The sequence below is a fragment of the Eubalaena glacialis genome, chromosome 16, assembly GCF_028564815.1.
Source record: "Eubalaena glacialis isolate mEubGla1 chromosome 16, mEubGla1.1.hap2.+ XY, whole genome shotgun sequence".
Taxonomy (NCBI): Eukaryota; Metazoa; Chordata; class Mammalia; order Artiodactyla; family Balaenidae; genus Eubalaena; species Eubalaena glacialis.
The window spans coordinates 63132536-63204624 of record NC_083731.1 but is presented as its reverse complement, the minus strand read 5'-3'; the positions used below and the strand labels follow the sequence as shown (position 1 = coordinate 63204624).

The 72089-nt window shown below is 36.8% G+C and overlaps 1 protein-coding gene across 1 annotated transcript; it reads left to right on the top strand.

The window, feature by feature from the left end:
* Positions 1–36280: 36280 nt before the first annotated feature.
* Positions 36281–39283, top strand: LOC133076422 (transmembrane and coiled-coil domain-containing protein 3-like). Its single transcript, XM_061170951.1, is given in 5 exon segments — positions 36281–37138; positions 37140–37485; positions 38087–38166; positions 38837–38986; positions 39170–39283. Coding segments are annotated over 5 exon segments (1548 nt in total).
* Positions 39284–72089: the final 32806 nt, after the last annotated feature.

Sequence of the window (72089 nt, the reverse complement as noted above, 5' to 3'; positions counted from 1 at the left end):
CAGACTAAACAAACACAAGGTTAAACAAAAAACCACACGAACAAATTACCAACAATGAATAAATCCAGAAACAAACACTCCATATAATTCCAAGTGTGAGGAACATGACTATACATGCAATAGACCAAATGGGATACTTTTGAGTGACAGAGGACTGGTAATTAGAGTGAAGGGGGCAGAGAGACAGAGGCAGACACTGGGAATCTTTCAGGTAAGCTGGAACATACAGTTAGCTCAATAGTGAACTACTCTGTAAGCAAGTGTCAGTTTCTTACTCAGAAACTAAGAAGTATTCTTGTGAATTTACTTATCCAGAGCCAATTGTTTCACCTTTTTGTTCCTCATTTGAATCTAAGTGTTAATCTGATGGTTTTCTGTGTATGGTCTGACATCTTTTCTTTCTTTTACACTCCAAAAGTCATACCGCCCACTCCCCAACCCATCCTACCTTATCGTGTCCAATATTTAAGACGACTGAAAGAAAATTCTCTTTTCTGAAACACAGTGGAAGAACTGCTTTTTCGGGTAATCTTAAAGAGTTTAGATGAAAGACGCTCAGGAGAAGAGACGGGAAAATGGTGGAGTGACAACTCAAAAAATAAAGGACAAAGTAGAAGTTAGAAAGAGGGCTTAGGAAGAGAGCAAAAGTAACAGTAAAGAATAATGCCCTTTACACTGCCTTTGCTGATTTGATGTCTGTGGACAAACTACTGCACTCTGGACAGGGAAGCCCTGCTGAAGAACGTTTAGGGACTTCAGACACCCTGTCTCAAGAAGCAAGAACCTGCAGGAACTGAATAGAACGCTTGAGCAAAGTTCTCCTTTGCTGGGGCACAAAAACTGTGAGGATGGTGATGGTCATTGGTGAGGGTCTGGACAGAGATGTAGGACCTGGGTCTTTTTTAATGAAATGGGCTCGGGCACATAGTAAAGCAGAGGGTTGCAATCTGTTGAAATACTGGCCAACCATAAGGGATGCTACTAGGTCTCCAGACCTGATTTGGCTCTTCCTTGGCCTTGAAGTTTCAGAGAGGTGAACTCTTTAGTTTTGCAGAGTAGATTGGACGTAAGATGCTGACTAATGCTTAGAAAGCAGAATGATTATTTATTGCAAAACAATCAGGAACAACATAACATATTGGATCTTAGCAAACTAAGAACTACAAAGTGAATTAGCTATGAGATTTGAATGTACAATTCTTGCAGTTCTAAAAGCTGAGTTATTCTTCTCCATAATGATGCACCTGTAAAGAGATCTGTACAAAGAATTTGTAGCAACCTTAGAAGATGCTCTCTGTCTAGAATAATGCTTGAGGAAAATATGTGATTCTTGCTTTGCTTTTAAGGTGGACAATACTCCTTATGTGCCCCTTCTGATTGATATAGTTTTTCTTTAAATTGTTAATATGTTCAATCAGAAAACAAGTTTGCTAGCCTCAGGCCCAGTCTTTCTATGACTTTGAGTATTTGTCCACTCCATACACTATATGTTGATTGCATGGTTTGATCTTCAGAACGTAATCTTACTTTCCTGTTGTCTAACTTCTTGGGGTGGGGTAGTGGGAACACTTCACTGTCAATCTCATACTTAGCCTATACCCACAAGCAATTGTGAGCTATATTCTCACAAAAGTAGCTTAAGTGGAAATAAGAGCTAGTTAATATACTCTCTACCATCATCTTTCCTTGTCCATTCTCTATTCCTACATGAGGGAAAAACTGGAGAATGGGGCAAAAATACATTAAAAGGAGACCAAGTAAACCTACCTACGTCTAAGGAACTACTTTGAGAAATGATGAGAAAAGGAGCTGAAGATGGTGAAGTCCTTTTATGAATTAAAATTTAAAAATACCCTGTGATATGTAAGCTGATGTGGCAGGGGTTTTCCCTCTACTTTGTTTACTATCCCCAGTGCCTGAATATTTGTTAGAAAGTGCTCAATAAATGTTTATGGAAATGATTATTAATTAATTAATAGAATACTGTCTTAGATTCAAGCATCACATTTCAGTTGGAATAAAAGTAACTTGGAACATATCAGATGATTAATGCTCAAGAGATGTAGAAGACTGGAAGATCTGTTTAAAGAAGGCATGGGTGTTTAGCTGAGAGAAATAGAATACTAGGCACAGGGCAAAATAAACACTGTCTTAAAATATTCAAAAAGCCAATCAATAAGTGAGATATAGGCAGACTCATTCTGTTACTCTCGGGATGATGAGTAGCAGTTATAGGAGATTTCAGATTTTCATAAGCAAGAACTAATTTGTACCCATGTATCAGTTTCTATTGATGGGTAATATTTTACCACAATCACATGAATTTGTGGCTTTCTTTTAGGCCTGTCTTCAAAATTCTACATGTAAGGTTTGATTTATTTAGCCATTAAATTCTTTGTCATTATTAAGGGTTGAGCATATTTCCCTGTTGTAGTTCATGATTACATGCCTGTTTCTAGGGTGAGAAATTGGTTCCTTTTGTTTCAATATTAAAAACCATTAAGAAAATGTGTGTAGGAAGATTAAGTATAAGGATATTAGTAATAGTTAATACCTTTACACTACCTTCATCAGAGAAGTTCAATTATATCTCTATAGTTTTCCAAGAGATCCAAGTATTCTTTTTCTTAGCTTAAAAATATTATTTGATTAGCCGTTATCTGGGATGTGAAAACATTACACTAATCAATAATAGAATTGGGTTCAAAGTTAATAGCAAATAAATTCAGATAACAGTGGAATTTGGGAAATAGCAGTAAAAGTTATGAGCATCTAGCGAGGCTACATGTCCTGTGTACATGAACTTGGAAGGGTGTGGTTGATTTAAAGAAGCTGAACAGGCAAAAACACAGAGTTCTCCAACAGTCATAGATGTAAGTGGTACATTGCTCAAAAGTAATCAGTGATTCATTAAAAGATTATTCCTGATTTTCCTGTTGTATCTAAAACATTTTAACAAAATTTATATTCACATTCACTTTTGAAGAATATACCTATTACGTAAGATGAGATGCAATTAATTTAGAAATAGACAATTTTTATTTTAGAAAACACACACACACACAGCTGTCCCAGAACCTATATTTAAAGGTTAGATACTCAAATTCTGGTCCTTTAGATATTATATTTTCCATTAAATTTCAATAAAGAATTGCTTATACTTGCCTTTCACTTCTTCACTTCCTGTCACCACTTCGCCAACCTCAATCTGCCTTCCATTCCCATCATTTAAATAAAACTGTTTCTCTTAGAGCACTGATAGATATATCTTTCCCCGTAAGTCCAAATGGTTACTTTTCAGCGCTCATCTTACCTGACTTCTGTTGACCATTACTTTCTTGATGAAACTCTCTTTCACTTCAATAGCTTTATTTACTGATTTTTGCAGTTTCACACCCTCTCCCTGGACATTAAATATTGTTTTTTCACATCTTAGACTTTGGACCACTGGAATCCTCCTGGAAAATCTCATACCAGGCAATCTTGTCCAAATCCATGCTTTTAGCTATCATGACAAATATATCCCTAACACCACAATGTATGTCCACTTGCCTACGTAATGTTTTTCTTTGGCTGTCTTAAAGGCATATCAAACTCGACGTGCCTAAAATTTAATCTGTGATCTTTCCTTTCATTCTCTTCTGTTCTAGCTTTCTCTAAGTTGGCAAGTGTACCATTAGCCATTCAGTCACACACAAACACACATGCAAACCAGAAATCTATGTATCATCTTTCACATCTTCTTTCTCCCCATCACAAAGTTCTGTCATTTTTCCTATTAAACCTATTTTGAATGTTCTATTCTCTCCATCTCCTTCACCACCACCTTAGTCCAGGATACCATCATCTCTTTCCTGGACTATGGCTGTAGCCTCTGTATTTGCATTCATATTAGTCCCCATATACTCTGTTATATCCTCAGTTAAAACAAAACAAAACAAAACCCAACAACAACAGCAATCCAGTTGTGCTGATTTTTTCTGTCTTATTTAAAGTGATTCCAATCACTTCCCAATGCTCTTGGGATAAATGCAAGACCCTGCAATGTTGCCTGTAGAAAGAACCCTGCCTGTTTCTTCAGTCTCACTGCACACTCCTCTTTCCCTTGTCATCTCCACTTGAGTCACACTGGTCTCCATTCATTTCTGCATTCAAATGCTTCTTCCCACCACAGGGCTTTGGATAGCATTATCTTCTCCTCTTGTAACCCTCTACCTTTGTCCATCCACCTTTCTAGCAGCTCATGCTCACTCCTCCCTAGGTTACTTGCTCAGAAAAACTCTCCCTGAATTGACTGCGCTGACAATGAGTTTCCTCCAGATGTAAGCTCTTTTAGCCCCATACACCTCTCCTTAGAAATATTCCTTAGTATCATTTATCACAGTTATAATTTCACATTTGTATGAGAGTCTCTGATTTACCTGTCTCTGCCAATCCATAATAAGCTTCACAAGGACAGGGACATTCTCTCCTTTGGTTTAACATTTTATTTCTAGCACCTATGTGGTGTTGAATGAATGGCTTATGTTACCTAGAGAAGTCATTCACTGGCTGTCACATGAGTATGGATTTTATCATTTTTCTTTTGTCTTGGTACCAAAAATGAGGCTTTGAGGAAATGGACTAGAGAAAAAGCTGGGGGGTCCTGAACCTGGGCAAGTGTCCTTAGAGCACTTTGGCAGCTGCTGTGTTATAGGGAAAATGGTAGTGGTTGTAGCATGTGTTTGTAGGGAAGTAAGTAATAATTCAATTGAATGTAATATACATTTTTAAAAAGATAACAGAGCTTTATCTATATCAGCTCTGTACTGAACAGTATAAATATAATAAAAATGTGAAAAACCTCTGTCTTATAAATCTGAGAAACTTATTAAAACATATTGGAAATAAGACAGAAGTAAGCTAATAAACATTATTTTTATTTGATTTTCATAGAGTATTTACTATGCATATGCATTGTAATAAATCTTCAAAATATCTCAATGCTCATAAATCTGATAGAAGAAAGATATTCATATATTGATCTTAGAGAAAAGAAAATTGAGGCTTCAAAATGTTATGAATTATATCCTATCCACACAGCTAGTAAGTGACACTGTTTAGAATATACTTCAAGTCTTTTAAATCAATGAATTCATGCTTAAAACCAGTGTTTGTCAAATTTCAGTAATATGTGGACTCTCATTAAAAAATCAAAATATTTCTGAAATTTTGTGTAGAATTAAATTAGCATCATGACAACATTCCTTAAACATATAAATAACTATGAAATTCTTTTACTTGTAGATTTCTAGAACTGCAAAAATAAAACAATATTTGGTTTTACAAATTTTATAAATCAAATAAAACAAAAATTCAAATTAACATCACTATTATTGTGACACATTTTTGTTTATAAAATAAAATTAATAAAATGTGAATTCTGTATCAATGGTTATTTCCAGGCTCTGTATTAATCTTCATAGGTTAAATTTTGCTTCAATGACAACAAACCCCGAATCTCAGTGGCTTAACAAATAAAGTTCTATTATATGCTATATATCAGGTGACTCACTAGGGTAGGTTTCACCATTTAAATTTAGGATTTCCATGCTTGGTACCAAGGCAGAGAAATAATTGGAGTGATATACAGAATAATTTTTACTGCCTCAGCTTGAATATTGATTACAACTAGTCATGTGGCTCCCTGTAACTGTAAGAGGTCTGGGAATTGTGTGTTATTATGTATCCAAGAACAACATTACGATATTGCTGAACACAAATAATGACTATCACAATTCCAAAACTGAACTCTTATGCTCCAAAAATGATTTCAAATTATGAGTTATGTTGACCTAAAACATATAGACTGCCAAATCTTTCACCAGCAAGATGGGTTTATTTGGGATCAGCAGAGAATTACAATTTGGAGTCTGTAACCATGATGAGTCACGTGCAAATTTCCATGTATCAAGGGAAAGAAATAGCTTTTATAGAGGGAAAACGGAAGTTGGAAGAGCTCATGGTTTTCATTGGTTGAGTCCTTGCCATGAATAAGAGGAGTCTTCTTCCTGTTGGGCTCTTCTATCCTCAAAGGGCAAGAGAGGTCCCCCTTGCAGTCTCCCAAGTCTATTTAATTGAGGTTTCTGTTTATTACATTTTTACAGTTACCATGCACAAAAAAACAAGTTTAGTAACATTACTGGTAAATTATTAAACATAAATGCAAGAGTAGACATAGATGATTGTTATCATTTTTACATTAGAACTATAAACAGTAAGATGTGCTTCTCAATATATTGAAAGTTAAATAATAAATGCCATTTGTATAGGTGCTCTCTTGGCCCCAACAGAATTGTAAATAGAAACATAAGTGTAAGCCATGAACCCTTAGATAATAATTGGTTAGAAGGTGGTCAATGAGATGATTCAGAATGAGAATTTTTTAATTGTCATCAAAATAATAATTCAAAATAAAATTGTATCAACAAGTCATGGCCACTTGTGAGAATATATTGCCAACCCCACAGTTTGAAAAACAACGTATACAGCTATTGTGTCTGTAGAGCTATGTGGCAATATGAGTGAAAAAATCAATAAAGTGTTCAAGAACAAGATCATTGTGGACTGGAGTGGACTGAAAGTATTCATAGGCGAGGAGGATTTGAGCTCAGCCTTGAAAAAATGATAGAACTTAAGCATAAAAGAGAAGAGAATTGGATTCTCAGCAGGTTGAACATCATAAATAGGAGAAGGGGGAGAGCAAGGTTTGTTCATGGGTCGAGAAGGTGAACTTATTTGGGATAAAATGTTTGTTTTGAAGAGTATTTTGAATTTTCTTTTATGCATAATGAGAAGCTAAAGCAAAATTCTGAGTGAAAAGCTATGCCTCATTGAAAATGGCGTTTTTGAACAAATAATGTAATTTTTCAGTGACTGGTACTTAAGACACTGTGAATCATGATTACCATGTATTATGTACACATGATGTGCAGGGTAATATATCAGACACTTTAGACAAAATATCTAATTTCATGATAACCTGAACACTAAAAGTTGGACAATCCTATCCTTGCTTTAGAGATACCAGAAGAGAATTCCGGAAGTGTTGGGTTACTTTATTTACAATAATAGTATGCACACTGAAACAGGGATTTTAATCCACTTTGACACCAAAATTCAAGTTCTTTCTACTACATCATGCTAAGTAAAGAGGGCTACATATTTCTGGCCCTCTGTTGAGCAAATTGTATTTATTAATAAATTAGTAGTCATCCTTACTGAGGTAGATAATTTTTTGTTTCTTTCAAAGGACTAGATATATAACGTTTGCAAGTGATCAACATTGCTACCGATAAAGTATGCCTTTTGTGACTATCAACAGGAAAGTAACCTAGATATGTTGGAAATATTTCTATTATCATGAGACATGAACATCTATTAAATATGTGCTGTAAGTTTGAGATTTTATGGGGTCATATGCCATTTTTATCAGATTTGGGAAATTTATGATAGGAATAAAAAGAAAATATGTTGATTTCATAATGCATTTGTTATCATACTTTTTGCATTTTCCTAGAAATAAATCAATAAAAGGTTGTAGTCTCAATGAGATAAAGGGCAGTGTATAAACGCTTGTGTAACTGGGTTCCCAAGCCAAAGATTTAGGGCAATTAAAATACTCAGTTTTCCCCTGTCCTTTTTTTATTAGCTTCTCTGAGATACTGTAGCAGCTATGGAAAACTTCCAAAGGCATGAAAAAGACCTCAGACTTTGGTGGTAGATAACAGGGACAATGAACAAGGAAATACCAGTTATCATCAAAGAGACTTCAGCAAGAGACTGGGAAAAAATGGAAATCATCCTTAGGGAAGTGGAATCAACATCCAAGTTCAATAGACTAAGTCATCAGAGAACCTTGATTGAAATGTGGGACACACAGAAAGTATTGACAACTAAAGGGAAAAAGAAAAAAACAAAAAAATAAGAACTTCAGAGTGGGACACTAGAGGTAGAACCAGAGAAGGGAACATTGCTGGGGTTGTTTCTCCTTGTCATTGGCAGGGAATGTATTGGTATGTTATGGGAGGTTACGGATGGAATGTGTAGTTTGGTCATTTCCTCCCTTTAAATTAGATGTCGGAATATCAGGATGTTCTCCTATACGAATCTAGGTGAATCTCATGTTACTGGTTCTTATTAGGTACTTAGTAATTACACATTCAACAGATAAAGAATAAAAAAGAAAGAATGAATAAACGAATAGCTAGTGAATTCCATTGTTCAAAAAGGGCTGCAGCATCATAGTTTCCTGTCCTTCCTTGAATTTACTGAAAGCTTACTTAGTGGAGGAAACATACCTCCAGAGAGATACCATTGTATGTTCATACAGTGCCTGGCCCTCTGTATAGAATGGCATCAAAATGTGGATCATTCAAATATTTTGTTGATTATTCACTAAATGCAGACCATTAGGCCTTGAAGCCTGCTCATGCTTCTCACTGTTTTAAAAATAAATCTTTGAATAGCCAATGTAACCCACAAAGGTCTTGTAATAGAGACCAAATCTGACTCCATATTGGATCTGTTTCTTTCACTTTAACCTTTGTATTCTATTACTTTTGCTACAAATTATTTACTAAAGGGATGTTGCCTGTAGCTTAGAGTATATATAATGGCCCATTTCCCAGGACCCTGTCTTCCATGCCTGAATGTTAAGCTAAAATACCTTTGTTTAAGCTCAAAGGAAACATCCTGACCAGGCTCACTGATGAATGGCTGGAGGAAAGAAGAAATTAACAAATCTGGCCTGAACGAGGAAATATTGGCAACAACTTATCACCTTTTTTACTTTACCTCCTCACCGCCCCCTCTTTATTCCATAAAAGAAATGAGCATCTAAACCTGGGCAAGATGGTTCTTTGGGACACTAGTCCACCACCTTCTTGGTCTGCTGGCCTTCTGAATAAAGTCACTATTCCTTGCCCCAACAACTCATCTCTCCATATATTGGCCTGTCGTGCAGCCAGCTCTATGAGCTTGGACTCAGTAACTGTCTGGGCCTTGTCTAATTCTCTAGCATCAACTGATGGAGCTCTTAACCAGTGCTTCTGCATTCCTGCCACCCTGGCTCTTTCTAAGGCACCTGATAGAGAATTCTCTGAGAGGCAGCATGGCATAGCAGTTAAAAGCAGGAAACCTGAAGTCGGAGTGCTGCAGTTAGAACTCTCTTTCTACATATACTGACTAGGTAAGTTTCTTATCCTCATTGTGCCTCATTTTCCTCATCTTTAAAATGGAGCTAATAATAGTACCTTCCTCAATGTGTCATTATGAAAATTAAATAAATTAACTGTAAAGTGGTCAGAACAGTATCTGGTCTTTATCACAAGCTTACTAATATGAAACTTATTGAAACTACATACATTTCCATTAAATATAGTAAAATAAAACACAAAGAAATAGGGCACTTAGTCCAGCCTGAAAGTTTTGGACAGACTACCAATAAGTAGTGACAACAGAAAGTCATGGAGTTAGAGAGGTAGTGACAGAAAACTGGAATTCAGGGTAAAAAAAGATTATCCTGTTTTATTGGGTTGACATATGGGATAGACTTGAGAATGTTTATAGAAGAATGGAAAGACACAGGAGCAAGAGCAAACAGGAAGAAAAGGAAAGTAAACTCCAGAGAAGGTAGCAGAAGATGAGATCAATGCCACAGGTGGAATAATTGGCTTTAGACAGAAGTAGGGACAGATAATAGCTATGAGTTGTTTTGCACCCCATTATCTTTAACTCACATTTCTGTTTGGAAACCATGAGCTGGGTGTCACAAAAGCCTTTCTTATTGAAAGACACCCTGTATCACTGATTTTCACAAATTTTCTGTACATTGTATGCTGTTAACTTGATGTTTAATCCATACACCTGCTGCTTTGTGTGCTTAGAATGCCTCTTCCCTTAAATTTCATTTCTCCCATACAGATTTCTCAATCAAGTGACTGTTTAGCCACTGAAACAATTTCTAACTCCAAGAAACTTCTTTGGCATTTCCAGAAACATAGAAAACAAAATTAAGTGGGCATTTGCTTGCATTCTTGTTTTCCCCTCAGTGAAAAGTCATTGCTTGGTCTCCATTGCTTGCCAATAATTGCTTCATGGAGTGAAAATACAAACAGGGCAGTGACTACGTCCATATAATCTACTTCTCAGAACATAGAACGTTTTCATGAAACATTTTACGAGAACTTATGTTCCATTTGATAATGATGATGACCCATGATTTTTATATAGGAAAGCTCCTAAAATTGCCTTAATGAAAGCAGGGCACAGAAAAATGGACTATTTTGTCAGACCATCTAGAAACTTCAATCTAAGAGATGTTATTTTGTGAAGAATCTTCTAGGATATTTGAATCTTAAATTTAAATGCCCAGCCTTCTATTTGAAATCACTCTGGATTTTTCTGTAATCTGGCTCTAGAACCAGCAACTAAACCTCTAGCAAACATAGTTTAATCTCTTCATATATTTAAAATAACCAAAGTATATGGCCACCCTCTGGGCATGCTCATGTTTTTATGATAACTCAAGCTTCACCTGAGTAAAAGAAAACTTCCAACGCATGTTTGGGGTGTTTCCCCCCCCACCAATGTTGGTATCTCTCAAAAATGAGTTTGAAAAAAATAACTTCGGGTATATTATCAAAGAGAAACTTAGGAATTTAGCTATGACATTCCCATTAAGCCTACAAAAGAGAATAAGTAAAGTCATGTTCTGACTTTGTGATTTTCACTGTTAGTAATCATCAAAACACTGTGAAAAAAGATTTCAAGATCAAAGCAAAACATAGCAACTTCAAAGACAGAGAGAGAGCTCAGGGCTGAAAAAACATGGTCCTCATAATATCACCCCCATTAGAAGGTTGTAAGAACTCAGGTAAACAAGACCTGGATCTGAAATGGACCTAAGAACATCTACAGCAATCTACCAAGTTTCTATCCCTCATAATTTTTCACAGTTACTTTCAAGATCACTTTCTGTTCCATTCCACAGATGAAATCTAAGTGTGCTTTGTGAGATCGATAAGCTATCTTTAATCTCCTGAACAGAATAAGTTGACCACATAATTTAACATTTACATTTGTACATTTTGATAAGAATAATGACTCTATTAATAATTACATCTCAAAAATAGTGTTAATTTGGTATGTCTTAGGCAATACCTAAGGAATACCTTACTATGGCATTCTTCCAAAAAATTAGCTTTGTTTAAGATGAAATGTTGTTCCCTTGGCCCTAGATTAACAGTTATTTCTTTTGAAATCTTAGCCAGTTCACTTTGTGTGTCCCCCATTAACCAATCCTAATAATCACAAATATAAGTGGTTTGTTGCCTTTAAGTTATGAAGACACTTCATACCAACCTCAACACACACGACACTCAACAACAACAAAAATGATATCCAAATGTTAACACTACTACCATATCAAAAATTATTGAAAAAAATCAGTGTCATATTTTGTAAATTATTCTATTTTTTTTTTGGCAACTTCCCTATGTAAATCATCTTATTTACCAAACCCTTAAGACTAATATCATCAACTACAAAAAGTGCCCAATGAAGAACAATAAATAACTAAAACAATGGCTATAATTTTAGCTACTTTAACATAAAGTTATTTCAACAATGTCATAGAAATTTTGAAAAATAGAATTGCCTTCCCTCTTACCATTTTACACACAGATGTTGTATATCTTTGCTTTCTTTTTCTGTCTTTATATTTCTTTACGATTGTGTATGAATATCCATTTTTCAAACTATCATTCTAACCATTTTTCTACAGCAAAATATATATATAATTGCATTCAGAATCTATATCAAAATTTTACGCAGTTTGGATTTATTTCTGTATTGTCATCCAACCTATGTAATTGTAGTTTGAGAGTGTAAATTAAATTGGGACTGTTCCTTACTTTAATTCATCTTTGAATTAAAGATGGATATTTGGAGTGACTCTCATTCTTCACTATGTTAACACTGAAATAAATATTTAAATACATATAGCTTTTTTCAACTCTTGAAATTTTAAAATATACATCCAAATGCATGATTACTGGGCCAAATGGTAAAAATGAAAAAGAAGAAGAAAAAAGAGTATATGGGTTCAGAGTGTTCAAGAAAATTTAATTGTATCCTAAGTGACTTATTACAAATGCACCATATATATATTATATATATATATATATATATTTAACACAATTCATGTGATTCAAAAATATGCAGTTTATTTGTGATGTTTGAGTAATGAAAGATCATCTAACCTAGTTCCTGTGTATTTGAGTTCAGCTCTCTTATACTATGAACACGATAAGTACCTGACTTAAGGATCCTAGAGCTTTAAGATCTGGTTTGGTTCACTACAAATGAATGGATACACAGAAACGTTATAGGTAAAATGGATAAGTCAGTAAATGAAAAGTGACAGTATTAGTTAAACATAAAATATGTAGTACCAAGTTCAGAATTAAGAAAGACAAACTATTCATTCCAAATAAAATATATAATTTTAAAGTCAGTGAGACAGTGAACTAGCTCCCTCTCTGTATGCAAAGATTTTTCTGTTTTAATATTTGCATGTAAAAATGTTGCCAGTATTGTATTGCAAATGGTGGTTTAATATTTTGTCTCTGATCCAGATCCCGATCTGGGCTGATCCAGAAGTAACTGTATTTAAACCTATTCTTAAACCCCAGTGTTTGTCATCTTATTACCTATATAGAGGTGCACAGAGGACTATAAAAAAGTAGCAGGGACTTTCATTCTTTGACAGTTGATAACAGGAGGATTTTGCCTATAAATCTTCCCACAAAATCTTGAAATAATACTTTTGAACAAAAAACAAAGAGAATGTAAACCAGGCTTAAGTTTGTTTCTAACTAAAATGTTTTGTGGCTACCTTGTGTTATGTGTGTACCTCATGTGTTTTTTACAAAACCAGAAACATTTTGTTACTATTATTTCTATTCACACCAAAAGGTGGAAATATATCAAGGAATTTATACACCAAAAGGAATCAGAGATGTGGAAAAAAGAAGACATATATTTGAGTTTAACTAAGAGAAAACTTGAACAGCAACGTTCAGGCTATCTTCATCAGAAAATATTGAAAGTGTTTAGAAGTAAATAATAGTTCCTAGATAAGAAGGTTGAAAGAAATCAGTTGATTGCATTTATGTAGGAATGTTAGCAAAAAAACCAAACATGTGCTCAAGGTATATGGTCATCAAAATCTGATCTCACTGAACATTTCCTGTCTCATCTTCGATTCAAATCCTGTAACCTCTGCTGCAGTGAACTGGCCATTTTCCCCAGGAAAATCATCTTATTTCTACATCTTACCTTTGAATGTCTCCCTCTTCCAATTTTTCTCTGTTTATGGAAATTCTCATAATTCAAGAAAGAAGCTCCCTCCAACATAATTAGGTAGTCTGTATATACTTAATCCCCACAAAACTTTCTAGCATCCTCGTCTCTCCCACAAACTAGTGTTCTGCAATTCAAGTCTTCCTGCAGTAGCACAGAGCAACACTCTTCCTGTGGAGGAGGGGGAAGGCTTTTTGAAGAAATCATATTAGCTAATGTTTCTAATAAGGTTAAATTACATTAAATAACTAACATTTTAAGAAAAATGTGATAAGCTAGATAAGATAAATGTATTTAACTATAAGTTGAAGTCCTAAAATTTTTAAGTGAAGAGAATGAATTCAATTTAATTCACCAAATATATTTTAAGTAACTATTAAATTCACAGTTTTATGCTAGACTTACTATTATAAAGATTAATACATGTATTCTAAAATATCCCACTTTAATGCAAGACATTTTATGTTAAATGCAATAATATTTCCTGTATTTAAACTATGTGTTTTAAATATGGTAACTCCAGATGACAGAGTAATTCTTTGACTGAAGGGATTAAGCAATTTTTATAGAGGAGATACTACTGCTTTGAACCTGACACTAATAAGTAAATAAGTTTGTGATGTGTGAAGTAAGGGAGAAAAAAGAGTTCGAATAACTGGATGGACCAATAGTATCTAGGATGGAGATCCTTCTGCTGCAAGATTGCCCATAAGGCAACCACATTTTAGACACAATATTGTATATTTATTTACAGTATTTGTGCTTTTATCATACTAAAATATAAAAATCATAAAAAAATGTTCTATTTAACTATCTCATTTTAAAATATTGTGTTCTCAATTATATATTTTTTTGCATGTTTGGACCATCAGTTTCCCATATGAACAGAATTCCAATTTTAGAACAGTAGTCAAAGAAGTGATTGAAGTTTTATAATGTATCTCCCAGGAAAACATTTAATACGTAAAAAATGTGTGAATTTAATATTTACACTATATTTAGTCCAGTCTAACAAACAATTAATAACAAAACCTGTAATTTTCAGTCATAATTTTTCTACCATATCACCTTTTTCTTCCATGTAGCTTTCAATGCAAATATGATGTTATTGCATTTAGCTGGATTTCATCCATTTTGATGAATTGTGTTTTCATGTTCGTTTATTTAAAATATTTTAAAATTTCTCTTGAGATTTCTTCTTTGACCCATATATTATTTAGAAGTATGTTGTTTAATTTTCACATATTTGGAGACTTTTCACTTATCTTTCTGTTATTGATTTCTAGTATAATTCTAGTATAGTCTGAGGGCAGATATTGTATGGTTTCCATTCTTTTAAATTTAAGGTGTGTTTTATGGCTCAGAATATGGTCTGTCTTGGTGAATGTTCCATGCAGGGTTGAGAAAAATGTGTATTCTTCTGCTGCTGTTGGATGAAGCAGCCTCTAGATGCCAATTGTATCCAGTTGACTAATGGTTTTGTTGAATTCAGTTATTTCCTTACGGATTTTCTGTCCTACTGAATCTGTTCATTTCTAAGAGAGGGGCCTTGAAGTCTCCAGCCATGATAATGAATTTATCTATTTCTCTTTGCAATTCTATCAGCTTTTACCTCACATAGTTTGACATTCTGTTGTAAGACGCATATACATTAAGGATTATTTCTTCTTGGAAAATTGACGTCTTTATTTTTAGGCAATGCCCTTCTTTATGCTAATAACTTTCCTTGCTTTGGCATTGGCTCTGTCTGTTATTACTGTAGCTAATCCTGCTTTCTTTAGATTAAGGTTAGCATGGTACATTTTCCTCTATCCATTTACTTTTAATCTATATGTGATTTTATATTTTAAGTGTGTTTCTTTTTTTTTTAAATTATTTTATTTTATTTTATTTTTTACACAGCAGGTTCTTATTAGTCATCAATTTTATACACATCAGTGTATACATGTCAATCCCAATCGTCCAATTCATCACACCCTTACCCCCATCTTCCTGCCACTTTCCCCCGTTGGTGTCCATACGTTTGTTCTCTACATCTGTATCTCAATTTCTGCCCTGCAAACCGGTTCATCTGTACCATTTTTCTAGGTTCCACATATATGCGTTAATATACGATATTTGTTTTTCTTTTTCTGACTTACTTCACTCTGTATGACAGTCTCTAGATCCATCCACGTCTCAACAAATGACCCAATTTCGTTCCTTTTTATGGCTGAGTAATATTCCATTGTATATATGTACCACAACTTCTTTATCCATTCGTCTGTCGATGGGCATTTAGGTTGCTTCCATGAACTGGCTATTGTAAATAGTGCTGCCATGAACATTGGGGTGCATGTGTCTTTTTGAATTATGGTTTTCTCTGGGTATATGCCCAGTAGTGGGATTGCTGGATCATATGGTAATTTTATTTTTAGTTTTTTAAGGAACCTCCATACTGTTCTCCATAGTGACTGTATCAATTTACATTCCCACCAACAGTGCAAGAGGGTTCCCTTTTCTCCACACCCTCTCCAGCATTTGTTGTTTGTAGATTTTCTGATGACGCCCATTCTAACTGGTGTGAGGTGGTACCTCATTGTAGTTTTGATTTGCATTTCTCTAATAATTAGTGATGTTGAGCAGCTTTTCATGTGCCTCTTGGCCATCTGTATGTCTTCTTTGGAGAAATGTCTTTTTAGGTCTTCTGCCCATTTTTGGATTAGGTTGCTTGTTTTTTTAATATTGAGCTGCATGAGCTGTTTACATATTTTGGAGATTAATCCTTTGTCCGTGGATTCATTGGCAAATATTTTCTCCCATTCTGAGGGTTGTCTTTTCATCTTGTTTATGGTTTCCTTTGTTGTGCAAAAGCTTTGAAGTTTCATTAGGTCCCATTTGTTTATTTTTGTTTTTATTTCCATTACTCTAGGAGGTGGATCAAAAAAGATCTTGCTGTGATTTATGTCAAAGAGTGTTCTTCCTATTTTTTTTTTTTTAATAAATTTATTTATTTATTTATTTTTGGCTGTGTTGGGTCTTCGTTTCTGTGCGAGGGCTTTCTCTAGTTGCGGCGAGTAGGGGCCACTCTTCATCGCGGTGCACGGGCCTCTCACTATCGTGGCCTCTCTTGTTGCGGAGCACAGGCTCCAGACGTGCAGGCTCAGTAGTTGTGGCTCACGGGCCTAGCTGCTCTGCGGCATGTGGGATCTTCCCAGACCAGGGCTCGAACCCGTGTCCCCTGCATTGGCAGGCAGACTCTCAACAACTGCGCCACCAGGGAAGCCCTTCCTATGTTTTCCTCTAAGTGTTTTATAGTGTCCAGTCTTACATTTAGGTCTCTAATCCATTTTGAGTTTATTTTTGTGTATGGTGTTAGGGAATGTTCTAATTTCATCCTTTTACATGTAGCTGTCCAGTTTTCCCAGCACCACTTATTGAAGAGACTGTTTTTTCTCCATTGTATATCCTTGCCTCCATTGTCATAGATTAGTTGATCATAGGTGCGTGGGTTTATCTCTGGGCTTTCTATCTTGTTGCATTGATCTATGTTTCCATTTTTGTGCCAGTACAGTATTGTCTTGATTACTGTAGCTTTGTAGTATAGTCTGAAATCAGGACGTCTGATTCCTCCAGCTTGGTTTTTTTCCCTCAAGACTGCTTTGGCTATTTGGGGTCTTTTGTGTCTCCATGCAAAATTTAAGATTTTTTGTTCTAGTTCTGTAAAAAATGCCATTGGTAATTTGATAGGGATTGCATTGAATTTGTAGATTGCTTTGGGTAGTGTAGTCATTTTCACAATATTGATTCTTCCAATCCAAGAACATGGTATATCTCTCCATCTGTTGGTATCATCTTTAATTTCTTTCATCAGTGTCTTATAGTTTTCTGCATGCAGGTCTTTTGTCTCCTTAGGTAGGTTTATTCCTAGGAATTTTATTCTTTTTGTTGCAATGGTAAATGGGAGTGTTTCCTTAATTTCTCTTTCAGATTTTTGTAGACATCATATAGCCGGGTCTTGTTTTTTATCCACTATAACAATCTCTGTCTTTCAAGTGGTGTATTTAGACCATTGATGTTCAATGTGACTATTGATATAGTTTGATTAATATTTACCATGTTTCTTACTGTTTTCTATTTGTTGCTTTTGTTCCCTGTTCTTATTTTTGTTTTCCACTTTTTTTCTGCCTTTTGTGTTTTTTTCCTACGTCTTGTGGTTTTATATGATTCCATTTTCTCTCCTTTCTTAACAACCATTTTTTAAAATTCTTTTAGTAGTGGCCCTAAGGTTTGCAGTAAACATTTACAGCTAATTCAAGTCCACTTTCAAATAACACTATACCACTTCACAGATAATGTGAGTACTTTATAATAAATATTCCTAATTCCTCTTTCCCATCCCTATATCATTGTTTTCATTCATTCCTCTTACATACAAACATGCATAAGCATATATATACTAAATATATAAATGTATGGTTTATACATAAGCATACATATTTTGCATTGTTGGTATTATTTTGAATATGAACAAACTATCATCTGTTAGATTAATTATGAATAAGAAAAATAAAAGTTTTTATTTTACCTTTACTTATTCCTTCAATGCTCTCCCTTAATTTATATAGATCAGTGTTTCTGACCAATATTATTTTCCTTCTCTCTAAAGAATTTTTTCTTAACATTTCTTGCAAGGTAACTCTACTGGCAACAAATTCCCTAAATTTTTGTTTGTCAGAGAAAGTCTTTATTTCTCCTTCACTTTTGAAGGATAATTTTTCAGGGTACAGATTTCCAGGTTAGTGGCTTTTTTCTCTGAACCCTTTAAATATTTCACTTCACTCTTTTCTTTCTTGCATGATTTCTGAGAAGAAGTTGGATGAAATTCTTATCTTTGTTCCAACATAGGTAAGGTGTTTCCACACCCACCTCACTTCTTTCAGGTTTTTTTCCAGAATTTTTTCTCTGTCTTTCATTTTCTGTAGCTTGAAAATAATATGCCTAGGTTTGTATTGACATTTATTCTGTTTGTTGTTCTTTAAGCTTCCTGGATCTGTGGTTTGGAGTCTGACATTAATTCGGGGAAATTCTTAGTCTTTATTGATTCAAATATTTCTTCTGCTCCTTTCTCTACCCTCTGGTACTCCTATTATATGTTATGTTACACTTTTGTAGTTGCCCCACGGTCCTTGAATATTCTGTTCTGTTTTTTCAGTCTTTGTTCTCTTTGCTTTTCAGTTTTCAAGAATTCTATTGATATATCCTCTAAGTCAGAGACTCTTTCCTCACCTATGTCCAGTCTACTAATAAGCCCATAAAAGGCATTCTTTTTTTCTGTTACAGTGTTTTTTGTTTGTTTAGTGTGTTTTGGTATGTCTTTAAATTTTTCTTGATAGCTGGGCATGATGTACAAAGAAAACAAGGAAGTGTTGTAAATAGGCCTTAGTAATGTGGTGGTGAGGTGTGGGACAGAGGAAGTGTGCTATAGTCTTATGATTAGGTCTCAATTTTCACTGAGCCTATGCCTCTGAACTGTGAACTTCACAAGAGTTTCTCCATTATCCTCCCTTAGGCGGAAGAGGTTGGGTAGACTGGCCAGGAGTTGGGTATTTCCCTTCTCCCACATGGTAGGCTGGAGATGGCTGGAGTTGGGTGCTAAAGTTGAGTGTTGCCCTTCTCTGGGTCAGGTAGGCTCTGTTAACACCCCAGCTGGTTATATCTGCTTAATTTGTTTCCCTTGAGGCCAGACCTTGTTAAGAAGAAATGTGTACTTTGGTGTACTTCAAAATGTTTCCAGTTTCCCACCCTCTGCCTGAAGCCCTGGGATTCCAACGGCATTTTAAATGTTAAACTCTGAGTTGTCCATACTAAGTCTCCAGCAGGTCCTTAGTTATAGTCAGGTTTTCCTACTCTGACACTGGTTCTCAGGGTGGCTTCTGTTTGTGAGTATCTGGTCTGGTAAGCCATGACTCCCTGAATTCCCCTGTCTGTCTCTGCAATACTGGGGGCAGTGGTTTGTCCTGTGTCCACTCTTCTCTTAGGGACCTAAGAGGACTTGATTTTTCAAGTCTGTTCAGCTTTTTACTTGTTAGGACAGTGTGACAGCTTCCAAGCTTTTTACATAAGGAGGCAGAAACCAGAAGTCCCCCTACCTTAGTTTTTAAGACATTTTTAGTTGTGTTTTCTATTCCCTGTGACTGAAAATATCTCAAATGATATATATGGCCAAATAAATTATAAAAAATAATGCAAAGTATGTATCGCTGTCACTAATATGTTAACGAGCATATTAAGAGACACCTAGAAGCTCTGATATAAAATTACATGACTTTGTTTATGCCAATAGTCTATATATTTCTATACATATGTAATCCATTTCTTCAATAATATATATTAATGTTCAGAGGAGCATATTTTTGAAACACTATAATACCTCTCTCTATTAGCTAAAATCATAGATTCCATGCAATGAAAACTATACTGTTTAAGACAAAATTACCATATTTGCTTATTTTTACTTTCGATAAACTTCATTAGAATTGGTCAAAGTTACAATTTAAGGAAGAAATGATTTTGTTTTCCTCACTTATTCTGTTTTTTTATTAGTTTAATGTAATGAATGTAGTCTTTTGTATTAGTGGGCTTATTAGCAGCATTTTTACTGATGAAATCATTGAGAAATGCAGGTACTAAACTTTAAATCAATGGTAAAAACCTTTAAAAGAGCAGTTTCACTTTTAAGGGAAGTCATATCATCCATTCGAATTAAATGTGTTAAAGATTTTACTTCTATTTCTAAGACCTAGAAAGAATAGAACTTGTACTAATGATGTGAAATTATGCATAAATGGTTTTAGCACCAGAGATAGAAAGAGGTTCAGAGTAATTATGCTTTAACATTTGATCACTAAATAAGAAGTCAATAAAGTCAATTTATAATTTACATAGATTAGAGAATTTCAAATATCTAAATGTAGTGTAATTGAAAATAAATCAAGAGATAAAGAAGAGATGCAAAAAAATGGTTAGACTGAATTTAAAGTTTGGCAAGGAATTAGATTTATATCCTCAAAGAAATACCCTTCCTTAAATGTAAAACATAGTCTAGAAAAGGCCCATTTCCCAATGGCATCATCTTAATTCAAGAGATAGCATTCATGCCCTCAAAGCTATAGCTTTCAGAGCTCTGCAACAGCAAGAATGACCTTAAAATCCTATTCAGATTTTTTTTCCAGTTACTGCAGCTGAATGCATCTGAAATAGGGAATTCATGCATTTCACTTCACTATGGAAATCATCATATAAATGGGATAGTCAGTGGAAATTTCAGCTTATATATAGCAAGAAATTATGTCATTTACAATGATGGTACAATTTGCATCATGTATACTTTTTTTCTATCTATCTTGATTTAAATTTACAAAAAAAACGGTTTTAGTGGTTATAATATTTTAACTCTCTTTTAAAATAAAAGTCCGTTGGAACACCATTTAAAATATGCAGTTAAAGGAGTTTGAAGTGGTTTAATGTAGCAGTAAGCCAACATATCAAAATACAGTATGTTGAAGAGGTAGCCCAGCATTTATGTGCTAAAGTCAGGGCATGTGAGTCCCGAGCAAAAGTCATTCTATGCCAAATCCCACACCATAAAAATGATAATAATAATAGCAAAAAGTATTGTTCATATCATTTTTAAGTGCCACTGCTTGGAAGATAATCACCAGACATTGCATAAAAGATAAAAAAAAGAAAATCCTTTCTAATGCACTTAGAGGTTAAAGGAAATACACCATTTTCAAGGAATTTTAACTTACTACCAGTTTAATCTTAACCTCAGTTTCATTACAACTAATATCACTTCTCTTTCTTGAAGTCTCTAAAGCAGTCTCTTTTTATCATTTGTGTGACTGTCTTTTTTGTCAACTGAATTGTAAGCTCCTGAGAAAGAATGTCCCCGGCTCACATTTCCTTTGCTCCATCCTCAGAGTCCAGCCCACACGTAGTGGGCCCTGCTTGCTCAAAGCACCTTGCAGGAAACTCATTTGGTGTCTTTATTGGCCTCAGAACCTGTGTCCTAACTGGGAGGTGCATTAGGGAAGACACTGGTGCAGGTCGTTGTATAATACCCACACCTAATCCAGGCTCTGGTACCCAAAAGTCTTTTCACATATAAATATAAATGAATTAATCTTGTTCCTGCATTCTCTCACTGCTCATCAGAGTTAAAAGTATCTAAAAAAGGAAAATTTTATTCCATAGGACAGCTTACTTATTGTTTAGCTGTCAAAATATTATTTACACTTAGCCCAAATCTTTTGTCTTGTGCCTTGTACATACAGGCATACCCCTATTTATTGTGCTTGGCATTATTGCACTTCACAGATAAAATTGTGTTTTTTACAGATTGAAGGTTTGTGGCAATCTTGCTTCGAGCAAGTCTATTGGCACCATTTTTTCCAACAGCATTTGCTCACTTTGTGTCTCTGTGTCATGTTTTGGTAATGTTTACAATATTTCAAACTTTTTCATAATTATGGTGATCTGTGATCAGTGACCTTTGATGTTACTATTGCAAAAAGATTATGACTTGCTGAAGGCTCAGATGAAGGTTCGCGTTTTTTAGCAATGGTCTTTTTAATTAATGTATGTACATTGTTTTTATAGACATAATGCTATTGCATACTTCATAGACTATAGTATATGTAAACATAACTTTTATGTGCACGGAGAAACCAAAAAATTCATGTGACTTGCTTTATTGCGATATTCCCTTTATTGCAGTGGTCTAGAACCAAACCCACACTATCTCCAAGGTATGCCTGTACTTGTTCTTGTTTTGTACACTGAGCTTATAAGAATAATTCTTATTTCTCCTATTATTTTGGTTGTATTTTACCTCCCAAAGAACTCCTAGCTATTACCCAGGAATTGGGGCTTACCCCAAAATATTTTTCATGTTTTAGAAAATGTATTTATCACAGTTGTCATTTTTGCTATAATTATAACGCTTCAAAAATGCACACAGTATGTTGTTAACTTTGTTTAACTATATACATAATTTAATATTTCCTCATGATAAACAAATCTACATTCACATTTTCCAACAAAATATTTGAATTAACTTTCAAAATTAATATATGAGAAACTGGAGGACATACAGTTCAGATTCTCCAATAAATTAGTAGAAGTTGAGGAAATGATACAGCTCGAATTAGAAAAATTTATTATGTAATTTCTTCTCTTGTTATTAATATGGATCAAAGAGTAAAAAAGAACTATTTTTTTTCAAATACCTACACAAATAGATTTTTTATATAAAGCATGAATAATATGCTTAATGTGGTCTAGTTCATATGTATAGAATTCTTCAATTTCAAAATATTTTAGAGAATAGTGAACCTCATTTTGTTTTACAATGTATATACTAGATGAGTTGCGATTCCAGATGGCTGGAGGGAAATAGAGCCAAAACCCCAACACACAGTACTGCAGGTTTTTATGCTGTCCTCAGCCATTGCATGATCACTTGAGAGTTCTCAGCTCCCCTGAGAATCCTGGAGATTCAGAAGATGGAAAAAGATCTAGTCCAGAAGTCACTTCAAGTCATGAACTTCCTTTTTGTGGTTTCCTTCCAGCTTAACTTCCCTTTACATGCAAAGAATTATATAGCAATTTGCCACAGAACTCTGCAAGCATTTACCCAAGAGAAAGGATTTGTCTAAGAAGTGGCATCAGTTTTGGCCACAGGAGAGCCAGGCATACATACAATCAAGTGAAGTACTTATGACTTATGACTTCCACGTGGTCAATTCTCTATGGTCCTTCACTGAGGTGAATTGCCTGTTTGACTTAAGATTATGTTTTTGGCAAAACTAACATTTTAAAGCTTAACCTCAAAGAAAGCTACTGCTTATAATATACTGTTAGCTACATCATAATTCTCCTAAGAAAATCTACTTGTGAGAATTAAATATTATAAAATAAAAAGACACATTTACTGTGCCTTAATGCTGGGAGACTTTTCTTCTAACTCGAGTTTCATAATACTGAGAAACATATAATAATAGTATTTATGTAGCATGTTCTATTACAAAAGCTTTTGAATTTTTATTTAATACTGAAATGGTCCCCACTGAGATGTTAGCATTCCCCTTTGCAGTTGCACTGATATCACAGACTTACTCACACACTCATTGAATCTCAACTCATCTGGACTTCTAGATTTGGTTTAGTGAATAAAAATGAGTATATAAAAATGTGTTTGTAATTAATAAAATTTGACTTTATTTTCTGGCAATAAATGCATGTCATGAGATAAATTTTGATTTAGCTATCAGCATTTGTTATTGCATGTTTCTGTACAATTCAATGAACCCACCACTTCACTGGGAATCCTACTGAGAAGAAAGTAGAAAATCCACTCCATTGCCCCTAGATTTCTCTAAATCTATGAGACTCATTAGTACTTGTGCATAATGCCCTGACATATCTAGTGATGACCTTCTAATGGATGGAGGTCATGTCCAAGGTAGTTTCACTGTAGCATTGGGCACCATCTAATATTGCCATGCATGAATTGAGAATACTTTGGGAGGAAAGCTCTTAATACTTTGTTATTGTGCAATGTCTTTAATCATTCACATCAAAGAGATATGTTATGGCTATAAAGCCTAGTTTTTGTATGGTTTTCAATTTATCAGTGACTGCTGCTGAGCTCTGGAAAGAGAACTTCTTGTCAAATTCAGAAGTCTAACCATACTTAAGAAACAGAACGATGGGACAAATAAAAATAAGGAGGTTATAAACTATTCAGGGAAGTACAGAACTTTTAAGTTCAGTGCAGTGGTGCAGTTCATTGTGAAGTGTGAAGTCCATTACTATGAAATGCCTTAGGATCACCTAAGAAAAGAGGATCAAAAGCGCGGCAAGTAATTTGCTTCTCCATCACTATGCCCCTCCTTCCCAAACTTAATGATTCTGCTCTAATTTGTTTTATATATTTTCTTTGGCACAAATGTAGGTTGCTTTTTTGGAAAATAGTGTTCTGCTGCTAATAACATATGAAAGCTACTATTAATGTTTCTTTCTCATTTAATTATTCAACAAAGAGACCACCCAAGTTTACCCACATGTAACCAAAGATATCAGAAATGGGAAACAACTAGAGTCTGTTTAGTTTGATTGTAGTGTTTTTGTCCTACCACATTGTCTTTAACTAGTCACAGAACACTCCTAGAGGTGAGAACGAGGCCTATATACACAGTATTCATTAGTTTGGCCTCTCTAAACTGTTGACCTACCGCCAGCACAAATGTCATTTTATGGTGTGATTCAATTTAACTTGGAAACACCGTATTAAATCTATTTCACTATAGATACCCTGCAAAACTTATTTGTCTACAGACTGTTTATAAAGGACATAGCATGTAAACTCTGAGTCCCTGGTTCCTGGGAACTTTGGCAGTAGAACTCAGCAAGAGGCAGCATAATAGAGAGATAGTGTGCATGAAGACTGACCTTGGAGTGTGATTCCCAGATTTATTACATCATATGTTGCTATGTGACCTTGGACAAGTTAGTTAACCTCTTTTGGCTTTAGTTTCTTTGTCCTTAAAATGGCTATGAGAAATAGATGAGTTAACATTTGACGAGTACTTAGAATAATGTCTGGCACATAATAAATATGACTCAAGCCTTTGTAAAATAAGATTACCACCTTAATGAGTCAACACTGTCCTTAAGAAGGGAAGTACAAGAAACAACACACACAAAAACATGACTAGGTAGCAATCTTGTTTGGTGTTTTGGAGTATACACAATAAAGTTCTTAATGGATCTATCTGAGCTTTTGTGCATAACAGTGAATCACTCTGATTCTACAGTCAATAATGTTCAAAAGTGTACCTTTTTTCTCAACTAAGCATCGAGCTACAGTTAGCCTGTCTTTGACACTTCCTGCACTGAGCTCCTGTGAAGTAATCTATTTGGGGCCTTCCCAGAAGATTCATTAAGTTGTACTGAACGTATCTGCTTGCCTCATGGGCAAAGGGAAGAATACCAAACACAAAACACCTGTGCTCTCAAGTTAGCCAATTTCATTTCTTTAGACAATTCAAGGTTTCGTTTATTATTTATAAAATTCTGAATGTGTTGGGACCTAATTATTTCTGAAAGTATTGCACCCCCCACTCCATGGCATGTCAGTTGCAGCTGGCTCTCATCTTATCTATTATTAGATCTGAATTTGAAGCAGGATGTTTTCTGTGGAGAGCCCCTGCATCCTGAATACTTTCCCCTCAGTCATCTATCAAAGTGCAAACATGAGAGTATTTAGGTCATGATTTATAGCACCCTCAATCTTCTCAAAGTTTGATTAATTTTAGTCATCTTTTTTCTAGGACAGAAAACAATAGTGTATTTAATAACACTTAATATCATTAAATTGCAAAAAGGTTGGCTTAATATATGCACACTAATCATTTATTTTGGAGCAAGTAATACAATCGTAAAATATTAATAACCAAAGTGGTGTTTATAAGCCAAAAATGAGTATGTCTACTCATATATATTTTGAGCCAGTTGTAATGTATCATCAACAAGATATTCTCAGCATCTATTATCTAAAGCATTTAAAAAATATATATATGTTCAGGGCTTCCCTGGTGGCGCAGTGGTTAAGAATCTGCCTGCCAATGCAGGGGACACGGGTTCAATCCCTGGTCAGGGAAGATACCACATGCCGCGGAGCAACTAAGCCCGTGAGCCACAACTACTGAGCCTGCGTGTCTGGAGCCGGTGTTCCGCAACAAGAGAGGCCGCGACAGTGAGAGGCCCGCGCACCGCGATGAAGAGTGGCCCCCGTTCACCGCAACTGGAGAAAGCCCTCGCACAGAAACGAAGACCCAACACAGCCAAAAATAAATAAATTAATTAATTTAAAAATATATATATATGTTCAAAGGACAATCCAACAACAGAAACGTTCATAAGCTTTTTGGAAATGCAGGTACCTGGCCCAAAGCAGAACAATGGACTCAGAATCTCTAGAGATGAGGCTTAGAAATTAGGATTTTAACAAATATGGTAGGTGATTCCAATAGTTGAGAATCTCTGATTCTCTAGTATGAAAGTATTCATTTTTCCAGATTCTTTAGTTCTTCAGCTATTTAGGCAGCTGCCGGCCGGGCAGGGTGTGACTGGCCGATAGGAGAGAACTACTTCAATCCACATGTGTGTATTAATTTATCATCCCTTCGACCTGCCAGTCACACTTTTGTCCTCTTTGCTAGATCTGAGAATACCCCAGGGAACAAAGGCACAGATTTTGCTTAGGGTTTGACTTGAAACACCCACACAGATGCCAGAGGAAACAAGAGAGTAGGGACTCTTTCTTGGCAGTTAACACAGCATACCCCAGAGAATACTGCTGGTCCAGTCTCAGTCTTAGAACTAAGAAGAACATCTCTTCATTTTCATTGTACTCCCTTATTCTACTTGGATAAATGAGGCTATCTTGGCACACCTACCTTGGCCTTTGTAAACTCTGGTGACCTGAACTACTGTCCTTCTGCCAATTCCACTGTCATCTGATGCCAATTCCACTGTCAACTGACGAGAAGCAGCGCTGTATCTCTGATTACCCTCCCTCTGTGTTCTCTGCTGGTTTCATTTTCTTTTCCCATCTTCTCCGTGCAGCTATTTCTTTTTCTTTTTCTTTTTTTTTATAAATTTATTTTATTTATTTTTTTATTTTTGGCTGCGTTGGGTCTTCATTGCTGCACGCAGGCTTTCTCTAGTTGCAGCGAGTGGGGCTACTCTTCATTGCGGTGCGTGGGCTTCTCATTGCGGTGGCTTCTTTTGTTGCGGAGCACGGGCTCTAGGTGCACGGGCTTCAGTAGTTGTGGCACGCGGGCTCAGTAGTTGTGGCTCACGGGCTCTAGAGCACAAGCTCAGTAGCTGTGGTGCATGGGCTTAGTTGCTCCACGGCATGTGGGATCTTCTCGGACCAGGGTTCGAACCCATGTCCCCTGCATTGGCAGGCAGATTCTTAACCACTGCACCACCAGGGAAGCCTGCAGCTATTTCTTAAAGTGTTGTTCTCCATCCCTTTCTCCCTCTAAGCCCTTGTCAAGGAGAATTCATCTCTTTCTATAGCTTCAACCCAATAGCTCCATGTTAGTGATGCTCAAATGTTTATCTTGAGCTCTAATCACTTTAGAAAACTGAGAGCCACTTTTTACTGCTATCAACATGTTCACTTCCATGTGTGATTACATATTTGCATCAACTTCTGCAAATCTACTGTGGAACACATTTCCCTACCCTCCAAAAAAAAAAAAAAAAAACAAAAGAAAAGAAAAGAAAAAAGAAATCTGGTCCCAAATTTGGCCTCTTCCATCAATGGTATATGCATCCTCCAAGTTCCACAGTTTAGAAGCGTTTATCAACTTTGACTTCTTTAGTCCTAAGTTAATCACTGGGTTGATTTACTACTATTTAGAGCAATTCTTTATAGAAATCCTAGGAATCCCAGGACCTTTTGCACAGAGAAAGTACCTAATTCTAAAGGAGATAATTCATTATGGTGATTATAAGGAAGACTGATACAAGAGAGACTTTGGTTTGAATTCTGCAGTACTTTATGCTGCAAGAACATAGGCATATTGCTTAACCTTTCTAAATCTATGTCTTTCTTGCCAATATGAATTTATTTATTTTTTCAACAGATATTGTTGGGAACCTTGTAAGTTTCATTGCTGTACTAGAATCTTGTATACTGTGTTGGACAACATCTCTTCACTCCTGGGGAATATAGAGGAGTGCTTCATTGTGATGAAAGATAAGGTAATATATTTTAAACACTTGGCACAAAGAAAATGTTCTGAAAATATTCATTACTTTTCTCCCCTAGAGTCTATTTTCTGGCCCTTGGCTAACATATCATGTTTCTTTGGACACCTTGGTTTGTTTGTTTGATTTTTTAATTTTTTTTTCCTTTTCTCATTAAAGCTGTCATACATAACTCATTCTGCCTCCTTGGCTTCCCCAGCAAAATGAACTGCAAAGTGGGCTATTTTTCCCTATGTTCTCTGATTCTTGCTTTTCTCTGAGAAGATATGATCTCTTTCATTTTATTTTATTTTATTTTTTCCTGGAGAGACATTAACAAACCTTATTTAGTGACATGGTGTGGTCAAACTTACAAGATAGTATTTTTGTGATCATTTTTTTTGTTTGTTTCAATATGCATGATGAGAGAAGCAGGTAAAAAAAATGTCTCCTAGTTTTCCTTCTTGGCTGACTGGTTGGGAATAGGGGTGTCACCAACTGAGTTTGATATAGGAGGAAGAGAAGGGAAAGAGAAAATAATTGTCCGCTTATTTGGAAATGGTACCTTTGAGGTTCTTGTGAAACTTTTAGATGAAGAGTTGAACAGAAATTCAGATAAACAAATATGAAGCTTGGGAGAGACGTCTGAGCTGGAAATAAAGTTTTGGGATGTATCAACTTGAAGTTGGTATTCAAAACTATGGTCATAGATTAATGTGTTTTAAAATATTATACAGTATGCATTTATTTACTAGGCTTTGTGCTTAAAACTAGGAATAAAAATTTGAATAAAACTTATATTGCCCTGGCCCAAAGGGAGCTTATACTCTATCAAAGGACCAAAAATCATGTAAATAAATATAAACTGGGAAATGTGATAAATCGTGTGTTGTGATAAGAAGAAATGCTTGATTCCCTTTAACTTGGATAAACTGACAGAAATCCAGTATAGTTGGGTATGGGTGGGCAGGGCCAGGTCACGTACAGCCTTGTGGACCACAGGAGAAATTTGGATTTCAGGCAAAAAGCAATGAGAATCATTGAAGTGTTTTTAGTTTTTAAGTCTTAAGTGACATAGTGACTTATTAAAGAGTGACATTTGCTCATGTTATTATAGGGAAAATGTGTAGGCAAGGAGCAAGAAAATTGCCCTAACCTCATTTCTGAGCTCCAGAACCACATTTCCTGTGGGTGACTTATGGTAAACTCAGTAACAATGGGATAAGTGTATTATGTGGAAGAAATTGAGCTCAGATAATTTAAATTATTTGAGTCAAGTTATTGAGCAAAAATCCAGGACTTCCGAATTTTATTTCAGTGATTTGAGTGAAATATGGATTGCCTTCTATTCTGTGAAAAGTGTCCTGATTCCTGCACATTTCAATATTTTCTGTTTATATTTCCACACCAACAAAACCTTCCCCCACCAGAGTAGGTCTGCTGGAATTTTCCAACACAATGATCAACTGCCAAAAGACATTCCTTCTGAACTCAGGTCCTGTGTAGCAGACTGTTGCCAAAGATAAAGCTTGAACTTCAGCAGCAAAGTCAAACCTTTCAACAAGAATATTTCAGAATATGATTTTCAAAATTCACAATCATGAGTACTAATGATCCAAAGGTTGGGAGTGTAATTAATTACATGGACATTGATGGATATTGACATTAGCTGAAGCACATCAGTTCAGGGTGCAATAAACTGAAGTACAAAATCCTCAGCAATTTAAGTCAAAGGCCTTCATAGCCATGGAAATAATAACAATAAGACTTCTTCAAAGAACTGTACCCATGCAAATATAATAATTGTAGCAGATATAAACAGAATATTTAGTATGTTCTATCATTTTAAATATTTATATGGATCTCTCTCAAATAGGTACTATTATCATCTCCATTTTATAGATTAAAAAAAAAGACTGAGACACAGAGTGATCAAGTAATTTTCTAAAGGTTCACATAATTTGAGAGTAGCACGTCTACGATTTTAACTACAGCTGCCTGGGTTCTCTGTCTTTCTGTATGTAAAACAATACTGTTGTAATGTGATACTATACATGGTGTTGGTCTTACCTATGTTTTAATTATTGTAAATTATTAAAATTCAGAACCACTAGACAGATTTAAATAGCTAGAGTTTACATTTTTAGTTTAACTGTCAGAACAAATTGTTTTATATTTATGTGTACAAAGATTTATAAGATGTAAGGGGTGATTGTAAACTGAGAACATAAAACCCTATTTTTTAACTTCAAATACAGTTATAACTGTTGTTCTAAGTACTAAATAATCCCTTATCTTATAAAATGACTCTCGGTGTTCCAGGACACAAAATTATTATGTCTATATTGTCTACAATTTTAGATTGATCTCCTGTCATTACATTGTTGGCTTAGTTTATAATCAGTTGCATGAGTTAGTCAGTATGACAGCTGCTTGATTTGGTCTAGGGGAAAAAAACATTCTGATAAAACTCTACTAGTAAGAAAAAAATCAAATAAATAGTATAATAAACTTTTCACATCAAAATGATATAAGGATCCTAAAGTACTGTAATGATTCAAATAGACACATTACCCATGCATTAGAAATATTTTATTTGTAACTTCATTTAAATACGTAAAGCAGATGTATCAAAAAGCTGTAGTAAGAGCTCAAAGGGAAAATATTCCATTTGCTGCCTTGTTACTAAATCTGTGTGAATTTCCTAAAATGTGAGAAAATATACTTTAAATATTGGTTTGTACACATATTTTAAACATGTTTTATTATATTAATAAATATTTTTGAAGGTGGAAGTATGTTTTATAGTATCTGAAAGGAGAATAGGAGCTTTTTTATGATGTATTATTTTATTTTACTATATTTAATTTTATCAATTCCATTTTATTAGAGAACATAATTGCTAACATTTAATGAATGTTTCCTTTTGGCTATTGCTTTACATGTACTAACTCATTTAATGTTCACAATAACTTTATGAAATAGGTCTTACAGCTAAGTCATTATATAATGAGGAAACTAAGAAACAGAGAGACAAGCCAAATCTCCCAAATTTATACATTTAGCAAGTGGATAAGTTGAAATGTGAATCTAGGCTATTTGTTTCCTGAGAGATATTTTAATGACTACATTAAACTGAAAAAAAAATGTATATTATATATTTGTATGTATATATATATTTACATCCATCCATCCTCAGGAGCTAATGGATACTTGCTTTGGAGAGGTATTTAAGTTATACAAGGAGAATCCTATTTTAAACAATAAGCACATATTTGTATGTAACAATGCTTTTATTACGTTCTAGAATATGTACCCTAGTTACAGTATTTTATCTTTCCACTTTGAAGGAATTCTAATAAATTCTAGTCAGTGAAAAATTCTGCAGGGTAAATATGTTCTTCAGTTCTTATCTGTCCAGAGGCTGAGTTTATTAATAAAGGTTAACACACACCAATCTGTCAAAGTTAACTCTAGGGAGTAGATTATTGAATGACAAAAGTGAGGGAGACTCTTTCATGATAATGTTTTTACCTTGTATCATTTATTCTCTCACAATACCATTTTGACTTCTGTAATTAAAACAGAAGAAAGGTAAAAAAATTCCAAGCAGAGCCTATAGAGTACCACAGATGGTAGTTTTACTTTATGGATGAGAACATGGATGCTGAGAAGGTTGGTAAAATAATCAGGATCATCTAACACCAAAATCTACTCTTTCCATTAACTTGAAGTAGTCAATGAAGAAAAGCAAGCAAGCAATATGAACTTAGAAATTCAGCCTTTGACTCTGTTAGCTGCATAACTTTTGACAGAACTACGATTCCACCAGAAGTCTTGGCGTAATTTTTAAAAAGGCAAGAACTCGGTGATATTTACCTCTATCCTAACACAATGTCTGGCCCCTGGTTAGAACTCAGAAGTTATTGAATTTGAATGAAATAAAGAGAATATTTTTAATTATCTCCAAGGAAACAGTTCTTTCCCATGGACTTATATTTAGAGATCTCTTGTTTCCATCTCACAGTCTTAGATCAAGAATCAGACATTACTTTAAAAAAGGAGTAGGGCAATCCATAGCCTGGTTGTTCACAACTCAGTTAATTTTCATAAACAGACAACCACATATGAAACTGGCAGGAATGAGCAGTGTCCTCCCATTCCCCTGTGGCACCTGGGATTCTTTTTATGAATTTCCAAAGCAGTCAGACATCTCAGAGTATTATTTTCATCTGCTTATTTTTCTCTCTTCCCATCTCTCCATTTATTTCCATTGCTCATCCATAAGTTACTATGAGGATAAAACTTTAATAAAAGAATGGGGATTATCATGAGGCATAAAATATTCTAGTTACCTTTCCCCATACTTATAATCTGAGTATTGATAGTAACTGCAAGTGTCTGGCTTTAAGGCACAGTAATTCTTTCAATGTGATTTAACATCAGAACAATGTTTCATTTTTAAATAATTGCATATGGAAGGAAAGAAAATGTAATTTAAGTAAACAGGAAAACCCACAATCTGTTAATAATGATCTTTAAGAAATACTTTTAGCAGTCATGACAATTCGTACCCTAAAAGTAAATTTAAAACGTAGCAGTTTCATACCTTGTGTAAAAAAATTTAAATTATACTATTTTTAAAGCTGCCTAAGCATCCTAATTTTCCTTTATCTTCCACTTTCAATATCCATTATCTTTGTATGCCTACAGTTTATGCTTAAAGAATCAAGCTATAGCCATAAAAACAGAATTGCATTTTTAGTAACTATTGCCATTATACTAAAAATACATTTGGATCTATAAGATTTCACAATTTCAGTACTCTTTCCCAATACCAAATGTCTTGAATTTACTACAATTGAGCAAGAGAATAGTTTTGCATTGCTTTTCTAATTAAAGTGCAGAAAGTTAATAGGTCTGGACGTCTCTGCAAAATGAGTAAATGTGTACCCCTGTCCTGACATTTCCTTCAGCATTGATTTGAAAACACTAAATATATTTTATTTTATAGAACCAGAGCACAAAAATCCACCTAGTAATTGTTTTCCATTGATATTCCCTTGGTGAATTTGCATTTGTAAGATAAGAATTGACATTTATAATGCAGAGCCAGTCAAATTATAGAATTTGTAAACTGAAACTCTTTATTTTTATTACTATAACATTGCAAAGTGATCGGATGGTTTTGTACAGCCTATTTATTTATCTCATTTTAAAATTGATTAAAGAAATAACTTTGCCTATGGAACAGAAAAGGAGTTATTTCTTGAACAATTCCATTTAAAATACAATTGTTAGAAAACTTATTTTGACACTTTAGGACTAGGGTACCACTAAGAAATCAACTTGATATTAAATATTTTAACAGAAGACAGTCTAAATGCAACGGGTCAGGTCTGGTCAGTGGGAGGCCCCCCAGATTTGTGGTGAACTTGGGAACTTTTGACTTCACATAGGTGTTGAAAACATGAATAATGCCCTTACTATTGATTATATGCCAGGAGGAAAAAAGTCAGGGTAGTACATCTGTGGGAATGAGATGAAGCAGTGGCATAGGTCAAACTGTGGATAAATGAAATATCAGTTCAGCAGTAATACGCTCTCCCTTCCCAAGGTTCGTTGTACAGACCAACACAGAGGAATACTGAAACCAGGGAAATTCACAAAGCATCCATCTCTCAGCACTTTCTATAAACTATAACTGATATATAGATAAAACCAGGCTAAAAGGAACATGAAAGTCATTCACCCTTAACAGAAAGAGAAGTTTAAAAGGCCAAGATCGAATGGGATACAAAAGTTAGTAAAGGATAATTCCATAAACTTTGCTTTGATGTTCTGTTTGCTGATGGTTTGTGGTGATTGGGGTTCCCTCTTTTCCTTTTCCTTTCTATGAGAGTCAGATAGGGTGGGCCCCAAAAGATGGGACTAGAAAAAATTACTCCATTAAACAAATAAACACAAAATGTACAGAATATAGGATTCTGGAGTGAGAATTTTTGGACTTCTATCCTAGGAAGTTTCATTAGCTCCATTGACTAAAACATCTACACAGAGTTGGTGACTCTCAATCTTTATCTTCAGGTTTGATATTTATTTTGAAATTAGACAAAACACCCTCAACATAATTTGGAGAAAATGCATTACTTTCCATCTTCTCTTTCTCTTGTCCTTCTATCTCTGATATTGGTGACACCATCTATTTGTTTGTCTAAGTCAGGACCATCCGTTGCTTTCCTTCAGTTTGTATTAATACTATTAACTCCCCATTATCCTCCAAAACTACTGGAACAAAGGCCTATTCATGATACACCTCTAACGTCTTCTTTCCTTCTTGATTGCTATCGCCACACTGGATGTCCTCATTGTCTCTATCACAGAGCATTGTGGTCATCTCCAAACCCATGTAGGAAATAAGTGTCAATGAAAAGGATAATGAGATTGTGTCTCTAGTAAAGATAATTCGTTAGAAAAATATTATCCTGCAATCGCACTGTTGGGCACATACCCGAAGAAAACTCTAATTCGAAAAGATACATGCACCCCAATGTTCATAGAAGCACTATTTACAATAGCCAAGAAAGCAACCTAAATGTCCACTGACAGATGAATAGAAAAAGAAGATGTGGTATATGTATACAATGGCATACAACTCAGCCATAAAAAAGAATGAAATAATGCCTTTTGCAGCAACATGTATGGACCTAGAGATTATCATAGTAAGTGAAGTAAGTCAGATAAAGACAAGTATCATGTGATATCACTTATATGTGGAATCTTAAACAATGATACAAATGAACTTGTTTGTAAAACAGAAATAGACTCACAGACATAGAAAACAAACTTATGGTTACCAAAGGGAAAGGGCGAGAGAGATAATTTGGGAATTTGCATTAACAGATACACACTACCATATATAAAATAGATAAACAATAAGGACCTACTGTATAGCACAGGGAACTATATTCAATATCTTGTAATAACCTATAATTGAAAAGAAGCTAAAAAGAATATACACATATATATGAATAACTGGATCACTTTGCTGTACACCTGAAACACTGTAAATCAACTATGCATCAATAAAAAAAGATAATTCTTTAGAACAATAATCCTTTGTTCAGGGTGGAGAGGAGACTTGAGGCAAAGAGATGAAACAATAACTAGTTTCACCTGTCAGGTAATTCCCTTCACAACTTGAAATTCCTTTAGTTCAATCAGTGAAAGTGTTTTGTTGTTGCTGTTGTTTATTTGCTTAATTTGATAAGTTACTAAGAATGATTTTATGTCTTATGACTTCAACCTAAGGATATTTAAGATAGAAAATAATTCAGAATCCGATTATTGTTTATGTCATGGTCTCATGGAGGACATATAGGTATCTTTCTTGACCTGAGTAGACAGAGGGCTGATAAGGGTGTCCCCAGCCTGCAATAATATAATCATGATGATTATAAGAGTTAAGTACTTGGAGTGATTTCTGAATATCAGCCACTGTGTTAAGATGCCTTACTGTAGACTATCACAATCAATCTTCATGGTAGCCTTATGGGGAAGGTACTATTATTATCTTCATTTTATAGATGAAGAAATTGATTTTCAGAGAGGAGAATTAGATTACCCAAGGTCTACCATTGGTAAATTTTAGAATCCAGATTTGAATGCAGGCTGATTCCAAAGGTAACTTCTATAGTAATCACCAACTCTGGAACCATCTGCCTGAGTTCTAATCCCTCAGAATCTATCTCCCTTATAGGGTTGGAATGAAGCTTAAAAGAGTTAATAGAGGTCTGGAAAGGGATGCGGATAAGCCGCGTCCTGGTCCTCCCCTCCGGAAAGCCAGGCCCAGGACGCGGTGCGGCCGCAACGTCCGGAGGTCCTGCACCCGCTAACCCTGATCCTGCCCCACCCAAGCGGCTCGCTCTGGAGTTCCTGCCCCACCCAAGCGGCTCGCTCTGGAGTTCCTGCCTGGAGCTCCCATACCAGCTGAAAATGCGTATCTCAAATGCAAGCCCGACTTAGCAGGAATCTTTGGACTGCCTTGTCCTGTCCCTAAAATTGGATCATGAAGGTACTGGGGAAAAGCCACCTCTGGATGTGGCTCCCGTTCCTTCACCTGCTGGCCAACGGTGCGGAGCACGAAGAGGAGGTGAGACACGCCATCGAGTTGCACAGGGGCCAAGGGGTGGCCGTCACCCAGAGGAGACAGTGGGTCCTGGACGGTTGCAGAAAGCTCTCCGGGCTTCTTCACCAAAAGGCTGTGGTTCTTAACAAACTGAAAAGTGCAGTCAGAGCAGTGGAAAAAGACACCAGCCTTTCGGACGAAGAGAAGCTGTTTCAGGTGCACATGTTTGAAATTTTCCAGAAAGAGCTGAATGAAAGTGAAAACTCAGTCTTCCAGGCCATCCATGGACTCCAGAGAGCCCTGCAGGGTTACTACAGGGACGTGGTCAACGTGAAGGAGAGCAGCAGGCAGCTCCTGGAGGCCCTGCGGAAGGCAGCCATCAAGGTCAGAGGGGTCAACTTTGAGGCAGTTCTGCCGGTGGAAGAGGAAGAGGCCAGTTCCAAGCAGAACCTCACGAAACGGGAGGTAGAGGAGGACCTGGGCCTGAGCATGCTCATCGACGCCCAGAGTAACCAGTACATCCTGACCAAGCCCAGGGACGCCACCATCCCGCGGGCAGACCCCCACCTCATAAAGGACATCGTCACCATAGGGATGTTGTCCTTACCATGCGGCTGGCTCTGCACAATGATAGGCCTGCCGACCATGTTTGGTTACACCATCTGCTGCGTGCTTCCGGGGCCCTCCGGGCTCAACAGTATTAAGTCAGTTGTGCATGTGGAGACGTTAGGAGAATTTGGTATGTTCTTTACTCTCTTCCTCGTTGGCTTAGAATTTTCGCCAGAGAAGCTGAGAAAGCGTCGCCATGGAGATCCTGCGGGTCCTGGGCCTGGTCGGGCAGGTCCTCTTCTCGCTTGCTGCGGTTCTCCTTTTCTGTCTTGTCGTGAGGACCTACCTCGTGGGACCGTACTGCCGGAAGCTGCACGCGGAGAGCAAGGGGAACAAGGAGATCCTCATCCTGGGAATCTCCGCTTTCACCTTCCTCATGATGACGGTCACCGAGCTCCTGGACGTGTCCATGGAGCTGGGCTGCTTCCTGGACGGAGCCCTGGTGTCCTCCCAGGGTCACGTGGTCGCTGAGGAGGTCGTGTCCTACGTGGAGCCCGTCCGCGACTTCCTGGCCATCGTGTTCTTCGCGTCCATAGGTGACCCTCCTCCTCCAGGGGTGACACTCCCACTGGGTCTCATCTGCTCACACGTGTTTCTACTTAGCTGGTGCCGCGAAAACAGTTCCCATGGCGACTAGGGTCTGAGGGACTCTCCCCTAGAAGGAGGGAAGGTTTGAGCTGAGGGACGGGGGCTCCTGACTGGTGGTCCTGAGGGTCCACCGCTCAGCAGGGTGGCAGGTCCACTTCAGCACGTCCACATCAAGTGCAGGAAGAAATTCTAATTTTAATACAAAAAATCAAACTGGTGTGTCGAGGCTGCTGCCCTGGGAATGTCCCCATGGAGGGGGGCAGTCCCGCTCGTGGTCACAGCCTGGCCACCTGGTCTCTCGCTCACACCCTGCACTGCTCGGTGGGTCTAAGAGCCCCAGAGACTCTGGGTGCCTCGAGAGGCAGGTTCTGAAGCCCGTGGAAACAGGGCGGGGAGCACTGAGTCGCCCGGCCCTCTGCTCGGGCTCTCGGGGTGGAGTGGGTGGGAGATACCCTGCCCCTTCCCGTCCTGGCGGAGGAGCCTGTGGATGTAGGGGTGGCAGGGAGGCTGGCCGCCCCGCCCGGACGATCGCCCGTCCCCGTCCCACAGGCCTTCACGTGTTCCCCACCTTCGTGCTGTACGAGCTCACCGTCCTGCTGGTCCTCACCCTCTCGGTGGTGGTCATGAAGGTAGGGCCCCTGCTTGCGAAGTCCACGCTGCCTTTGGTTTCACCAGTCACACCAAGCGCCTCGCTTCCTGCCTGTGTGTACCCCCCCGCCCAGCGCAGCCCGGGCAGCCGGGGCTTCTTGGATCGGGATGGCCCTTTGTCTCAGAGTTTGTGTTGAAAATGGGGGGGGGGGTGTCCTCCAGTGACACCCTTGCTCTGTAATTTGACTTCTAAGTGCGTCTAAAGAACCGCAAACCCAGCTCTGGTGACGCAAACGTACATTTTAACGGCCACTGAGAACTATTTTGCCACTTGCCACTTGTCTGATCTCTGTGACTACAAATTGTTGAGGTGCCCATGTCAGCGTGGGATTCTTGGAGTGGAAGTGGCCTGGGCGGTGGCCGCTGGCTTTGCGGAGGAGATGGAGCAGCGCCCCGATGATGGCTGAACGGCACTGCCCGCTGCAGGCTGCTTCCTCTGCGCTTTCTTTACGTTTTGTTAAAAACAAAGTTTCCATTCTGAACGCTGCACGATATTCGCTTGGCGGGAGGGCCTTGGTTTTCCCGGGGGTGGGAGGGGTCTCCGTGCGTCCTCCCGCGCTGTGTTGGGGCGGCCCCCCCGGGACCCGCCCTGCTTCCTGCGGGCGGTGCTCCGGGCCCAGCCTGGCCGAGCGTGACCTGCCGCTCTGGCAGTTCGTCCTGGCAGCCCTGGTCCTGTCTCTGCTGCTGCCCAAGACCAGCCAGTACGTCAAGTGGATCGTGGCCGCGGGGCTGGCCCAGGTCAGCGAGTTCTCTCTGGTGCTGGGGAGCCGGGCGCGCAGAGCGCGTGTCATCTCTCGGGAGGTGAGTCTCTGCCCGGCTGGCGGAGCGGGGTTGTTAGGGGGAGTAGGGCTGGGGTGGGGGGGCGCCCCAGTCCCCGGCGCCTCTTGGGGAAGGGGGCGCCCTCCTCCAGTCCGGGCACCAGAGGCTTGCACACCGTGATGCGGAGACACACCCCCGGCCGCGCTGACGCCCCGCCCCCGGCAGGTGTACCTCCTCATCCTGAGTGTGACCACGCTCAGCCTCCTCCTGGCCCTGCTGCTTTGGCGAGTGGCCGTCGCCAGGTGTGCGCCCCGGTCCGAGAGAAGGTCCAGCCTCTGAGGACCGCGGCCAGGTGACCGGCCGGAGCTGTCACCGCATTCCCGGACCTCAGAGTCTCCCGGAGCCCGCCTCTGTGTGCAGTGATTATGCACCGTGTACGTGTAACTCTGCGTTTTACAAATCGCCTTGACTCTTTTGCCTGGATGTGCCTTTTCTTCAGAAATTAATGTTAACTTTCTATTGTTATTTCATCAGTTCATGTTTTTTTGGTAAAGAAAAAAACTAGGAGGCTTTTTTATTTATTGTACAACTTGTAAACCGTTGGTCAATATTTGTTATTAAACGTTTCTGTGACATGAGCTTTTAATTCTCACAATGTGTTTGGAAAGTTACTTTTAGTCCTTAAAGTCTGTGTTTTCTAAAATGAGACAAGTTCTTCTAAATGTCTTTTGCTTTTTATTACAATTTTAAACAACACTTTCATGTCAGTTTTTATCAGGTAAATCATTCTTTTAAAATATTTGGTTTTGAATCACAAGACTATGCATTCCTTAATAAAAATCATTTATGATCAGTTAAAAAAAAAAAGAGTTAATAGATATTTAGCATCAAGTAGAAGGCCTAGCACATAGTGAATGCTCTATAACTGTTAACTTTTTTCATTTAACTGTCTACCCCCATCCATACCATATTTATAAGTGAGACATTGGGTAGATTTGGATACATGTAGCTTTTAGAACCTCTGTCTACTATTTGCTTGGGGAACAGGCAGAGGAAAGGGGGTAAAGGAATAGGCTTCATCATACTCTTTAGATAAACTGGTGCCCAAATCACAAGATTTTAAAAGTTATTTTGATTTAAAGACTCCCCTTGAATGGTATAAAGGATCCTCAAGGCAGGAATGGAAGTCCAAGACTAGAAAAACTGCCGGTGGGAATCTGACACTAATAATTGTTACCAGTGTCTCTGGCTGATCACACTTGGTTCTTCTCCAAGTCCTCCCAGGTAGAATAGAGGCTTTGACCTCTTAAGACCAATGTTTTTTGCATATAATCAAGTTTTAAAGCAAAATGAAAATGATATCCAAAAGCCACAGCAAAGAAAAATTGACAAATTCATTACTCAGAGTTTTCTCTCTTATAATAGATAATATGCTCACTGAAGCACAACCTTCATATTGTTTCTGGTTTGGGCATATGAATATCTTCACTCTCTGTGTCCAAATTCAAATTTTATTAGTTTTTAAAAAGAGGAAATATTACACACAACATACACTATTATTTCAGGTGCCAATAAAGGTGGATCTTAGTTAAACAAATGACTTAACTAGTTAAAGACAGTAGAAACTGATCCTAATTAATGAATTTTCTTATTATTCTTTCCCATGGTCTTTAGCTGTGACAGTTAGAGAGGAACCTATAAAACGGTGAATGGTAAACAAATTATCTCTGCTCATTTGATTTTTTGAAGTGTTTATTATGTAAACTTTGGTATCCAAATACATTGAATTTATAGGTTTGGATTATTTTAAATGGATGATTCAAATGTTGACAGTGAAAAGAATTTCATCCTGGGAGCCAGGAGACCTGAATTTTCTTCCTTTCTTAACTTGTCATGAATGTCACTTTGTCCCTCCAGACCTCAATTTTCTCATCAGGAAATGGAGACTCGGCCTGGGTAGCTCTTCCTCTGGTTTATTAATTGTTCAAGTTTTAGCTTAAGTATCACTTTCCTAGTTTAAATCCTATTGTTAAATTTCTAATTTCGTCTGTAATTTCCTTTGAGGTATTTAACATCACTTCAATTCAATTATGTAATTATTTATCTTCTATCTACTCTACTAATGGACCATAAGCTCCATATGAAGGTAAGAACTACTATGTTTCTCTTCTATACCATTGTAAGACATAATAGGCTATGAATTATAAGGAATATAAGACACAATGGAGTTTAGGAACTAGGTAACTGGGGACTGTCTGCCCCACATAAAGTTATTAAAATTTAGAAAACACTATTATTGCCAAATGAAACCCTTATGGGGCTATGATTTTGTGACTTCTAGCTTCTAATAGCAGGTCATTCAAACACCCAAGTGACAAGGTGTTGCTCATTTTTCAGTAATCTCAATTGCTCCTTCATGGAACTGTGTTTTCTTATTGAAATATAGTTGACTTATAATATTATATTAGTTTTAGATGTACAACATAGTGATTCAATATTTTTATAGGTTACACACCATACAGTTATTATAAAATATTGACTCTACTCCTGTGCTGCACATTATATCCCTGTGACTTATTTCTTGATGAACTCAACCTTATACTACTATCTCAAAATATTCTTATATCCCCATCAGTAACTGTACATAGAGATCTCTAAGCTACATAAAGTTAATAGGTTAAAAAAACACATTGAGAAAATAATTATTAAAATTTATCACCTCCTTACAAAATTACCCATTTTACATTGACCATGAGATCTCTTTTAATAATGAGCTCTTCTTATATATTTCAATATGCATTTATGTTTACAACTTGTTTTGCATGGGACTTTTAAGATATCTATCACCTTTCAAAGTGAGATGCAGCTGTATCGATAAAAATTCTGCTTCTTAAAGAGATGAAACTGTGCCTTTTATTTACTTCAGTTTCCTAATACAGACACATGTACTCTGTGGACATTCAATAAATAATATTGACCAAAACTGCAATAGTTTTAACCTCACTTTCAAATGCCCTTTAATAAGAAAATTTAAATAACATGAAATGTAAATTAAAGCTATGAACAGAAAACTAAAGCTGGAAAATATTTATCAAAAGAAAAAAAAAGCTAGACAAAAAGAAGTTGTTATTCAATGCTCTTGACTGTGAAAACCCTTCATTTCTCATTACAAAACTGTAGACAGCATACAAAAGTGTAAAAGTTTGAACCTTTACATATTCTTTAAGCTAAAGATATTCTTTAACTACCGTATTAGACTCCTTACAAAAAACATTCATTTATACCATGTATAATTAAAATAATTATGAAAATAGAAATGCATTGACCTAGAATAATGTATTTTTTCCCCCCACAGTGTTGGTCCAATCATGGAGAACAAAATACATCATTAGTACCTATTCCCATGTGTATTAGAAAAATTATGCACCCAGTACTAATCTTGTCACTGGAAAAAAAAAAAAAAAAAGAATATAGTATACCTCAATCTTATGCTGAATTTAGGAATTGTTTTTCATAATCTATGTCACCCCAAACATAATTATCAATAATGAAAAGTCTGCCACTTGCAAAAATGATGTAAAGAAATTCTGCAATCATCATCCAAAATTTAAAAAACAATGCTTTTTGTGAGACAGAATATCCCTAAAGATTAGAATTAAACATAAAGTAAAGTAAATAAGACACAGTTTCAAAATGCATATTAAAAATTTTGAGGCAAAAATAACTTTGTAAGCAATTTCTTAGATGATTTCTAATGCTAGAGGATAACTCTCAGACATAATAGAAATTTCAAGATAACCTAAATATATAAGAAATACTTAAGTTTTTCTAAATATAGAACTAGTTTTATCTAAATGCAGATTTAAGTTTTATCAAAATATACATTTATTATGCAAATATAACATGAAGAAAATAATACCTCAAATGCAGAATTCTTTGTCTCTGTCTTACACATTCAACAGCACTGACAATTGTTTACATTATAAGCTTTATGATTTTTCCAGGAATAGATTTCTAGCTAAGAGTTTTCAAGGATGCTGATCTTAATCTATTGAATAATTATAGAAAACAAAACACTTTTGAAAAAGAACTTCTTGATTTTTTGAAAAATTCTGAACCTAAAACTGCGTTACAAAAATGAAGTCTGATAAGAAATTTCCATACAACAAACTATTCCATAAAGTATTAAAGAAACACTTTTTTTCTAGGTTATATCCGTACCTTTAAATCAAGTATTCAGTGATTTTTCCATAGGAGATATGCATTTAAAGAGTTTCTAGATCACCACCCCATAACTAGATTGTGACAATGAAGAAGGCAAAAGATGAACACAAAGGTGAAGGTGAAGGTGAAGAAGAAGGAGGAGGGTGAGGAGAAGGAGGAAAAGGAGGAGGAGGAGCAGGGAAAGAAGAAGAAGAAGGTGATGATAATGACTAGATACCAAAGAAGATGAAAGAAATAGTAGAGAAGAAAGAGTGGAAGAAAAAGAGGGGTAGGGAAGAAAGCTGACACTAACTAAAAGAAGGCAATCTTTATTATTCCGAAACGAAACATTATTAGGAAAGATAGGTTTCTCCTATCTTTTCATTTATTTACTGTCATATCTTAGTCGTGTATCCACTGTATCCTTTTCTTTGCTGGGCAATGAGAATAATATTGCCAGTTATCTCACAGATATGTTTCTGTTCATCTGTATCTATCAATCTATCTATCTATCTATCCATCTTTCTATCATCTATCTATCTCTATCACCTATCTATGCATGTTACTTTCTAGCATTGTGTTTCTCAGAGAAGAAATTATCTAAAATCAATCCATGTGTCATTCTTGAAAAATCTCTAACAATAAATCTTATTCACAACTTTGTTAGCATCACCCTGGCAAATGAAACTGTAATTAGAAAAGCAGGACAAGTTCCTCTATGGGGTCATAACTCCTCATTTTGCATATCTTTCTGCCCTAAGCTGCCCTCAATGAACTCCATATGTAAGATCTTCCAAGCAATGCTATAGGTTGTTTTCCTCCCCATTGAAAACCATGCTTTCATTTCAGTTGACTGTCATTAAATAATCCCAAAATATTCAATTAAGGGGCAAATAGCTATCTATACTAATATTGCTCTTCTAGGTAATTTTGCATTTTAAAAGATAATTTGTTTTAACCACAATAAGTTTTTAAGAAAATCTAAAATATAGGCATTGTAAAGGGTTTATACTTACAGAGTGGAGTCCTTCTGGAAATTTACAAATCATATAACATACCCAAGCTAATCTCGGGTATGTTAAATTCAGACATATTGGGCCAAATATTACTTCCACATTAAGAGCTGGATTAAATTACTTTTGCCTCCTATTTGCTTGCTTATTCTCACCATTAGAGCTAGAAAATTTACTCACCTGTCTTCAAATTATTTCTCATATCAAGTTTTTTTGTTTGTTTATTTTTCAGTTCTAAGTGATGTCTGCCTTTTCTCAGAATAGACCTTGTCTGTTTGCTCACTGTTGTATCTAGTACAATAGCTGAAAGATAACAGGCACTCAATAAACGTCTGTTGGAAGAGTGATCAGTGTATGGTTAGACCTCAGTGATGAAGGAAAACTAGAGCCAACCCAGTTTTGTGCAAAATATCCTTCTTTTGGTCAATGAAATTATGTTTTGATTTGGGCAAAAGAAATATGCAAATTGAGGTTTTGCATAGTGAATGAGATAAAGTTAAAGTCGATTGATATTCACATCCTATGACGATAACAGAAGAAACAGGCATGTATAAATGAATAAATAATTGGTATAAACAGAAACGTCAAAAATACAGATGATTTTCAACTTTTTAGTGACTAAATTAATATTTGCAAATTTAATGCAAACAAAAATTAGTCTTTAGAAACTCTACAGATAAGTACTAAAATGACTTGTTAATAGTTTATCATTTTAATTCAGACATGGCATGTACAAGTCTTCGACATCGCCTGATAGAATACCTTTATTCTTTCCTGTGACTCGATTTTCTACGTCAGGCATTTTTCCCCCCTTATATCATTGCCGAGTCACCTATTTCCATACACAAAGTAACTAGCCAATATATGCTACTACATTTCCAATCTCACAGAATCCTAGGCCCTATTGTTGCAATTCCTTTCTCTGCCTCAGACATTGTGAAAGACATTGTTGTAAAGTATTGTTGAGTTGACAGGTTTGGAGTTGCTGATGACACTGTAGAAAAAGACTTCCCCAAAGGTTAAAACCTACATTTTATCAAAGAAAACAGCAATGAAAGATTTGAACTATTGTGTCTTGAATTATGGCTGGCTGAGATACTCTACTGAATCACTTAATCCTTTTAATACCTGCTTATTTTAGCTTTTATATAAGCATCTGCTCATACAAAGCCTGCATCAAACTCCAAATCCAAGGACTATTACAACTGCCTGTAAGACTGATGGACTGTGCTGTGAGCTGTGAAAAGATTCAGAAAATGAGGGAATCAGTATCACTGGAGGCCAGGAGGTGGGAGTACTTAGGTACCTGGACTCTTATCCTTCTTGCTTCTCACTTATTGGATTTCTTCTAATAACAGACTGTTTCTAACAACTAAGAACAAAATGGTGTCAGGAAATCAGATATGTTGATGTAATTATTTTTGTTAAGCTGCTAAGCCTATTGATTGAGACTATCATAGGAAAATACTATAGTGGCTGTTGTGCCACATGACTTTGAAATCAATTACAGTCGAGTTCATGTCTCATGTGACAAATCTAATAGAAAAAGATTGATCTGTTTAGAGCAAGGTAAGTACTTACTATTGAGATTTGATTTTGTTATGCTTCTGAGTAGAATAAATGAGGAAGAATAAAGGTGAGTCATTCGGACATTGCTTTGCCTCTCAAGCCTTAGCCGGCAATGTAAAATTCCCACTCCCTCCCATCCCCATTCCCATCACGGGGAGGATAAATGAAAAACTGAGAGAAGAAACTGAGAAAGGATTGAGTCAGTGAAACAAATACCTTCTTTCTACTGAATAAAAGGAGAAAAAATCATCTAAAGGACAATGCAAAAATAGCCACCAAAGCAAATGCAACTGTTTTATTCATTAAAAAACACACAGCTCAAATTTTGAACATTTGATTCAATGCACACACACACAATGCACACACAAACATTTGATTCAATGCACACACACACAAAATCAAATTTTGAGCATTTGATTCAATGCACATACACACGCAAACACAACAAACAAAAATCTCATCACCATTGTATCATCACCAATGTGTCTTGCTAGAACCAAAAGGATTATTAAGTGGACTTAATGAGTTTAAGAAGAGGTGATTAAATACCCAGTACTTCATGCTTCTCTGTGTATAGATTTTCTTAAATTTAAATCTAGGAATATGAAAACAAACATTAGCAGGTAAAGTCAGCAGCTCTTTTCTAGGTAAACAAATTCTGTTTTAGAAGTAAAGGACTGGATTTCAGTGTAAAATTGTATCTCTGAGGTTGTATAGTTTACACCGCTGCTGTCAAAAGTGGTAGTACTTGATCAGTGAATGTTATCTAAAATTTAGAAATAACACCGTATCCTTTACAGAACTGTGACCTAAATATTTTATTTTCCTTTCTTGCTATTTTTAATGATTGGCTATTACTAGCCTTTCCTCGTCATGTTCCTATTAGTGCTTCCCACGATACTCCACTGCTTAAATCTTCAGAACATTTAAAAAGAATATAATGATACTTTTATCCTTTTTGGTTATCCCTTTATTGCACTCTAACAAGTTTCATGTAAGCTGGAATCTCCATGCTATATTACCTTACCTACAGGACAGTATGTCTCTTTGCTAAATTTTTCAAACTTTTATTTGTAGAAAATCATATTCAGATATTATTCTGTAAGCAAGATAAAAATGTGCAATAAAAATATTACTCAGCCATAAAAAGAGAATGAAATAATGTCACTTTCAGCAACATGGATGGACCTAGAGATTATCATACTAAGTGAAGTAAGCCAGACAGAGAAAGACAAAAATCATATGATATCATTTATATGTAGAATCTAAAAAAATGATACAAATGAATTTATACACAAAACAGAAATAGACCCACAGACATAGAAAACAAACTTATGGTTACCAAAGGGGAAGGAGGGGGAGGAATAAGTTAGGAGGCTTGAATTAACAGATACACACTACGATACATAAAATAGATAACCAACAAGGACCTACTGTATAGCACAGGGAACTATACTCAGTATTTTGTAATAACCTATAAGGGAAAAGAATCTGAGAAAGAATTTATATATAACTGAATCACTTTGCTGTACACCTGAAAGTAATACAACATTGTAAATCAACTATACTTCAATAAAAAATAAAATAAAATAAAACGAAAAGAATGTTCAGAAGACATGTAAGGAGCTTGCTCTCCACCACATTTTCTTCTAATTCACAGAGTAGTAAAACCCTTGATTAAAAGAAGTCAAATAAAAATATCAAGTATAAATGCTTGTGGACACCCCATTACTAACTTCTTCATGAATAAGCCAAGGAGACATTCCCTACCAATATTTAAGAAAGGGCATCAAGCCACAACATGTAAGATGAAAATCTTACCACTTAGGATTGTATACAGGATAATGCAAATACAAATTGGATATTCGTTAGGAATCCATGAGCCATAAAAAGTCAAATAGCCACAAATGATTCATCCTGAAATAAAAGTAGACATTGTTCTACAAGAAAAAATATGGAACCATTAGGTGAAAAGTTGAATAGTGGTAAACAGTTAACCTAAGATGAATACAGGTTTACCTGCAAATGAAATATGACAATGCCTGAGCTTTTCCTCTGGTGTTCCAGAAAAGATAAAAATGAAATAATCTTCCTTCAACTTAAGTGCTGCATACTCACAGTAGGCTGGATAATAGAAGTGCTATTGAGACGTATTATTCTCATTGAAAGTAATGTCAAACTGGATGACCATTTAAGCATGAAAGTGATAGATAAAGAAAATTTTTTTAAGTGCAAAGGGTTTTTATTTTTTCTAAATTTAAAATTCTTTTTTGGAAACTTACTTTAAATAAGGAAGTACTCTATGTTCTGATGGCAGCACACAAAATAAATGCAATTGAAAAAGTTTGTGAGTGATCTCTCTGAATGATGCAGTACTAGGTACTGTTTTCATATTTCAAAGAGTGTGGACCGGCAGTGTTCTGCATGCCTTTATTTTGTCTCTCCAGCCTCACAGAGAGGACAAAGACACATCGCTCTCTCCTCCCTTCTCCTTGTTTGCATTTCTCAATTATCCCCTCTAAATCTGCAATTTGTAAGTATTGATTGAACTAATCCGTTACAACTGAATATCTTTAAGGGGTGAAACATTTTTAACATGAAATATACTATATTAATTGAAAGATTTATCCTGTCTACAGTGAAAGAAACTTAGTAATTAAAGAGCTTGTGTGTATGTGTGTGTGTGTGAGAGAGAGAGAGAGAGAGAGAGAGACAGAGACAGAGAGGCAGAGACAGACATAGAGAGACAGAGAAAATGTGTCTCTGCATATCCTTGGGAAATTTCTGCAAAGGTTTGTATTAGTGTGAGAGCATTCACCATACTTTCAGCTTTCTGAGATATTGGCCTGGACTGAAGTGTAGATGATTAAAGTCAGCTCAGGTTTCTAGTAAAAGCAGATATTATTATAATGCTAGGACAGACTTTTCTCTCTTTGTATCTTAGGGCTTTTGTGATCAAACAGAAGACTTACTTTTTTTCCTATATTTGAATTTTAAAGGGCTCTAAAATCCTGATTCTCTTATATCTGAATGTCACAAATCCTTTTAAAAATTGTTCAAGTGGACTCTGTAATATATAGAGGGGGCGAGTCCAGGGATAAGACATTTGGAAGGATTCTTAGTTGCTAGGAAGAGGGGCTTTCTCTGGCTTGTTATGGTGGCTCATCCCTGGAGGATCTTAAAGCAGAAGAGGTAATATCCATCTTGAGTACTTACAATGTAGCTTCTTTCAAGTACAAGAAGCCCCCATCATTTAAACTTTAGACCCAAAGGGCTATTAACACAGCACTACTTGATAGTAATGATGATGATATCTTATACAGCACGGTGTTTACGGTTTTCAAAATGCTTTCAGAAAAAAAAGTAATGCTCAACTCTGATCTCCGCGAAATCCCTTCGTTCACTACTTTTATCAACAGCACCCACCTACTCACCCAAATTAGTACCCCTATGTCCTTGGCAGTGTTCCCCTCGTCCTAATTCCCCACAGTTTTCAAAACTCCTCTGGAATCTTTTACTTTCTTTCCATGTCCACTTGCATGGGATTTGTTTGGCGCTGATCTCTCTCACAGAGAATTTTATTTAACTGTGACTTCTCTTTCGGATCTCAGATCGTTACCTCTGTGTGTGTGCACTGTGGCCACCAGAGTTAACATTCTGAAATGCAGTTCTAATTACAACAGTGTCCTAGTGGTCATGGGTCGAGGACTTCTGACAGCTTGCAGGGAAGTCCACACTCTTTACTGATACAATCCACGCCTCTCGCAATCTGCACTCAGCTTCTCTGGTTTCTTTTTCTTTTTCTTCATTCCTTCATCTGTACCCTCAAGTCACACAGAGGCATTGCTTACCCTTCTCCATCACACTAACCCATAGAAAGTTTCTGCAACTTTGCCCGTGCTCTTCCTTCTGTCTGGAACAACACTCTTTGTTCTTGTGCTGAGAAAAATGGCCTTTGGTCCCGGATGATTTGGAGAGGACTAGAGAGGATGGCAGGGTTCAGTCATAAAGGACTCTTAAACCAGGTTAAGGAAATTGAACTTTGTGTTAAGGAAATTGGGAAACAGGAAGGATTTTCGAGAGGTAAATGATGTGCTTGCATTTTAGATGAGGATCTCTCTGTACAGAACATGACTTGGAGAGGAGCAAGGGATGGAAACCAGTTAGGGATGTTTTGGATCAGGAGAGGAGGTGAGCTGATGGCTGCAGTGGGGCAGCAGGAATGGAGAGATACATGAATTGAAGAGTCTTAAGGAAGTAGATGTGGCAAGATTTGGAAATTAACTAGATCTGGGGAGTCAGAAGAGTGCAATCTAGTTAGATATAGACTTTCTATTCTAAATTTATGGTGAGTTTCTTGATGTCTATTTTTGAATCTGGGGAATATGATTTTTAGAAGTGACTTTGAAGGTGAAGAAGTTGCTATTTTTATTCAAATGTAAGGGAGGAACTTAAGGTCAGAGTTACTGCTTGACTTATTCAAGATCACATAGTTAATAAGTCAGAGCTGGGGCCATGCCATCCCAAATAGTCTGACAGCTCTTTTAAGTTATTTTCAGCAAGGAAAACATGAACTTTTTAAAGCTGTAAATGAGCTTTCTACAGCTAGAATTTTATTTTTACAAAAAGGAGGTGACATGAGATCACATGTAAAAATGAATGAAGCTGTTTGGGCCTGTCCGGGGCCTTCACAGTTGTCACCAGGCTCTTGATGACCATGGACACAGCTTACCTGGCAACAGCACAGCCTGGCAAGGCTGGCGCTCTCCTCCCTCTGTGACCTCACTCTTCCCATCCAGGAGTCACAGGTGGTGGCCCTCACTAAGTCAGCCTCACTGGGCTGCGGGGAGGCTGAGGACTGTTGTCCTTTCTCATGGCCAAAGTCATGGGTTAGCTCAATGCACTGGGGACTTGCAGGGCCGGGGGATCTGGAGATTTGAGATTCCCCGGAAAGAAGCAGGTGGGACAGTGTCTCCTCCTGAGACCATAGAGAGGTAATTCAAACAAAAAATAAAAAATGCAGACAAGACAGAGAAGTCTACAGAGAAAAGCCCTGGAAAAGCAGCAGAGAACAGGAGTTCTACCCTCATGGAGCTGACCTGCACCAACCAAGGACATGACTAAATAAGATAATTCAGAGCATGAAAATAATATTAAAGGCCAGATAGCTTGAGGAAGAGGAAGTCTGGCTGTGTCTCCTTTCTCCTTTGGCAACCTTAGGCCTATTTTGTCAGAAACCAAGTTCAGATGATTGAGCCACGTTGGAGTCATCAGCCGGGCAGCCAGTGGGGCCGTAGCTTCTCCTTCCATGTGGCTCACGAGGACAGGGATTTACTGCTGGCCTAGAGGGTGGGGATGACTCCTGTTCAAAATCAGGCATTCCTTCAGGAAAGGGAAACCTTTGTCCAGGGAATGATTGCTGGCTTGACAATGGGGAGACTTCATAGTGTCTTGAAAACTTAGCTTCTGAGGAGGTTGTGGAACTGGAAAATAAATCTGTACAGAGCAACCTGAAGCAAAGTGCCTGACAACTATTTCATATATATATATATATATTCCTTTATACATATATTTATATATCTGTATATACATATATTCCAGGTAGATATCCCACAGGAAATAATCCCTTTGGGGCAAGAGACGTAAGTATGGGCTCCTGAGAGTAATATGGTCGAGAAAGGCACTAAATGTCTTTCTCAATCATGTTGTATATATAAATCATATTAATACTAAACTGCCACTGTAGTTAATAAAGCAGACCACTAAGTGCTATTCACACAGAATGTATTTCCCCACTCAGATCAAGGCGGTGAGAGTGGGGATGTGCCTCTAGGCTCATGAAAGTGTTTCAAGTATTTTGATCTTTACCAAAAAAGGAAAAGTTGCCATTAAAAAAATAAAAATAAAAACAGAGGAAAAGAAAAAGGAAGGAAGGAAGGAAGGGAATGGGATAAGCATGGGGAAGAGGCTACTGAATAACAAGATGCTATAATGTATATAATGTTTAATTCATTTTTAAATAAACTTTTCTCCCTCCAAAAATATATACAAATCACTTGACTTCGCTGATTCTGTCTTTTTCATACAACTTTGGAATGTTTATTAACCATTTATAAATAAGTATCCTCCAGCTTTCTTTCCCATCCCATATCACATTTTATTAAGAAATTTTATATTTACCCTCAATCCTCAAATTTCCTCAAGTTTAAAGCCACTTTCTTACTCTTGCTCCTTACTATTTTTTTTTTTTTTTGGTCACACCAGGTGACTTGTGGGAACCAGTTCCCCGACCAAGGATTGAACCCGGCCCCTGGCAGTGAGAGCTTGGGGTTCTAACCACTGGACTGCCAGGGAATTCCCACTCTTGCTCTTTTTAATATCATGATGATGACATTTCTAGGATTGTCTTCTAACTGATGAGAGGATACTAAAAATACCCCAAAATGCTTTTGTCTAAATGCCTCTTATTTTTCAATATGTCAGTGGTAATACATAATTAAATATCCACTGACACTCACTTAGTATAATTGGAAGTGAACATAACCTGGGTTTGTACTTAAAATGGAGCTCCTGACATACACCTCCTTCCTTAGATAGATGAGCCTTGAATCATGCATTACCTCGAAGAAATGTGGTTTGTGTCAGACAGTGAGCGCAGCATTACTGAAGCAGTGGGACAGTCCTAATCAAGATGAGCAGGGGGACGACATACAGACAAATGATGAGAAGTAAGCTATTGATATCAGATTAACTCAACAGAAGAGAGGCAGCTTGACTTGGCGGTGAGATAGAACAGAGGCAGGGAGTTGGGGAAGAGACATCACAGAGATATGGGCAAGAAAGGAGTAGATGACAGTTCCAACAGTGTTCAGGTTTAGAATCAATGCTGCTGGATTATTCAATAAACAGCCTAAGCCCAAGTTGGGGTAGGGAAAATGCATATATTCAGAATTTTATTGGATTCCCTTACACTTCCTTTGCTGTTGAGTATTGTTTTTATGTAAATTACACATGCAGAGGTCACTATCATCATGACTGAGCTTATTTGGAGCTGAAGACAGGGGTTAGACTGTCCAGTTATGGAGATGTGAGGGCCAGGGGGCAGATAGAGCCTTACAAGACTTCAAGAAGACTATGCACATCAGTGTCAAGAACTGTGAAGGATCTGAGAATTTACTGTACACTACTTGCAATCTAACTATTTAGCCTGCCACAGTTTTGTGGCTGCTGGCAACACAAGGAGACTCTTGGGTCAGAGACAAAGGCTTTCATTACTCACAGTAATAGCAATAGTGGACTTACACCAATCCACTGAGCCTTAGTTCCCACAGAACAACATGAAGAGGGCCAGGTGATAGCTGTTCACACAGTAGGTTGAACTGTAGGAGTGAAACTTTGAGTTTAGGAAACCCAGAAACTATTAATGTGTAGTAAGCCTGACCATCCTTCTGGAGGAAGATAGGATTCCTGTCTTCCAAGGCTGCTCACTATACAATCATAATTGTACCGACAGCCTGCAACAAAGGCTGTCAGTGTCTTTGCTCACAAGATGTGAAGAAACACCAGAGACCCATGAAGAACTGATTCCCAGCCATCAACAAATTCAAGCCCTTATTTTACTGTTTAGGATACTGAGGCTCCGAAAGGTTAAGTGATACCTCAGGGAAACACAATCATTATAAGATTTTAGGTTAGACCTAGATGCCCAGGTCTCAAATCAGGTTAATAACAAATCTCACTCTGTAACATTCAAATTTCCCCAAATTGCTCCCACAGAGTTCTTATGTTGTGTGCATGATATACATTTTTTTTAACTTAATTGAAAAGTAGTGATGATTGATACTCACTGGTATCTTCTGGTTCCACACTTACAGTATCAGTAATGTCACTGCCCAGAGTATTTTCTGAGAGATTATTCAGATTGGACTACTTCTTCTCAGGTAGATTCAGAGATGTATATAAATTTCTTCTCCACAGGAGAAGCACATGTCTATTTATACTGTGACCATAATTTGTGTAGTAATGTTAGAAGCATGACTTGGTGATACTATACTACCCAAGAGGATCCCTTAGAAAAGAACTTCTGACATCAATGACAGTGAACCTGTCAGGTGGTAGAAGGTGAGCAGTCCTCTGGATTATACAAAGAACTCAGAGATGTTTGGAAATTAACACCTCAAAGTCAAACACTTTACCTGTAAGAGAGGGATACTCAAAGTGTTATCGTGAGAATTAAATAGAATGTACGTGGCCATCCTTTCTTTACAAAAAATCACCAGAGATTGTGCTCTACTGAAAATTGTGGGCAGTTGTATACTTCATAAAAGCTGTCATTAATGACAATCATGAGAACTGTAAGCTGATGAATGTGACAACATTGACACTTTGATTTTCATAAGATAAAACTTCTAAGTGTGTGACTTTCAAAGAAAAGTTTTAAATCCACAAAAACAATACAAAAAACCAAAACCAAGATCATAGAAAGATGATTTTTAAAAAGTTGTCTTTTTCATGCTCAAGCTCATTTTTATGGAAAACATGTGACTTCCCAAAATAAATAAGCTTTTGTTTTTGTAGATTATAGGGCTTATTTTATTCACTTGTCACTAATTTGCAATTTTCTCAAAATGTTGTATTTATAATGACTAAAGGTGTTTTGTTTCTTTAATTAAAATTGATATTTTCTATTTCCGCCATTTGTGTATTTTCCAATTCTGTTACTGCTCATTTAATCACTGTACAAATTGAGTGTGTTTAAAAAATCATGATATTTTTATGAACTATGTTAAATGTCTTCAGAATTCATGACTTCTAGTTAATTGATAAATCACCATAAAATTGGAAAAAATTATTAGAATTTAGAATCAGATTGTGTCTATGGCATTTTAAGAATGTATTACCATCATTCCTAAAGCCCAGATTTCTCCTAACTATTATTTTTACTAAGGATCTTTTCATTCTTCCAATAACAATGTTTGGGCCTCATTTATTACTTGTTATCCCACTCTCTTCCCCCTCATATAACCAGGGGTCATGTCCTTTCCATTATTCTGAATTCAGCCAACGTCATTTACCAATGTGAAAACTGAGGCCCCGGAATGTTATGATTCATTAAGGTTATACAAAAAGATAAATATCATATGATATCACTTATACGTGGAATCTAAAAAAAATGATACAAATGAACTTATTTACAAAGCAGAAAGAGACTCACAGACATAAAAAACAAACCTATAGCACAGGGAACTATATTCAATTTTTATCTTGTAATAACCTGTAATGTAAAAATAATCTTAAAAATAATATATATGTATTCTGAATCACTTTGCCGTACACTTGAACCACTGTAAATCAACTATACTTCAATTAAAAAAAAGATATGTTACCATATTTGAGGCTCCTTCTTACTTCTTACCTCTAATTCAGACTGCCGTCTTCTTTTTTCTGTCTACTCTGGTCCATTCTACATGACACTGTCCCTTCCTAAAGCACATATATGGTCATAGTCAAACATCATGAAAGGATTCCTGCTATTTACTAAATAAGTCCATATGTCTTGGCATAGAATTCAAGAACTTCTATGCCCGGGTCTTAATATACATCTGCAATTTTTTTCCATCTTTTCCAAAATATATCTCCATGCTTTCGTGCAACCTGACAAGTTGACATTACCTGTACTTTCCCATCTCTTCAATGCTATTCCCTTTACATGAAATGCTCCTCCACTTCACACCGAGCTGTCAAAATTCTACCAATACTATAGAATCAGCTTGAAGTCTAATTCAAATCTTCAATTTATGTTCTCACATTTCCTTGAAAATATTCATAACATTTCTGTATCTCTCTTACTGTAATAAGTAACTTCCACATTTAAAATTGCATCTCCATGTTCTCGTGTTACAGTCACAGTCAGTGATACAAAAAAAGCAAAATTTGAATCCTGATTATTTTAATTTTCCACTGATTCATAGTATGTATGCTAGCTATCAGAAGTTTCTTCATCAACTTTTCAGCATCATTTCTTTCCCTGAAATTAGCCTTCCCAATATTTATGTTAGATTGCCCTTTGTCCTCACCTTTCTTTGTGTATGTTGCACATTGAAACAGGAATGAGCACAGCTCAGAAACCATTTCATAAGAAATGCTGTTTATGTACCCTAAGTATATGAAGAATACATCCTTACAAAGAAAGTATAAGTAATAAAAAATAACAATCAATGTGGGACACATGTCACATGAGACCAGGGCACCAAACTTAAAAAAGTCACATAGAGTTAAAACTAAAAAAATCACACAGTGTAAGTGAGAAATAGGTCTTGAGCAATATTGGTAACAGAAGTTCCTATATGGGCCACCAATAAGGAAATTCAGAAAACCTCAACCTAAAGAGGGCACCATAGCTAGAAAACATAGGTAAGTGTTGGATGACAGAAAAATCATGGTCTGAGTCTTGAGGGAGGTTAACAGAAATCCCTGAACACCTCAGCCTCACCCTGTGTGCTCAGAATTCATTACCTATGTGAGAAGAATCATGTTAAGATCACTCCTGAACATCTGAAATAGTAAAGTATAAGTATGTGCATTGATTACAAATAATTTACAGCTATCACCTAGAGTAGATTTGATGATAATTTCCAATCTCTGCTTGCCAGTATATTGGAAAAAGGAGCAGCCATGAATAATAGGGTAATCTCTGATCTGGTTCTCACCAAGGTTTTCTTCTGCCCTTGGATGTGTGTGATGTACTGACCCTATTCTGTGGCTCACATCAGTCTACAATTCACACTAATTTATACCAAATCTTTTGTGAGAGCAGCAAATTCACACATTGTAATCCAATGTACATTGCATTATATCCAGCGTAAATAAGATTTGAATGACACTTTCCATTAATCTATGTTCTGTAAGGGTTGCTTTTCACTTCTGTTTGCTTGTGCAAAAATCCATGAAAACACAGGAAACCATTCCTCTGATGTAACAGATTGTGTGTGTGCATGTGTGTGTGTGTGTAGGACTCACATATTTGGAGGAGTTTTATCTAGCACCCAAGATTTTCTTGGGAAAACAACTTTTGTTCTGGATGCTACTTGGGGAAGTATTCCTCACTTAACTAAAATCCTTTATCCCATGGTTACATCTGTGACTCCTGAGCAAATGTAACTCCCGTGGATGCAGCTATGGATTAAATTGCCTGTTTGCTGCCTCTTGGTCTTTTGGATTTTTGTTCCAACATTATAATTTGGGAGCATGTATAACCAATTGTTGTATGTGTTCCTACAGCTCCCTCAAGCATCCCTATCTACACGAGAATGATCCTTTCCTTTGTGACTACTAAACTCAACTTTCTCTCAAATTGAGGCAGTACACTTGGGCAGCAAAGATTTTAAAAATTCACTGAATAATGTTTTCCATCACTTTGAAAAATGTCATCGATATTCAGAATGCAGGAAGGATTAATAAAGAATGAAGATGCAGTCAGTATGGGAAACTGAGTCAGAGCTTCACATCTTTCACTTTATTATTTCCTACAGTCTTTTACACCCTCCTGCTCTGAATTGTCACTGTCTTTCAGATCAGTTTGACACTGACACATCTATTTGATAAGTCATTGCAGCAGTACGTTGCCCTTTTCTGTATTTGTTTGACCTACCATGTTTCCTATATTAAGCTCCTGAAAATAAGCTGTATCATAAGAATTAAGAAAATGAAGGATTTATCCCAATCCTAGTTAATTATTGATATTATTTAACTATGTACTTCCTTAAGTATGTTTGTAAGAATCATAAACAGAAACTCTCTATTGAATATGTTTCCACCTTTCAAATGACTCTTGGCATTTATGTCATTCATGTTGTTTTTCTCAAAGTTTATACCATTTAATCAGTCACAGAAGAAGTAGTGGGTGGTTAATAAGTTATTTACAGGAAAAGTGAGGCAAATAAGAATTAATGAAAGTCACTTAACTGACATCACTAAAGAAAACCTGACAAAAACTTAACTACTCAAGTAGTTTTAATAGTCATCAACTTCATAATACAATGTTACAGTTTATTGTTCAACAAATATAATTTATTTTGTACTCTACAATGTTTTAAAACTTTCTAGTGGAAACTTTCACCAAGGAATTTGAGGCTGTATTTAATCTTCCACGACTTGTTTTTTCAAATGTATTTTGTGCAATAAATCTGACATATTCCGTAGCAGTTGGCTAGAATGACCATATAATTTATCATCCAAACCAGGACACTGCTGAGAGTGTGAAGGGATGCCATTAATGTTATTCTGGGTTAACTAGTGTGAAACCAAACTACCCTGGGACACCATAACTTATGGAGATCCTAAAGTTGCTCCGGTAGGGAAAGGTCATGTTTCCTTGACCTTTGACCTATTACAAAAGAAAGACCAATAAAAAAGGAGAATGAGAGACTCCCTCTTGCAGGAACACAAGAATCACAACTAGCTCCTGGACAATCATCAACAGGAAGACACTGGAACTCACCAAAAAAGATACCCCACATCCAAAGACAAAGGAGAAGCCATAATGAGACGGTAGGAGGGGCGCAATCAGAGTAAAATCAAATCCCATAACTGCTGGGTGGGTGACTCACAGACTGGCGAACACTTATACCACAGAAGTCTAACCACTAGAGTGAAGGTTCTGAGCCCCATGTCAGGCTTCCCAACCTGGGGGTCCAGCAACGGGAGGAGGAATTCATAGAGAATCAGACTTTGAAGCCTAGTGGGAATTGATTGCAGGACTCTGACAGGACTGGGGGAAACAGAGACCCCACTCTTGGAGGGCGCACACAAAATAGTGTGCGCATTGGGACCCAGGGGAAGGAACAGTGACCCCGGGGGAGACTTAACCAGACTTACCTGCTAGTGTTGGAAGGTCTCCTGCAGAGGCGGGGGGTGGCTCTGTTTCACCGTGTGGACAAGGACACTGGCAGCAGAAGTTCTGGGAAGTACTCCTTGGCGTGAGCCCTCCCAGAGTGTGTCATTAGCCCCACCAAAGAGCCCAGGTAGGCTCCAGTGTGGGGTTGCCTCAGGCAAAACAACCAACAGGGTGGGAACCCAGCCCCACCCATCAACAGTCAAGTGGATTAAAGTTTTACTGAGCTCTGACCACCACAGCAACAGTCAGCTCTACCCACCACCAGAGCCTCCCATCAAGTCTCTTAGATAGCCTCAAACACCAGAGGGGAGCCAGCAGAAGCAAGAAAAACTACAATCCTGCAGCCTGTGGAACAAAACCACATTCACAGAAACATAGGCAAGATGAAAAGGCAGAGGGCTATATACCAGATGAAAGAACAAATAAAACCCCAGAAAAACAACTAAATGAAGTGGAGATAGGCAACCTTCCAGAAAAAGAATTCAGAATAATGATAGTGAAGATGATCCAAGACCTCAGAATAAGAATGGAGGCAAAGATCGAGAAGATGCAAGAAATGTTTAACAAAGACCTAGAAGAATTAAAGAACAAACAAACAGAGATGAACAATACAATAACTGAAATGAAAACTACACTAGAAGGAATCAGTAGCAGAATAACTGAGGCAGAAGAACGGATAAGTGACCTGGAAGACAGAATGGTGGAATTCACTGCTGTGGAACAGAATAAAGAAAAAAGAATGAAAAGAAATGAACACAGCCTAAGAGACATCTGGGACAACATTAAATGCAACAACATTTGCATTATAGGGGTCCCAGAAGGAGAAGAGAGAGAGAAAGGACCAGAGAAAATATTTGAAGAGATTATAGTTGAAAACTTCCCTAACATGGGAAAGGAAATAGCCACTCAAGTCCAGGAAGCGCAGAGAGTCCCATACAGGATAAACCCAAGGAGAAACACGCCAAGACACATAGTAATCAAATTGGCAAAAATTAAAGACAAAGAAAAATTACTGAAAGCAGCAAGGGAAAAACAACAAATAACATACAAGGGAACTCCCATAAGGTTAACAGCTGATTTCTCAGCAGAAACTCTACAAGCCAGAAGGGAGTGGCATGATATACTTAAAGTGATGAAAGGGAAGAATCTACAACCAAGATTACTCTACCCCGCAAGGATCTCATTTAGATTTGATGGAGAAATCAAAAGCTTTACAGACAAGCAAAAGCTAAGAGAATTCAGCACCACCAAACCAGCTCTACAACAAATGCTAAAGGAACTTCTCTAAGTGGGAAACACAAGAGAAGAAAAGGACCTACAAAAACAAACCCAAAACAATTAAGAAAATGGTCATCGGAACATACATATTGATAATTACTTTAAACGTGAATGGATTAAATGCTCCAACCAAAAGACACAGGCTTGCTGAATGGATACAAAAACAAGACCCATATATATGCTGTCTACAAGAGACCTACTTCAGACCTAGGGACACATACAGACTGAAAGTGAGGGGATGGAAAAAGATATTCCATGCAAATGGAAATCAAAAGAAAGCTGGAGTAGCTATACTCATATCAGATAAAATAGACTTTAAAATAAAGAATGTTACAAGAGACAAGGAAGGACACTACATAATGACCAAGGGATCAATCCAAGAAGAAGATATAACAGTTATAAATATATATGCACCGAACATAGGAGCACCTCAATACATAAGGCAACTGAAACAGCTATAAAAGAGGAAATCGACAGTAACACAATAATAGTGGGGGACTTTAACACCTCACTTACACCAATGGACAGATCATCCAAAATGAAAATAAATAAGGAAACAGAAGCTTTAAATGACACAATAGACCAGATAGATTTGATTGATATTTATAGGACATTCCACCCAAAAACAGCAGATTACACTTTCTTCTCAAGTGCGCACGGAACATTCTCCAGGATAGATCACGTCTTGGGCCACAAATCAAGCCTCAGTAAATTTAAGAAAATTGAAATCATATCAAGCATGTTTTCTGACCACAACGCTATGAGATTAGAAATGAATTACAGGGAAAAAAACGTGAAAAGCACAAACACATGGAGGCTAAACAATACGTTACTAAATAACCAAGAGATCACTGAAGAAATCAAAGAGGAAATCAAAAAATACCTAGAGACAAATGACAATGAAAACACGACGATCCGAAACCTATGGGATGCAGCAAAAGCAGTTCTAAGAGGGAAGTTTATAGCTATACAAGCCTACCTAAAGAAACAAGAAAAATCTCAAGTAAACAATCTAACCTTACACCTAAAGGAACTAGAGAAAGAAGAACAAACAAAACCCAAAGTTAGCAAAAGGAAAGAAATCATAAAGATCAGAGCGGAAATAAATGAAATAGAAACAAAGAAAACAATAGCAAAGATCAATAAAACTAAAAGCTGGTTCTTTGAGAAGATAAACAAAATTGATAAGCCATTAACCAGACTCATCAAGAAAAAGAGGGAGAGGACTCAAATCAATAAAATTAGAAATGAAAAAGGAGAAGTTACAACAGACACTGCAGAAACACAAAGCATCCTAAGAGACTACTACAAGCAACTCTATGCCAATAAAATGGACAACCTGGAAGAAATGGACAAATTCTTAGAAAGGTATAATCTTCCAAGACTGAACCAGGAAGAAACAGAAAATATGAACAGACCAATCACAAGTAATGAAATTGAAACTGTGATTAAAAATCTTCCAACAAACAAAAGTCCAGGACCAGATGGCTTCACAGGTGAATTCTATCAAACATTTAGAGAAGAGCTAACACCCATCCTTCTCAAACTCTTCCAAAAAATTGCAGAGGAAGGAACACTCCCAAACTCATTCTATGAGGCCATCATCACCCTGATATCAAAACCAGACAAAGATACTACAAGAAAAGAAAATTACAGACCAATATCAATGATGAATATAGATGCAAAAATCCTCAACAAAATACTAGCAAACAGAATCCAACAGCACATTAAAAGTATCATACACCATGATCAAGTGGGATTTATCCCAGGGATGCAAGGATTCTTCAATATATGCAAATCAATCAATGTGATACACCATATTAACAAATTGAAGAATAAAAACCATATGATCATTTCAAATAGATGCAGAAAAAGCTTTTGACAAAATTCAACACCCATTTATGATAAAAACTCTCCAGAAAGTGGGCATAGAGGGAACCTACCTCAACATAATAAAGGCCATATACGACAAACCCACAGCAAACATCATTGTCAATGGTGAAAAACTGAAAGCATTTCCTCTAAGATCAGGAGCGAGACAAGGATGTCCACTCTCACCACTATTATTCAACATAGTTTTGGAAGTCCTAGCCACGGCAATAAGAGAAGAAAAAGAAATAAAAGGAATACAAGTTGGAAAAGAAGAAGTAAAACTGTCACTGTTTGCAGATGACAAGATACTATACATAGAGAATCCCAAAGATGCCACCAGAAAACTACTAGAGCTGATCAATGAATTTGGTAAAGTTGCAGGATACAAAATTAATGCATAGAAATCTCTTGCATTCCTATACACTAACGATGAAAAATCTGAAAGAGAAATTATGGAAACACTCCTATTTACCATTGCAACAAAAAGAATAAAATACCTAGGAATAAACCTACCTAGGGAGACAAAAGACCTGTATGCAGAAAACTATAAGACACTGATGAAAGAAATTAAAGATGATACCAACAGATGGAGAGACATGCCTTGTTCTTGGATTGGAATAATCAATATTGTGAAAATGACTATACTACCCAAAGCAATCTACAGATTCAATGCAATCCTTATCAAATTACCAATGGCATTTTTTACGGAACTAGACCAAAACCAAATCTTAAAATTTGTATGGAGACAAAAAAGACCCCAAAAAGCCAAAGCAGTCTTGAGGGAAAAAAACCAAGCTGGAGGAATCAGACTCCCTGACTTCAGACTATACTACAAACCTACAGTAATCAAGACAATATGGTACTGGCACAAAAACAGAAACATAGATCAATGGAACAAGATAGAAAGCCCAGAGATAAACCCACGCACCTGTGGTCAACTAATCTATGACAAAGGAGGCAAAGATATACAATGGAGAAAAGACAGTCTCTTAAATAAGTGGTGCTGGGAAAACTGGACAGCTACATGTAAAAGAATGAAATTAGAATACTCCCTAACACCATACACAAAAATAAACTCAAAATGTATTCGAGACCTAAATGTAAGACCAGACACTATAAAATTCTTAGAGGAAAACATAGGAAGAACACTCTTTGACATAAATCACAGCAAGATCTTTTTTGATCTACCTCCTAGAGTAATGGAAATAAAAACAAAAATAAACAAATGGGACCTTATGAAACTTAAAAGCTTTTGCACAGCAAAGGAAACCATAAACAAGACGAAAAGACAACCCTCAGAATGGGAGAGAATATTTGCAAATGAATCAACGGACAAAGGATTAATCTCCAAAATATATAAACAGCTCATGCAGCTCAATATTAAAGAAACAAACAACCCAATCCAAAAATGGGCAGAAGACCTAAATAGACATTTCTCCAAAGAAGACATACAGATGACCAAGAGGCACATGAAAAGCTGCTCAACATCACTAATTATTAGAGAAATGCAAATCAAAACTACAATGAGGTATTACCTCACACCAGTTAGAATGGGCATCATCAGACAATCTACAAACAACAAATGCTGGAGAGGGTGTGGAGAAAAGGGAACCCTCTTGCACTGTTGGTGGGAATGTAAATTGATATAGCCACTATGGAGAACAATATGGAAGTTCCTTAAAAAACTAAAAATAGAATTACCATATGATCCAGCAATCCCACTACTGGGCATATACCCAGAGAAAACCGTAATTCCAAAAGACACATGCACCCCAATGTTCATTGCAGCACTATTTACAATAGCCAGGTCATGGAAGCAACCTAAATGCCCATCGACAGATGAATGGATAAAGAAGATGTGGTACATATATACAATGGAATATTACTCAGCCATAAAAAGGAACGAAATTGAGTCATTTGTTGAGACGTGGATGGATCTAGAGACTGTCATACAGAGTGAAGTAAGTCAGAAAGAGAAAAACAAATATCGTATATTAACGCATGTATGTGGAACCTAGAAAAATGGTACAGATGAACCAGTTTGCAGGGCAGAAGTTGAGAGACAGATGTAGAGAACAAATGTATGGACACCAAGGGGGGAAAACCCCAGTGGGGTGGGAATGGTGGTGTGCTGAATTGGGAGATTGGGATTGACATGTATACAATGATGTGTATAAAATTGATGACTGATTAAAAAATAAATAAATAAATAAAGGAGAATGAGAATAGGATCTGGAGACTAAATAATTTGGTTAAAATCTTGACTCTTCCAAGTAGTAGCAGGATGACACTGCTCAAGTTATCTCTGTTTCCTTTCCCACTGTGAACTATAAGATCTGGCACATTTTGCATTGTCTTGGAATCATTTAATACCCAAGATTGTAATCCCCTAGAGCAGTACTGTCCAATATATTAGCCACCAGCTACATGTGGCTTTTTTTTACATGTGACTTTTTAAACGTAAATTTGAAATAATTAATATTAAATAAAACAATTTCTCTGTCTCACTAGCCACATTTAAGTGTTGAATAGCCACATGTAGCTAATGGCATCTGTATCCATGCAGATTAGAAGATTTCTGTCATTGCAAAAAGCTCCATTGCCAACACTGTGAAGATCAAGATCATCATTATATCTTGCCCAGACTCTGTCAAATCCGCCTGAATAATCAGTGCACATTCACTTTGGCATCCTTGGATCCATTCTCCATTCAGCAGCCAAAAGATTCTCTCAAAAGACTAAACTTGTCAGTTCGCTCACCTATTAAAATCATTTAATGTTGTCCTTAGTCTCCCCCACTCCTTGTGTGGCCTGCCTCCTCTACTCCTCTCATGGCTTATTGCACCAGGGCTTCTGCTGGCTGCTTCCAGCCTCAATGACCTTGTTCTGCCATTTGCATTTGCCAGGCTTCCTCCCTCTACAGGTCCCTTGCCTGTGTTGTTTTCATTGCCTTGAATGCCCTTCTCTCTGTTTCTCACCACAGATACCCTCCTGCAGATCAGCTCAGGTGTCACTTCCTGGAGGAATCTACCCAAACCTCTCTGATAGATTAAATCTCCCCTGATAAATCTTAAACATCAAATAGTAATCATCCAGGAGTGAATTTTTTGTTGTTTTTAAAAATTTTTCCTATTGAAGTATAGTTGATTTATAATGTCATGTTAGTTTCAGGTGTACAGAACAATGATTCCGTTATATATATCTATCTATTTATCTATGTATCTATGTATCTATGTATCTATGTATCTATGTATCTATCTATCTATCTATCTATCTATCTATCTATCTATCTATCTACCTATCTCTCTCTCTCTCTCTACCATGTTTCAGATTCTTTTCCCTTATAAGTTATTACAAAATATTGAGTACAGTTCCCTGTGCCATAGAGTAGGTCCTTGTTGGTTATCTATTTTATATACAGTAGTGTGTATATGTTAATCTCAACCTCTAATTTATCCCTCCCCCCCTTTCCCAGTTGGTAACCATACATTTGTTTTCTAGGTCTGTGAGTCTCTTTCTGTTTTGTAAATAAGTTCATTTGTATCTTATTATTATTATTATTATTTTTAGATTCCACAAATAAGCAATATCATATGATATTTGTCTTTCTCTGTCTGGTTTACTTCACTTAGTATGATTGTCTCTAGGTCCATGAATGTTGCTGCAAGTGGCATTATTTCATTCTTTTTTATGGCTGAGTAATATTCCATTGTGTATATATATACCACATCTTCTTTATCCGTTCATCAGTCGATTGACATTTAGGTTGCTTCCATTCTTGGCTATTGTAAACAGTGCTGTAGTGAACATCCTGCAATCCCACTCCTGGGCATATATCTGGAGAAACACTATAATTCGAAAAGATAAACGTACCCCAATGTTCATTACAGGAGTGAATGTTTATTCATCTTTATATTTGAATTTCCTCTACAGTGGTTGCCATGCAGTGGGCATTTGTGGAACAAATGAATGATCTGAGGCCTCCAGTAGGCTCTACCTGTGTTACTAGAAAAAGCTATAGCACTTGATATAGAAAGGCAAAATTGATCAGAACACTGAGGTTGATCTCCAAAGGTCAACAATTTTTCTTTACTGCCTCATGTTGGTTCTGTTTTGTTTGAACCAGAATCCATTAATAGGAGAATTATTTCTATAAATATGAACTGGAAATCTGAGTTCCTATTTCAAGAATTTTAATAGTTAATATAACAACCAATGATTAATTCACACTACTTGCTGTAGGGAGGTTGTTGTGAAATGTCTATCTTCTAAGAGTTTTAACACAGCCTTGGTCCCAGGAGACCAAGTCCTTTTTGGGTTATTTGATCTTCTACCAAAAGAGAACATTTTTCTGTCTCCCTCTTAGGGCTTCTGTCAGGCCAGCAATTTAATATGCTTGACATTTTTGACTTAACCGTTAATGTTTAAAATAAATTATAAATTAAATTTAAATAATTAATGATGTTAAGCTTCATAATTATATATTTTATTTACAGGTGACTTCTAATATATTTTTAATAGGATTTTGATAATTAGCTTAATGACTCATCAATGTGTTTTATGTCAAGTAGTACTGGCCATCAAATTCTAATCATCGAAGAGTAAAAAGCAAATAAAAAATGAAAAAAATATGTCAAATATTTTGTTAAAAGTATTTATCCATACACTCTTTGGAATAAAGACATATTAAACTGCAAAATTAAGGTTAGTGTAACTAAAACAAGTGACAACTACTTAGATATAATTGAACTGTTAAAGGTTTCCATTGGGCATTATGTTTGCCATCTTAAATGTTAATTAACATTTTTATTAATAAAATCTTTCACTCTGAAATAAATATGCAGAATCTCTAAATACATGTGCATGGTAATGAGTTTTCTTTTTTATAAATATGTTGCTTTCTGCCTTTCATTTTCTCTATTGCTGTCCTGCTGTTTTCTTATTAATACTCCTAGGTTTGAACGCATAACTAAGGGAAAGCTCTCCTTTGTTGCTCTCTTTAGTGTTATTGCCAGCTATTGTCGCCTTAAGAGTTCTTTGGGGCCCTCCATGATGCATAATAATGGTAATGATGATGACTTCCATTTATTGAGAACTTACTAAGCACTTTTACATACACTTCACAAAAACATTATGAGGCATATATCATTCTCTCTCTTTCAGAAGAGGCTACTGAGCCTTAAAGAGATTAAGTAGCCTTGAATTAAGTCACATTTATGACTAGGGACAAAGGCAAGATTGGGACCTATGTAATCTTGATTCTAGTTCCACCTTCTCAGATATTAAGCTGTGCTGACCAACAGGCTATACTACCTAGTCTCACCATATTCTGGTAAGGACACTTCAACTTCTACCTTGTATCTCTATGCTTAAGATATTTTATCATACAACTGTTATTAAGATTTAGTAGAGCTAGACTCCTGAGCCTGGCTAAGTAATGTGTCATCAAAGAAAACTTGGGGAATGTTCTCTGCTTTACCTCTATGCTATGGCAATGAAGCTCACTTCAGCATAGATGGTGGTTAAAGCACAGTGGGGTCCAATGCCCTGGGGTTGAATGTTAAGTCTACTTCTCACTTTCAAAACCCTGGGGAGAATGTTCAGTCTCAATTCTTTCATTTATAAAATAGGGATAATAATTGTACTTTCCTTATAGGATTGTAATGAAGATTAAACGTACAGTCTTTGAAGAGTGCCTGGCACATACTTATCTCAATAATTGCTGCCTACCATTATTACTACTATTAATAATTTCATAAAAATTCTAGTAGATATTCCTCTGAAAGAAAACAACAACTAGATTTATATCCAAAATAAAGTGAATAGTTTAGAAATAAGAATAAGAATGATAAAGTAAACTTTTCTTGGACCCATACTAAGCGACAGGCAATATGTTGGCATTTAAATATGAGGAAAACAAGACTTAGAATAAGTAACTTTTAGTAACTGGATATGAAGCCAATCTGTTTCCTGGATGCCTAAGGGCTTGATGACAATGAACTCCAGGGAGACATGAGGAGTACCAGCAGTAGGTTAAATACTCAGTTTCCCAATTCCTCCCCGACTGCTCTGTTTGAGTCAGTTGTTTCAGGGTAAGGCCTGGCTATCTGTATTTTAGCAAACTTCCTACATGATTTTAATTCTATCCAAGCTTGGGAACCCCAGAGCCTATGAAATACTTCAAAGGAGGTCAATTAGCAGAAGGAGGAAGGTTTCGGGAAGAGTGAGACAAGCAGAGCCCCGGCCTTAAAGACCTCCAGGAGAGAGACAAACTGGGCAAATCAGAAAGGAGAGGTTTAGAAGTCATGTGAGCCATCTTTGGGGTTATATAGAAGCCCCATCTTCCACGCACAGCAAAGAATGTGGCTGGTAAGGCTCTGCTAGGTCTTCAGAGCAGAAGTATATTGGAAAAATATACACAAGGACCTCCTGATTTAAGTAATTTGCTTGGCAAACCACATTAAACAAGTTTAAGCTTATATACAATGATTCTCAAAGCAAGAGACAGAATATCAATTTTATACTCACCAAGAGCATTCAGAGAAAAGCTGACTTAGGGCATCCATGGCAAATTAAGCACAAACAAATACCTCCTCCCCAATAAAACAGGACTATGAAAGCTTCTCCCATTTTCCTCTGATGGCAAGCCTCTCAAAATATTCTCTTTTTATTATTAGATTGATAGAATTCTGGAGTTAATAGAATCTCAGAAATAATCATAAGTAACAGTATTTTCTAGAGTATGGTGGCCCTACAACATTAAATATTTTTGCTCCTATCCCTCCACCTATGCATTCGGTTAAAACCAAGGAGTTCTTCCTGAGGCTAACGTTCTACATATCTGTCTTCTCTGTCTGAATTTTTCTTCAGGAAGAGAAGGTAAAGAGTAATTGTGTTTTGATTAAACTTTCTTATTTATATCCCACAAAGCCAGTCTTTTTTTTGTTTAGATTCATCCTTGAGTATTTGTCTTTCCACAAGTGCCAAGGATACACTTCTTACCTCTTAACTTGTGATCCCAAATCAGCAATGGTGTTCTTTGTATTTCCAAAAGCCCCTCACATCTGTACTTGATTTGTGCTTTGGGGAGAGCTCCTTTGTTTTGGACAGAATGCTGCTTCATTTTTCTGCTCAACATTTGTTAATGTCTGTGTCTGACCAGCTGGCATAAAAATGTCTGTCTTTGCTGAATGCATTAAACATTATGATATTTTGCCCTTTGACCCACTTTGTCCTTTAAACCATCTCGCACATCCAGTCTGATGCCTAAGGGCTCTCAAGATTCATAATGACATCATGTGCTTGGGCATCTTACTTATTTACAGCATGCTTTCAGTACGTTCAGATAAAATAGGCAAATGCTTCACTCCAGAACCACTTCTCATAATTGAGCTTCACCTTTACTCCCCCCTGTCTATACTCAGTAGAGGTCTATTTTTTTCCCATTTGGCCTCTCTCCTGCCTGTGGGTCTCAGCAAAATATGTAGCCTGGCCCAGCTGCCACCATTTGAGTTGTAAAAATTCACACAACTGTTAGTGTCTCTCTGTTGACCTTTTGCAAAGAAGTACTTCGTGGAAGTGGATTTTCTAATAGATACATGCCAAGTTTTTTCAGAAACAGTTAAAAAATGTATTCTAATTGCATTTCTTCAGCAAGTCATATGTTGCTCTATTTTTACAGTTTATGTAAAAATGAAATAAAAGAATCATTTTAATGTATAAAGCATATTATAAAAGTTAGTACTCCAGAAGAATCTTTACATTATTTCAATTGATTATGATTTAATCCATTTAGAGGTAAGCAGAGATTCTTACATCCATTATGTGAAAGAGCACACAGAGGCATCATTTCCATTTTATTAAGGAAGCAGTTAAGTGGTTTGTCTATAACCACATAGTTAGCAAGTTATGGGGCAAAAACTAGTAGCAAGGTGTTCTGACTCCTGGCAAAAAGATCAGTCACATAGCAAGGGTAAAATGTGCTCAGGTGCTATACAATTTGCTGACACTCTTTCTTCCACATCCTTTTAAAACTACATGGGAATTGGAAAAGACAAACATCTTTGAGGTACCCACCACACCTACCCCCAAATATCACTATGCCCTTGCACTTGTCCCTAAAGTAGGCCTTGACAACATAAAAGGTGCCTATTTTATCTGGGCCTTGAGACAAATAAGAGTTGACTAGTTATTAACAGAAAAAAAGAAAGAATGTTCCAGGCAGAAGTAACAAGTACCAAAGTGCCACTAGAAGAAGCATTATAAAACAACATGCTTATATTTCCAAATCCATAAACAGAGTAGGATTCTGCCTTAAAGCGGAAACTCAATGGCTAACTTCTGAAAATTCACATGGCATAATATTGTAGCCACAAAGGCATTCAATCTGTGACTCCTTTTATGAATTATTGGGAATGTGAACAGCTGGAGCATGGATAACTCACCCTCAAGTGTTGCTTTTAGTCTGTTGTCTGGGAAATATCAAAATAAGTCATTAATTTTAGAATAAACTAAGGCTCCCAATTTTAAGAGGCTTTATAAATAATGAAGTTTGCACAAATAATGTCACTGGATCCTTACCACTATCCTATGAGTGATATTACTCTTCTTATTTACTTTGTTTGCACAGGAAGTATTTGAAAATTTGAGATAGCAAATGATTTGCTTAAGATCCCGCAAGTAATTTATCCCAGAGCTGGGCCGAGAAAATAAGTATTTGGACCCCTTGTCCAGTGTTCTGAAAAACAAGACAATTTGTGACATTTCTTGGATGTAAAATTTCTTAGAGGTAAAAGATAAACAAAAAATAATCAGAAAAAGAAACCAGCTATGGCAGAACTGTAAAAAGGTCACTGTTTGTTTTCACTCACCAAAGATTGTTTACTTTCACGCATATTAGCATTTGAGGGCACTCACCCATTGCTATTTCTATTGGCACCTCTCTGTTTCCCCCTCTGGATACATAATCACACCACACCCCTCCTTCAGAACCTGGGACCTCCTGCTATTTGCCTCAACCTGATTTCCTCCTCATTGAATGCTGTCTGCTGACTGCAGACCACCGAGGACATTTATTTCTGCCCCATGGAAACGCACATCTTCATTTCTCTCCTTGGACCATGATTATTTGTATTGTCTGAAGCCTCAGCTTGACAGGATGACCATACACCCTGGTTTGTCTGAGAAAATCAGGAAGAATGCCGGTTGTCCTGGCATAGTTAGAAATGGTGCCCCCTTTCACTTTTATACATGTCAGAGTTTTTCAAAAATGCATATGGTCACCCTACACCAGATAACTGGGTAAATTAATGAGTGCTCTTGAAAGAGGGAATAGGGATGTATCAAATAATTTTCTAGCCAATGTTCTTTCAGTAGCTCACAGGTGTGTTAGATACATGTATTTTAAGAAACAAGATGAAAAAAAATTTCTGCATGTAACTTCAACACAAGATTTTTAACCTGCCATAAAACAGATATTAATAATGTTTTCCTAGCTATATCTAGAGAAGATTATTTTTTAGTTAGAATAACTTCCAAGAGATTGGCTCAACATGGAGGAGTAGAAGGACGTGCACTTACTCCCTCTTGTGAGAACACCAGAATCACAACAAACTGCTGAACAATCACTGACAGGAAGACACTGGAACTCACCAGAAAAGATACCCCACATCTGAAGACAAGGGAGAAGCCACAATGAGATGGTAGGAGGGGCGCAATCACAATGAAATAAAATCCCATAACCACTGGGTAGGTGACTCACAAACAGGAGAATGATTATACCACAGAAGTCCCACACTGGAGTGAAGGTTATGAGCCTCAAATCAGACTTCCCAACCTGGAGATCCAGCAACAGGAGGAGGAATTCCCAGAGAATCAGACTTTGAAGGCTAGTGAGATTTGACTGCAGGAATTTGACAGGACTAGGGGAAACAGAGACTCCACTCTTGGAGGGCACACACAAAGTAGTGTGTGCATCAGGACCCAGGGGGAAGGAACAGTGACACCGTAGGAGACTGAACCAGACCTAACTGCTAGTGTTGGAGGGTCTCCTGCAGAGGCAGATGGTGGCTGTGGCTGACCATGGGGACAAGGACACTGGTAGCAGAAGTTCTGGGAAGTTCTCCTTGGCATGAGCCCTCCTGGAGTCCACCACCAAAGAGCCTGTAGCCCCCAGTGCTGGGTAACCTCAGGCCAAACAACCAACAGGGAGGGAACGAAGCCCCACCCATCAGCAGACAAGTGGATTAAAGTTCTACTGAGCTCTGCCCACCAGAGCAACACCAAGCTGTACCCACCACCAGTCCCTCCCATCAGG